Source organism: Nesoenas mayeri (assembly GCF_963082525.1).
Source record: "Nesoenas mayeri genome assembly, chromosome: 5".
Taxonomy (NCBI): Eukaryota; Metazoa; Chordata; class Aves; order Columbiformes; family Columbidae; genus Nesoenas; species Nesoenas mayeri.
The window spans coordinates 5,169,705-5,239,262 of NC_137548.1; the positions used below are offsets into that span (position 1 = coordinate 5,169,705).

At 51.2% G+C, this 69,558-nt stretch overlaps 4 protein-coding genes across 5 annotated transcripts in view; 1 reads left to right on the forward strand and 3 right to left on the reverse strand.

The window, feature by feature from the left end:
• Positions 1-3,100: 3,100 nt before the first annotated feature.
• On the forward strand, positions 3,101-18,119 carry NID2 (nidogen 2; the record flags this gene model as incomplete). The annotated part of the gene is made up of 22 exons (XM_080345408.1): positions 3,101-3,289; positions 3,908-4,216; positions 7,502-7,734; positions 8,252-8,685; positions 9,523-9,672; positions 9,749-9,994; positions 10,606-10,806; positions 10,939-11,157; positions 11,524-11,667; positions 11,990-12,118; positions 12,203-12,346; positions 12,425-12,544; positions 12,632-12,874; positions 13,411-13,647; positions 13,777-13,998; positions 14,152-14,321; positions 15,308-15,437; positions 15,799-15,970; positions 16,496-16,653; positions 17,019-17,142; positions 17,800-17,912; positions 18,000-18,119. 22 exons carry the CDS (start codon positions 3,101-3,103, stop codon positions 18,008-18,010), a joined length of 4,098 nt encoding a protein of 1,365 aa, XP_080201534.1. The 3' UTR covers positions 18,011-18,119.
• An 843-nt stretch (positions 18,120-18,962) lies between these two features.
• On the reverse strand, positions 18,963-32,349 carry RTRAF (RNA transcription, translation and transport factor). Its single transcript, XM_080345823.1, has 8 exons — positions 32,150-32,349; positions 29,799-29,923; positions 28,160-28,259; positions 26,928-27,014; positions 26,098-26,186; positions 23,495-23,563; positions 19,952-20,000; positions 18,963-19,322 (listed from the first exon to the last, which is right to left on the reverse strand). The coding sequence occupies exons 1-8, from the start codon at positions 32,208-32,210 to the stop codon at positions 19,168-19,170; spliced, it is 735 nt and encodes a 244-aa protein (XP_080201949.1). The 5' UTR covers positions 32,211-32,349; the 3' UTR covers positions 18,963-19,167.
• A 4,672-nt stretch (positions 32,350-37,021) lies between these two features.
• GNG2 (G protein subunit gamma 2) lies at positions 37,022-40,595 on the reverse strand. The gene is made up of 3 exons (XM_080346020.1): positions 40,457-40,595; positions 38,805-38,920; positions 37,022-37,822 (listed from the first exon to the last, which is right to left on the reverse strand). The coding sequence occupies exons 2-3, from the start codon at positions 38,889-38,891 to the stop codon at positions 37,694-37,696; spliced, it is 216 nt and encodes a 71-aa protein (XP_080202146.1). The 5' UTR covers positions 38,892-38,920; positions 40,457-40,595; the 3' UTR covers positions 37,022-37,693.
• A 27,220-nt stretch (positions 40,596-67,815) lies between these two features.
• The window catches only part of FRMD6 (FERM domain containing 6), a gene marked incomplete at both ends in the record, with an annotated part of 10,088 nt that continues 8,345 nt past the window's right edge, over positions 67,816-69,558 (reverse strand). For both annotated transcript variants that reach the window (XM_080346245.1, XM_080346244.1), the window contains 3 exons: positions 67,816-68,100; positions 68,221-68,312; positions 69,199-69,324. In XM_080346245.1, the coding sequence (XP_080202371.1) occupies positions 67,816-68,100; positions 68,221-68,312; positions 69,199-69,324 (503 nt within the window). The remainder of the gene's footprint in view (positions 68,101-68,220; positions 68,313-69,198; positions 69,325-69,558) is intronic.

Below are 69,558 nucleotides of genomic sequence, written 5' to 3' on the forward strand. Positions count from 1 at the left end.
ACAACCTCTTGCCTGCGAGTGTTCTTTCCTACTAGAAGCAGAAGGATGTTTGAGGCACTAATTTGTTGCTCTTCCTGCCAAATAGCTCGACCTCAAGAAGGACTGGTTTCCGATAACCAGGGGGAGAAATGCTCTGAGGACATTATTGCGGTGACCCACTAACCCGGCTGGCAGCTGGACATTGCCGGCTCCTACCCCAGCCCCACACCACCCCTGTTCCTGCCCCACGTCCCAAAGTGCTGAACGGCTCCCGTGCACCCTGCAGCATTTACTTTCTACAGCAGCCTCCAGCCACGCTCCAGTCACCGGGAATCAGTTTCCTTCCCTGGCCATCCCAGGAGAGATGCACATTTCCTGCTGCTTCCCTTATCTCCAGCAGTCGTAGCGGCTCAGCCATCCCAAGGCTGCCAGGGCTTGGGGAAGAGGCTGCTGGGATTTCCTGCCCAAAACAGCAGGATTTGCCTGCCCTTCCTCCTCCTCCTCGCTGGGAGCCTTCAGCAGGGCAGGGGGCTGCTGCCCCCTCCTCGGCAGCCACATCTGGCAGAAGCACGGCGGGGGGTTTGCTGGGCAGGGAGTGGTTTGTCCTGGTTTGCCCGATTTAGCAAATGTCCATGGTGATGGGGGCTTTGGGTCAGGCTGGATCCATCCCCAGCCCTGTCCTGCAGTGCATCCTCCACCTCCTCCAACTTCAGCACATCTGTTTCTGCACAAAACACCACCAAGTCAATGCCTATTGACTTTTTTTTCTTATGCCCGAGCTCTGAGAAAGACTAACCCCCCAGCCAAAGGCGCTGCTGACACACATGGAAGAAATTACAGGGATCAGTTCCCACAAGCACCCCCTTTCCCAGCACATGGTGTGAACAGGCACAGTTTGTCCCCATTCCCATTCCCAGCCTCATTCATATTCTTATCCCCATCCCCATCCTTGCTCCCATCCTCATTCTCATCCCCATTCCTGTCCTTGTCTCCCTATCTATCCTCAACCACATCTCATCCTCATCCCCATCCCTGTCCTTGTCCCTATACCCATCCCCATCCCTGTCACCCTCCCAACTGCTCCTTTTTTAACTGATTGGTGCCAGTTTTGCAAAGGGAGTGGTAAAATGCATTTTTTAGCATCTTAAAGCTTATGCAAAAAGCCCAGTAGCTGCCCCTTCCACATGGCAGAGGGTCCTCAGGGCCTGCAGGGTCACTTTTGCCTGGGCATGAGGCAGCACTGGCTGGACCTGGTGCAGGAAATTTGCAGGCTTATCAGCTCCTCTCTTGCAAACCCAAGTTACTTTACCCTTCAAAAAACACATTAGAAGATAAGTGTCTTAATGAAATGTCTCAGGACAGCAGCCAGAGCAGCCTGCAGGTCATCCACCCAAATTTTCCCTTGCAACAGCAAGACATTTTAAAACTATGACACTTCCACCCCGCTGAGGATGGATGGGTTTGTATTTTCAACAGCCCCCAAACCTTCCATGGGGCAGCAAGGCTGTCCTCATCCCTTTGCCCATCACCACCTCATTGGTGCCACCAAATGTCACCATTGTCCATGGAAGGGACATCATGACTGGGGTCTCACCAGGCAGAGGGGCTTCCAGCCCCTCGTGGCGCCTGATTTCCCCAGAAACAGCCCTGGGGTTATCTGAGCTTCAAAAAAAAGTCTGGTTTTTTGGCACAGGGAACTCCTCGAAGGCTGCAGACTGTGTCCAGCTGGCTTGAACCCTTCTCACAGCCCTAATGGTTTTCCATGGCCAGGCGAGGAGTCTCCCTCCAAGGGCTGGAGCCGGCCAGCTGCCTGCAGCCAAAGCGGGGGCAGCCTGTCCGAACTCGGCCCCCGCCGGGTCACGCTCGCTGGGACAGCTCGTCCCCAGCCCCGGCACGGGTGGGAGCTGCTTTCCAGGATACCAGGGCTGTGGCAGCCCACATGCTGCCCGGGATGGAGGGAACAGGGGTCACAGTGACAAATCCCCACCAGCGCAACAGGGATGGTGCGGATGGCATCCAGCTGCTTCCCCTGGGAGGATTCCTACCAGGAATGCCATGAATGTGTCCCTGATTTATTTCTCTCGCCAGTCTAGGGGGTTTGACACTTCTCTCCTTGTTATCTGGCATTCCTCGGGCATGTATACGTTTTGGGACAGATGTGATATTAACAATGGCCTGAGGCCAGGGAAGCAGGAACCTCTCCAAGAAGATGGAGCCAAACTTTTGACTGTAATGGATTTCCAGGAGCGCTCAGTGAATCCAGCTGCCTGGATTTGGGGTTGTCCTTTCCTCCACCATTGGAAGTCCCCCTACCCCAAATTCAAAGCCAGGGAACCCCCAGCTGCCTGTCCTCGAAGTGTTGACCCCTCCAGACCTCTCTGAGTGGAGACAATGACGGAAGATGGGTCTGAGAAAGGATAAACAGCGGTGACCCCGTGCCCAGGCCGTCGCGTGTGGGGACCCCACGGGAGGTGCGTGGGGACCCCATGACCTCTGCTCGCTGACAACTTCCCAGTTGAGCTGCACGACAGATTTTGGCCCTGTGGCTGCTCAGTTTTCAGTCCTCCCCCCCGCAGCTCCCCGGTCCCCTGTGGATAAGGAGTCACGTTTCTGCGCGGCTCTAAGGGAGCGGGATCCGAGGGGAGGGAGCGGGGAGCGGCCACGGCCTCTCGCCCACGCCCGGGCCCCGGCCCCGGTTGGCTGCGGGCCCAGCTCCGGGGGCGTTACAGCGGGGGGAGGTTAATGGGGGTCCCGGGGAGCAGCGGAGCACGAAGCGGGGAATCCCCGCCCTCCCCTCCGCAGCATCCCACCCCCCAGGATGCAACCGGGGTACCCAGCCCGGAGAAAGGGGTCGGCGGCGAGGCTGGAGGGGGTCTTACAGCCCGGGGCGGATTTTGGGATACGACCCGATTGGTTGGGACTGGGGCTGAGGGATCCAATAGCGGAGCGGCCGCGGGTTGATCCCGCCCCACTAGCGGCGCGCCCCAGCTCGTCCCGCCGGCTCCGGGTCCCTCCGCCGGGTCCCGGCCGTCCCGTCGGTCCGCTCAGCTTCTCCGCTCCGGTTGGCCCCACCGGGTCCCCTCGGTGCCGGCGCAGGGAGGAGCCCTCGTGTGCCGGCAGGATGCGGGGGGTGGCGGCGGTGCTGGCGGCGGTCCTGACGGTGGGGACAGCCCTGCCCCGCCCGGGGCTGCTGCCGTACGGGCCGGCCCGCGGGGATGCCCGGCTGCGGCCCGGGGACGACGAGAGCTCGCCCGGGGTGTCGCTGAGCCGAGCCCTGCGCCTCTACGGCCACGCCGCCCGCCGCCTCTACGTGAGTCCCGGCTGGTCCCGGCCCTCCTGCCCTCCTCCCCCCGGCCCCCCACTCCTTTCAGCCCCCCTTCCTCCTCTCCAGCATTCCCTTCTGTCCCTCCACCTTCCCATCCCTCCTTGTTTCTCCATCTTCCCACCTTCTTCTCTCCACCCCTCTGTCCCACCATCCCTCCCCCCTCCATCTTTCTCTCCCTCATCCTCTTTCTCCCCAGCCATTCCCCTTGGCACCCCACTCCACTTATTCCTTCTCCCTGTCCCTACGTCTGTGTCCTTGCTGCCTTCACCCCTGCACCACAACACGTGTCTTTTCTCCATGCCTCCCTTTTCTCTATCCATTCCCCCCTCCACACCACTGCCCGGTCTCTCTGACTGTGGAGGAACAAGAGGGCCTTCTCCTTCGCAGCTGTTCCCCACCAGCAGCAGCTGCAGCTGGGATGGCTTCAGAGCTGCAGCTCTCTGGGGGATGGAGAAACTCGAGGTCTTTGTTTTCTCCATGGCCGGACAGGGCCATGTGGTCTCAACGCTTTCAACCCTGTGCCCCAGAGGGGGGACATGCTGGGGGACCCATGGCGGAGGCACCTCTGCAGCTCCTGAGCACCTTGTGCTACTCTCCCTGCAGGTGGGGACCAACGGGGTCATCTCCACCCAGGATTTCCCCAGGGAGACCCAGTACGTGGATGACGATTTCCCCACGGACTTCCCTGTCATCGCTCCCTTCCTGGCCGACCTTGACACCTCCGGTGACAGAGGGAACATCTACTATCGGCAAGATGACTCTCCAGACGTGTTGCACCAGGCTGCGGGCTACATCCAGGCTGGGTTCCCCCACATCGCTGGCTCCTTCATGCCCACTAATGTGTTCATTGCAACCTGGGAGGACGTGGGTGCCTACCAGGAGCTCTCGCAAGACACCAAGCCCTCCCAGAAGGTGAGGCTGATGGGCTGAAGTTGGACGCACATCTTACATGTTATGGGAGGATGATTCTTCCTTGCGTAGCACCCAAAATGTTCAGTCTCTTCTTTCTGGGCAGCTGGATGGTGGGTCCAGCACTGGATGAGCACCAAGAGAGGTGTGGAGCTTCTCCTCTCTGCTCAGAGCTGCAGCGGTGGTGGGTCTGTTGGCTTTGCTGGTGGGCAGAAGAGGTTTAAAGGTTGCCTTCAACTCCATGGTTGGAGGTGTTCAAGGTGTTCTCTGCTTTTCAGGCAAAGCTTTATGGTGCTGGTGCCTCTGGATTTGCATGACAAGGTTGGGAGGAGCTGGGGAAAGCTGTGGCCCAGGTCACCCATTGTGTTCCAAACCTTTTGCCGGTGGCTTGGAGCTGGTCCTTCCTTCTGATTAATGCTGCTGGCGAGGAACCAGCTTCAGAGTTTCCACCGTGGGCTGATTTTTTTAATCTGGAAAACAAGCTTGTAGGTGGTCCATCGGGTTGGGAAGGTGACCTGAGACTGATAAGGCTCCTGCGTGGGTGCGTGCTGCTGGACCTTTCCCCGAAAACGCTGGATCTGCTGCAGTAGCCAATCACATTGAGCTGATGACGTGCCAAGGAGGTGACGGTGACGCTCTGTGAGCAGGACAGGCCTTCTTGAAATGAGCTGAGTGTGAAGAGCTGCAAGAGGAAAACTCTGGTGATGAGCACCCAGAGCCGTGCGATGGGTGATGAGCTCTTGCCGCGATGGGGTGGGCTGAACCCAAAGTCCATCAGCAGCCACCAGTCCTCATGGGTCACCAGGAGCCATCTCCACTGGCTGTCCCCTGGCTCTGGGGCCCTTCGGTGGTGGGTTGCTGAGAGGGAAGCCAAGCAGGGGAAGAAATGGAGGTTTGGAAGGAAACAACGCACATTTTTTCCTCTAATTTAAAACTTGAGAAAGCAGCTGAAGAGATGCCATCGGGGGCCTCACAGTGACCTCGCACTCACCAAAAAAACACAGCCTCCTCGTCTCTTCCCAGTTGTGTGGGGTTTTTTTTTCCTCTTTGAGAAGTTGGATGGGGTTTTAAAATGAAACCAGTCTCGCTTGGAGATGAGCAGCTCCAGGGAAAGCTTCGTTCAAGACGCACCGAAATGCAGTTTGTGCCTGTGCTTTGCCGAGCTCCCTCTTAGCCAAAACTGCTACAAATCTCCCCAAACGCAACTGTTTTTTTTTCCTTACCAAATATGCCATTTATTGAAATGCTGCCTTCCAGCTGCTCAGAACCAGGACTGACCTCAAAGCCTTTACCCCTCGGTTTGGAAAGTCGTGATTTATCCTTTTTGAGCCACAAAAGCAGAAACCTGGGTTAAGATTTGGGGGGTTAAGACACTCTCTGATCCCCAGCCTTGGGGGTCCTGCTGCCAGCAGCACCCTGTCCCCTCCAGCTCCTTGGGGACACGCGCCTCATCCCTGCAGTGACACTTTCCAGGGCTGCAGAGGGGGGCGAGAGCTGACGCCACTTCTGCGGGAGGAAAAAATGCCCTTTTGGGGTGGAATTTGCCCTTTGCAGCTCTTTGCCGGGAGCCGCCGGCTGCAAGCCAGGGGCTGCCCGCCCCCCGCAGTGTCCCGCGATGCCAGCACATTGGTGTCACCCACCGGGTCCCCCCCTTGCCACCCACCACAGGGAAAAATGAATCCTGCAGCTGCCGCCACAATTTGGCTGCGTGGGGGTGGAATCCAACCCCGGGGCGGGGGAGTTACCCCCCCTGGCTTTTTGGCTGCTTTTGCACAGGGTCTCTGAATGCCCGAGTGTGTGACACACACAACAAGGCTCTTTATATCCTGCTGGGTCACTGGGAAACCCTGTGATGCCCCAGGGGCCCTTCACCCCAAAATTTGGGCTGGTGCTGCAGGGACAGGCAGGGCTGGGCTGGGGGGAGCCCCCACCCCTCCTACTCACTGCTCTGGGGATGAAACTGGGAATATAATAATTTTTCCTTTGCTTGTTGCTGGCAGTTCCTGGGGAAGAGCTGCTGCTTTGTGCTTATTTTTGGTTTTCTTTTAATTTATTGGTCCAGCAGGACATATGCAGGGTGGGGGGAGGCTAACCCGAATGCTGCAAATGTTGGTTTCTCCGCATTTGGGTTGACTGTGAGGTGTGTGTGGATCTCGTAAGGGTTGTGCTCACCCATCCATGGGTTCTTGCTGTGGTCCTGTTCCCCAGTGCAGGGCTGGCACATCCCCAGGGCTGACAGGGCTGTCACGGTAGGCAGCCAGCGTGCCTATAGCGGGATGTATGGGTGTGGGGAAGGCGGGAGCACGTGCATGTTTTTTCCTGAGGAAACCAAGCTAAAATTGTTATCGGGGGAAGCAGGGGGGTGTGGGTTTTCCTCCTGTGCTGCTGGGATGGAGGGAGGCTGGTGGTGGCAGGAGGGGATTGGGAGTGACCCGATGGATGTGATATATGGTCAGGGATGCTCCTGGGCATGGTGCAGGGCTGTCACCTCCCTGTGTGACAGCTCCAAGGGACACCCCTACACCAATGCAGCTGAGAGGGGGTGGTGGGGCTGTGTCGTGGGCTCCTGTGGAGGATGCTGAGCATCTTCCCAGCGTGTTGCATTGGGGTTTGACCATGCACAAGCAGCTCCTGCTCCTCCCCAGGAAGTATCTGCAGGCTGATCATAGAATCACAGAATAGTTTGGGTTGGAAAGGATCTTCCAAGCTCATCCAGTGCCCCCCCTGCCATGAGCAGGGACATCTTCACCAGCTCAGGTTGCTCAGAGCCCCGTCCAGCCTGGCCTGGGATGTCTCCAGGGATGGTTCATCCACCACCTCTCTGGCCAACCTGGGCCAGGCTCTCACCACCCTCAATGTCAAACATTTTTTCCTCATGTCCAGCCTGAACATCCCTTCCTTTAGTTTAAAACCATCACCCCTTGTCCTATAAAAGCCTGTCCCCATCTTTCTTACAGGCCCCTTTTAAGCACAGAAAGGCCACAATAAGGTCTCCCTGGAGCTTCTCTTCTCCAGCTGAACACCCCAACTCTCTCAGCCTGTCCTCCCAGCAGAGCTGTTCCAGCCTCAGATCATTTCTGTGGCTCCTCTGGCCCCTCTTCAGCAGGTCCATGTCTGTCCTGTACTAGGGACCCCAGAGCTGGACAGATGGAGGGTTGTTTTGGGGTGCTTGCATGCACTGTGGTGTATGGGGAGCTGGCTGTCACATCTCTAGTCCCCTTCCCTGTCTCCTCTGCTGATGTCCTGCCTCTCCATGATGTCTGTCTGTTCCTGTTCTCCCTTTGGCAGCTCAACACCTTCCAGGCGGTTATAGCTTACGATGATGAGGACACCTACGCCATCTTCCTCTACCCCAAAGGTGGCCTTCAGTTCCTGGGGACACGGCCCAAGGAGTCCTACAACGTCCAGCTGGAGCTGCCGGCCAGGGTGGGCTTCAGCTGGGGGGACGGTGATGACCCGAAGAGGGACGGGCTCTTCCACAGCCTGGCCAGCAGCGAGCGGGCGCTGAGGCTCCTGGAGCGGTGCGTGGGGCTGGGGGGTTGGCAGGAGAGCAGGGTCACCTTCCCGCAGCCCTGGAGCCTTTGAAGGTTTGGGAGAAGGAGGGGAGTGAGCTAGGGGTGATGGGCTGTGTTGGGGGCCTTGGCGAACTTTTTGGGGTGTTGGAAGGGGTGGTGTGGAATTGGGGTAGGTACCTTTGGGGTGAGTTTCCCACCATGGCTGTGATGATGAGGGGTTTGGTTTCATCTTCCAAGTAACAAGTGGTAGGATGGGAGGAAACAGCCTTAAGTTGTGCTGGGGAGGTTGAGGTTGGATCTTGGGAACCATTTCTTCCCGGCAAGGGCTGTTGGGCATTGCAACAGGCTGCCCAGGGCAGTGCTGGAGTCACCATCCCTGGAGGGGTTGAACAGACGCGGAGATGAGGTGCTTAGGATCATGGGTTATTGCTAGGGTTGGGTTAACGGTTGGACTCGATGATCTTGAGGGTCTTTTCCAACCAAAATGATTCTATGCATGTGCATGTGTGTTGCTGTCTTGCAGGGAGAGTAACACGGGGGTACCCGGTGTGTGGGTCTTCCACGTGGGCAGTGTGTCCCCCCTGGAGCACGTGGAGCCAGGGGGCGGCGGGGGAGCCAGCCCTGGGGTGCCACAGAGCCCCGAACCTCATGTCCCTGACACCGCTGGCTACACCCACGCACTCTACAGCCATGCAGACCATGTGGCCACAAATCTGCCAGTGCGACACGGCTCGGCGGCCATGTCACCGCATCCCGATCACGGACCCCGTGCCCCCGCGCTGCTGGGCATCGTCCCCAAGGGTCTGCCTGTGTCCCCATCGGGGCAGGAGCGGAGCCGCCGGCTGCACCTTGATGGGGACATTGGCACCCAGCAGAGCTACTCTCCGAACCCCTCTTCCTACAGCTCCGGGCATCACGGTGTTGGCGTGGAGGAAGATGTTCATTTTAACCCTGATGGTGAGTGGCTGTAGCCCCTCTGATGATTGAATGGGGATGTCTCATGGTGGGTGGCTTCTTAAGAAAGGTCTTTTTGCTGCAATCTCATCCCTTCCCTAGACATGAGGAAGAAATTGTTGCCCTGGAGGGTGGTGAGAGCCTGGCCCAGGTTGGCCAGAGAGGTGGTGGATGAACCATCCCTGGAGACATCCCAGGCCAGGCTGGATGGGGCTCCGAGCAACCTGAGCTGGTGAAGACGTCCCTGCTCATGGCAGGGGTGGCACTGGATGAGCTTTGAAGGTCCCTTCCAACCCAAACTATTCTATGAGTCCTGAGCAGCCAGGGCTGGAGCAAGTGTGGGCTGACAAGGCTCCAGCCAAACTGCTGCCCCTCCAGATCCTCCCAGCCAAATTCTGCTGCCAAGGGGCTGCTGGGGCCATATGTCCCTGCTGCCAGGTTTGCCGCTGCTCTGCCCCATGTCACAAGGAGGGAAGCTCAGGAGATGGGAAGCTCAGGAGCAGGTCCTGGCATGGGGCCCTGCTGACCCTCCATCACCAAGCTGGCTGTGAAGTCACCATGGCATGTACCCTGGGGAGCAAAACCCCATCCCCAGATGGCTGTCTCCCAAAAATATGCAGGAACTCAACCTCTCTCCCTCTGTCAAGGCTGAAATCAGGCAACAGGTTCAAAACTCTCAGCCTCCCCTGTGCGTCCTGGGTGGGTTATTTGGGAACCACTGCTGCCGACTGTCATGTCTTCCCGATGGTGTTTTGGGGATTGAGGGGACAGGGTGTCAATCCAACCATGAGAGGCTGGTTTGTCTCTGTGTCCTCAACCTTCTCCCCTCCTTATCCCCAGTGTTCACCTACAGCGCGGCCAGCAAGGAGACATGTGCCCGGCACCACGGGCGCTGCTCCCCGCACGCCTTCTGCACTGACTATGCCACCGGTGTCTGCTGTCACTGCCGGGCCACCTACTATGGCAATGGGCGGCAGTGCCTGCCCGAAGGTATGTGGGGTGGATGTCGGGAGGGGGACCCAGTGATGGGGTGACCACTGTCATGGGTGTCCATCTCCCTGCCCAGGAGCTGTGCATCGCCTCAATGGGAAGGTGAGCGGGAGCCTGATGGTGGGACGGATGCCCGTCAGCTTCCAGGATGTCGATCTTCATGCCTATATCGTGGGGAGCGATGGCCGAGCCTACACGGCCATCAGTGGGGTGCCCCAACCTGCTGGCCGGGCGCTCCTGCCCCTCCTGCCCCTCGGCGGCCTCTTCGCTTGGCTCTTTGCACTGGAGGACCCTGGCTCTGAGAACGGCTTCAGCATCACTGGTGAGCACAGGGGACCTGGGATGTGACACCAAGCCCCGTGGCTCTGAGGGACACAGCTCCTGGTGGAGCGGCCTGGCTCCGGGGAGGGCTTGTTGTGGCACTTCCATACTCAAAAGGGGCTGATAAGAAAGATGGGGACAGACTTTGTAGCAGGGCCTCTTGTGATAAGACAAAAGGTGATGGTTTTAAACTAAAGGAGGGGAGATTCAGGCTGGACATGAGGAAGAAATTGTTGCCCCTGAGGGTGGTGAGAGCCTGGCCTAGGTTGGCCAGAGAGGTGGTGGATGAACCATCCCTGGAGACATCCCAGGCCAGGCTGGACGGGGCTCTGAGCAACCTGAGCTGGTGAAGATGTCCCTGCTCATGGCAGGGGGGGCACTGGATGAGTTTTGAGGGTCCCTTCCCACCCAAACTGTTCTGTGATTCTATGATGTGTGGCTTGGGGTGGGTGACGAGGGGTGCGGCTCCTCCAATCCCCTCCCCAGGCTCAGCTGATTATCACCTCCCTGCCACCCTCGTGGGTGTGCCAGAGGAGCAGGGAAGGATGCTTTGGGGATGTATTCCTTAAAAATCCTACAACAAAATGCTACCTGTTCCATTTTCCTGCCCAGGTGCTGAATTCACTCAGAGCCTGGAGGTGACCTTCTATCCTGGGGGGGAGACGGTCCATGTCACTCAGACAGCCGAGGGCCTGGGGCCGGACAATTATTTAAGCCTGAAGACACACATCCAGGGCCAGGTGCCGTTTCTCCCAGAGAATGTCACTGTCCACATCACTCCCTACAAGGAGCTCTACCACTACTCCAGCTCAGGTAGGAGCCCGTGCTCAGCCCATCCCTGCGTGTCCAAACCCACCCCATCCCCACCGTGCTTCCCAACGTAACAGACATCGATGCTGAAGCTCCTTCTCCCCCATCTGGGGTTTTTTTCTTGCTGTCTGGCAGTCGTGACATCCTCTGCACAGCGGGAGTACGTCCTGGCCGCGGGGACGGCCAACCAGACCTTGTCCTACCGCCTGCGCCAGAACATCACCTTCTCCGGCTGCCCGCACACCCGCCTGCCCGCCCGGCAGCGGCTCAGCGTGGCCCGAGCCTTCGCCCTCTACGACGGCCACGAGCACGTCCTGCGCTACGCCGTGGCCGCCCGCATCGGCTCCGCACCAGGTGAGCTGCAGCACCCGCCCCGGGGTGCTCACCCCCACCCAGCACCCACCCCAGGGTACCAGCCCTCACCAGGTGATGCTGCTGTCTCCTGCCTGCTCCCAAAGTGGCAGCCTGCTCGCTTTACCCAAAAACAGCCAAAATAAGTTATGTTTTGTTGTTTTTTGTCCCAACTGAATCACTCCCGGCATGGAGGTGGGGACTGCAGTGGTGGTGGCACTGGGTGACACAGCCACAGGTCCCTGCGTGTGATGCGGGTGCTGTGGTGCAGTGGTGATGCCTATGGCAGATAGAAATGAGGATGGTCGTTCCCTGCTCCCTGTGTCTCCCAGGCCTTTCCCCCCTGGTAACACCCACCTTTGCCCACAGATGATGCCGAGAACCCCCTGGTGAACCCATGCCACGATGGCACGCACAGATGCGAGGCACCGGCGCGCTGCCAGCCCGGCACAGGGATGGAGTACACATGCGAGTGTGCGGCTGGGTACCACAGAGACGGATGGGGCTGCCGAGGTGAGCCGGGGCTGCAGGTGGGTGCTGGAGGGTGGCTGGTGCACCCCATCCCCTGTGGGACACCAGGGTGACCACTGGGATGTGCCACAGCATCACAGCACCTGCCGTCTCAAGAGCTCCCAGAGCTGCACTAAGGAGATATGGATGAATCGTGGGGGGAAACTGAGGTGGGGGATTGAGGAGGTGCTGCAGGAGCATCGTGGGCATGGAGGAGGTGGCAGATGTGGGATGGGCAGCTTGGGATAGGACATCCCCCCGCAAGACTGGGAGCAGTCAGAGCCCAAAAATGGGATTGTCCCCTGGTGTTCCCCTCTTCTTCTAGATGTGGATGAGTGTGCGGAGGGCCTGAGCCAGTGCGGCCCCTTCACCATCTGCCTGAATGCACCGGGCAGCTACCGGTGCGAGTGCCGCAGCGGGTACCAGCCGGCAGGGGATGGGCAGACGTGTGTGTGTAAGTGCCAGCCCCAAAGTTCGGGGTCCCACCACCACTGTGCCCCATGGCCCAGCCATCCCCTCACCTGCCCTGTCCCTGCAGCCCTGGTGCCAGCAACCGACCCCTGCGAGGATGGGAGCCACCCTTGCGCGCCACCGGACCGGGCACGCTGCTTGTCCCATGCCGGGGGACACCCCACCTGCGAGTGCCTCCCCGGGTACGCCGGCGACGGCATCGACTGCTCCGGTATGGGGACACGGGAGGGATTGCTGGGTGACACCAGGCTGTCCTGCCCTGGTTGATCCTTCTCCTCTTCACGCATAGATGTGGATGAGTGTGCCGAAAACCCATGTCACCCAGCCGCCACCTGCTACAACACACCAGGCTCCTTCTCCTGCCGGTGCCCACCTGGCTATGAGGGCGATGGCTTCCAGTGTGCGCATGGTAAGGCTGCCCGGCTCCCTCCTGAGCCCCCTCTGTCCCTGTGGCTGTCGTGTTCTCACCATGCTGTTGCTTTGGGCATCCCGCCAGCAGCAGGGAGCACGCAGCGGCTGTCACCATGCCAGCACGAGCAGCTGTACCCGCGAGAGGTGCCATCAGGACCCTCACCCGTGGGTGACAGGCACATGCCCCAGTGTGACGAGGAGGGTGGGTACCGGCCCCTGCAGTGTCACAGCAGCACTGGGCACTGCTGGTGCGTGGACACCACGGGGCAGGAGATCGCGGGGACACGGACAGCGCCGGGCAGCACACCGCCGCGCTGCGGGAACCCAGGTCAGTGCCACCTGCTGCGCTCGAGGGGACAGGGGAGGCTGGTCAGGTCCTTGGGCATCTCCTTGGCATCTTGATGGGGTCAGTGGGCACCCAGGAGATGCCTTGACTGGCTGGGCGGGTTGTGCTGGGTGGCAGAGGGTGCTGAGGGGCTGCTGGAGTGGGCAGAGCTCTGCCCATCCCGCGTGGCTGTGGCAAGCATGGGGGACCCAACTACCCGACCCAGGACTTGTCTGCCATGGCCTGAGTGCAGGGTGCTGCCAAATGGGTGTCTGGGCATCTCAGGGGGCTCCTGGATCTTTAGGGCACCATGGTCTATGGGGTTATAGTGGCAGTGGGCACAGAGGGGACAGCCACAGGATGCCAAGGGGGGCTGGAGAGGGGCAGCCCCAGCCCAAATGGGGCAAAACTGTGCTGGCAGAGCATCACCAAGCACCTGCAGCCTTGAATGAAGCGAGCACAAATCTGGGTGCCAAGCAGGTCTGGGGGAGCTGTGTGGCACCCCCTGAGCCCAGGGTGGGGGTGTTTGCTGCCGGCAGAGTCCACCCAGCGGCTGACCCCCTGCCAACACGAGCGGCTGTACCCACGGGGGGTGCCACCGGGACCCTCGCCTGTGGGCGATAGGCATGTACCCCAGTGCGATGAGGATGGTGGGTACCGGCCCCTGCAGTGTCACAGCAGCACCGGGCACTGCTGGTGCGTGGACGCCGCGGGGCAGGAGATCGCGGGGACACGGACAGCGCCGGGCAGCACGCCACCACGCTGCGGGAACCCAGGTCAGTGCCCATCCCCTCCCTGCAGCACCCCAGCATCCTTGGCAAGGAGAGGGGGACCCGGGGCTCTGGCAAAGCCCTGAGTCCCCCCCAAGCTTGCACATGGAGTGACTGTCACCTTCCCCGTGCCAGAGCCCACGGAGCGGCCCCGCAGCATGTGCGAGCGCTGGCGGCAGAGCTTGCTGGAGCACTATGGGGGCAGCCCCCGTCGTGACCAGTATGTGCCACAGTGCGAGGTGGGGGGGGAATTCACCCCGCTGCAGTGCCACGGGGACAGCGGGTACTGCTGGTGCGTGGATGAGAGCGGCAGGGAGATCCCGGGGACGCGCTCGGAGCCTGGCAGCACCCCCCCATGTAAGAGCTTGGGTTCCCAAATGTGACTCCTCTCCTCATCCCCAGCATCTAGCACAGCATGGGTGCCTGGCACCGCACCCTGCTCCTGATCATGGTACCTGATGCTCCCTGAGCGTTGTGTCTCTCCCTGTTCCCCCTCAATTTATGTGCCAGGTCTCCCCAGCGTCGCGCCACCCAGCGTCCGCCCGTCACCCCGGCCCGACGTGTCACCACCAGCCACGGGGACATTTCTGCTCTACGCTCAGGGACAGCAAATCGGTTACCTCCCGCTGAATGGCACGCGGCTGCAGAAGGAGGCGGCGAAGACCCTGCTCTCCCTGCATGTACGGTATCTCCTGTGCCGGGACAGGCTGGTGCTGCAGCTCTGCATTTTGCATCTCCCTGTACCGCTCTTGTCTGAGCTGGGGTGGTTTGGTGATCACAGAATCATAGATTCATGTAATCGTAGAATAGTTTGGGTTGGAAGGGACCTTCCAAGCTCATCCAGTGCCACCCCTGCCATGAGCAGGGACATCTTCACCAGCTCAGGTTGCTCAGAGCCCCGTCCAGCCTGGCCTGGGATGTCTCCAGGGATGGTTCATCCACCACCTCTCTGGCCAACCTGGGACAGGCTCTCAGCACCCTCAGGGTCAACAATTTCTTCCTCATGTCTTGCTTAATGTCCCTTCTTTTAGTTTAAAACTATCACCCCTTGTCCTATGGCAACAGGCCCCACTGAAAAGTCCATCACTTCCTGAAAGTTGATGTTGGGGACATTGGAGGATGGAGGAGGAGGAGCAGGTCACATCCTGCCAAGGGCAGGAGCTCAGGTGCTGGTGGAGCTCCCTGGCCCTCAGTTGTGGTCCCTGAACTGCAAGTCTCTACAGCAAAACTTGTCTTTTCCCTTCCTTGGACTCCTCTTGGAGCCTCATGTGCACCCCCAGCCAGGCCAGAGCGAGGGAGAGGAACGCTGAAAGCTGGACCATGACCCTCCCTGCACCTCGGGGAACTGGAACACCTTGCCAAGTCTTTCCTTTCCCCATCCTGAAGGTCGTTCCTCAGGCTGGGTTCACTGTTGGAGCAAGTATCTCCATGAGCCGAAGGGGTTTTAAACCCATCTGGATGTGGGTGTGTGCCTGCGACAGCTGGGCTGAAAACCTTGGCAGCAAGGAAGGAAGAGCCCCTCCGTGTTGGGTTTTGTTGGGGAAAAGGGGTTTGAGCATTATTGCTGGATCTTGCAGAGTGTGCCGGTGGGATAAAGGTGCTTTTTGAGGTTCTAGGCTGTGACTCAGGTGGAATTTCACCCCGTGTCCCTCTCCAAACCCCGCAGGGCTCCATCGTGGTGGGGATCGGCTACGACTGCCGGGAGAAGACCATTTACTGGACTGATGTGGCTGGGCGGACCATAAGCCGGGCGAGCCTGGAGCCAGGGGCTGAGCCAGAGACCATCATCAGCTCAGGTGTGTGCCCTTCACCGGTGACGTCTCCTCAGAGCCATATAGAATCATAGAATAGAATCATAAAATCACCTTGGTTGGAAGAGACCCTCAAAATCATCGAGTCCAACCATAACCTAACTCTGTCAGTAACCCATGTCCCTAAGAATCTCATCTCTGCATCTTTTAAACCCCTCCAGGGATGGTGACTCCACCACTGCTCTGGGCAGCCTGGATATCAACAGCTCTACACCAGTTTGTGCCCATCACAGCTCTGGGCCTCTCCTGCTTTAGAGTTCTCCATCCCTTGGCTTTGGGTCAGGGCCCTGAGACAGAGCCAGGAGCCACCTGTTCCTAAACCGCTGACTGTCCATCCCTTTGGCAGGGCTCATCAGCCCCGAGGGGCTGGCTGTGGACCATCTGCGCCGAGCCATCTTCTGGACCGACAGCGGCCTGGATAAGATCGAGAGAGCCCGGCTGGACGGTTCCGAGCGACAGGTTCTCTTCGACACGGAGCTTGTCAACCCCCGGGCCATCGCCGTGGACCCGGTCCGAGGGTGAGCAGCAGCGTTTCGGGAGGGATTTGCACGCTGGGCTTTGCAAAGTGCAAGAGTTGGACATGTGCAGTGGTGCCAAAGCCTCATCCTGACCCTGGGAGCAGCTCTGCTATGCTGCACACCCCGTAGGAGGGCTTGGCTTTGTTCCCCATGTCCTCTTTTATTTAATAATTCAGGATTTGGCTAAACCTGCTGTTTCAGTGTCGGGATGCACATTATTTTTTAAAAGCCTTGAAGCACGCCTGGCGTTGGAAAACACAAGCTGTGCCCCTGGGGTGCTGTTGCGATACAAAATGTGCTACTCCTAAGACTCGCCCTCATCTAGGAGCTACAGTTTGGGTCGTAAACATGTTTGACATCATTCTGGTTTTCTTTTAGGAGACTTTTCATAGCAAATAAAGATTAATTTCAGGCACTGTTGAAGGGAAAAACAGACTTCTTGCCTAACAAAGAAAAAGCTGATAATCTCCTACCGCTCCTTACTGTTGTGCGTCCTGTTTGTTCATGATACATTTATTTCCCAAGCAACCTTTACTGGACGGACTGGAATCGCGAAGCACCCAAAATTGAAACTTCTACAGTCAACGGAGCCAACAGGAGGGTCCTGGTGAACAAGGACATTGGGTTGCCCAACGGCCTGACGTTCGACCCCTTCTCCAAGCTGCTCTGTTGGGCAGATGCAGGTAAATTCACCAAGGAGAGATCAAACTACAATACACTGAGCCTCAAGGGGAAATAATATCTATGTTTTGTCTTTAGCTGTAGCTACCTGTGGGCTTCTCTGCCCTCCTCCACTGTCCTGCCCCATGGGACTTGGGGTGATGGGGTTGGGGGACTCACAGCATGAGCTACTTCTACATCCTGAGGCTGAGAATCTATTTCTAAATTTAGCCAATATAAGAAATACATTTGTAGTGTGTTGTTTTGTTTTTGTTTCTTTTTTTCCTCCTTTCTTTTTCTTTTTTCCTTCTTTTTGTATTTTATGTGTTTCATTTATTTGTTTGTTTGATTTTTTTTGTGGCCTGGTGACTGTCCTGTGTTTGCAAAGGAACGAAGCACCTGGAGTGCACGTTCCCCGATGGTACGGGCCGGCGCGTCATCCAGAACAACCTCAACTACCCCTTCAGCATCATCAGTTACGCCAATCACTTCTACCACACGGACTGGAGACGGTAAGGGAAGAAAAACCCCAAAACAGCCGTGAACCAGCCCCCGGCATCCCTGGGGAGTCGCTTGGAGCCAGAGGAGGGACACAAACGCTGCCCCCAGCCTGGTCCCTCATCCTGAGCACTCTCTTGGGGCTCCAGTGCTGCATTCAGCAACACCCGCTCATCAAGCTCAGTGCAGAGCAGTTTAGAAAGAATCCCAGTTTCCTGGCAGGGATAGAAATAGTTGTTGTGGGTTTTTTTTTTTAAATTGAACTTGGCACAAGTTTCTGAATCTGAAGTCAAAGAAAAAACTCTTGTCCTCAGCCGTTCCCTCTCCCCCCGCTACCCCCAGCACCAGGGACTCGCCTCGGTTCCCGCTCCAGCTGGAGCCTCTCAGAACTTCCATCCCGACTTTGCAGATTAAAACAAACACTTAAGAGTTCAGTGCGCTCAGAGGAGGCTCTCGGGGAGATCATCTCTCCCTGGAACGCTGTCTCTGGCTCCACAGCACCAAACAGAAATGCACTGAATGAGCTGGATGGATGTTTTACAGGGCAAATTCCTTTTTGCTTGTTCTGCAGGTGGTTCAGACCAATCTTTTTAGCTGCCTCTTTTTTAAATAAAAATGATTTAAGAACAATTCATAGATCAGTAACGCACTTCTCCCGCTTTGATCCCCAGGGATGGTGTGATAGCTATTGATAAAGAAACCGGCTCCTTTACTGATGAGTATCTTCCTGAGCAGCGATCGCATCTCTACGGAATAACTGTGGTTTATCCCTACTGCCCCGGAGGTAAAACACACCAAACCCCACCTCCTCTCGCTTGCCGGACAGCTGCTATGTGCTTGACACACTAAAGGTATCCATTTCTCTCTGCAGCAAGGAAATAGTTAACTGCTATTTCCAGAAACAACAATCTTTGCACCCAAAAAAGAACTTCAGCCCCAGAAACCTGTCACTGCATACAACTAAAGGGGGAGAACCCTCCACCAAGGCCAATGAATCGACTGACTTCCCTGCAAAATTATCAAGTTGTTTTTTTATTTTTGAAGTTATACCTCAAGTCTTTACTACTGTATTTTTTTTTAAAAAGTGAAAAACATTGATATAGTACAAAAAAAATAATGGTTCTGTGAATCTTAGGCCATTACTCTTGCTTCTACAAGCAAATGTAAAATGTAGCATTCTTATTCAAATGTTTTATTTTATTGGAAGAATGGCTTAATTTTGAAGAGTTTTGGCAATCTGACCACCAGGTCTTTTTATATCCAAAAATAAGTGCCTATGGGGAGCTTTGGCTGTGGTATCTTGCTGGGTCTGATTCAGCTACAGCCCTGAGGGCAGAGACTGTGTGTGCTCCAAACTCATGCAGAACAGTTGGGTGATACAGCAAAGGCATTGAAGTTTGTTATTTTCCAGAGAACAACTCTGTATTTTCACCACTGCCTCAATGCATGTCTTTTAGTATTTATATTAGAAGAATATGCTAGAATTGATCTGTTCATGCTTGTTGGTTCTTCCATGTGCCTTCATAGACCTACCCAGCATAGACCAATACATGTTCAGAAATACCATTTATATTTTTAATGCTTCACTTTTTTCTAGGTTACTTCAATAATTGAATAAAATGGTTGTTTTAAGTTTCCCTTTGGATTTAGGGTTTTAAATATTTAAGTTGTAGGGTAGGCTGGGGAGAAGCAGCAAGCGAGCCAGGAGCGAGCTGTTCATATGGCAGGACTTCAGCAAAAGAGGAATCCACAGGGCCTTTATGTAACACTCCCTTCCCAACACAAAGCCAAAGACAATGAAAAAGAAGAAGAAAAAGGCACATTTGCCAATTCCGAGCTAATCAAAACAATTTGTCTGTTTTCTCCAACTTCATTTATTTAAAGAAAAATGATAATTCAGTGGAAGTCAGAATTCAATTTCCTGTTTTCTTTCCAAACAGTAAAATAATACCATTTCAAACTGCATGCCAGAGTTGTACAGAGTTGTACATAGTTCCTAACTGTACTAAGTACACAAGAGACTAAAAGCTTTTATCCCTTCATCTCCCAACTTTCCCCAGTCTGTGGTCCGTCTTGGGATCAGCAATAATCGCCTGAACTGCTACGATGGCTTCGTTAATTTTTGTTTGCAGCTCTCGGAGCTCTTCTATATGCAGCAGTCGGAGAATTTGGGCAGCTTCATTGAGAACAGCATCTGGGTGAGGTGCAGAAAGAGAAGCTGTATCAAGCATTTTCATCTGACATAAGGGCCTAAGAAAAGTTTAGCCTAAGTTAAGAACAGCTTTCCCTGCTGCTAGACAGGGTGCTCTGCAAAACCTCGCTCAGCCAAGTTGGGTCAGTATGGAGCACTCTGAGTAGTAATTTAAGTGTACGTGGGGCAAAAGTGAAGCCAGACCAGTGGAGTCCCAGGTCATCTGGCCATTGCTTACAAAATAATCTATCAGGTCATGATAATCTATGAGATTTTGGGGTACATTAAGCAGCTCAAACAGAGGGAAGCAGCACAGAGGACCTCTGCTGGCAGAAGCAAGATTTACAAGACAACAGTAAGATAAATTCCTTCTGCTTGCAAACGTGGCTGCCATTAAAAGCTGTTATTTAAACACTACTCTGAAACAACATATTCCACCAGCTAAGATTTATGCTTTTTTTATTCCAAAACAAAATGCTCAGGAGTGCTCGTAAATAACAAACGAGGAGGGAGCAATTCTTTCCACGACAGGCTTTTTTTTTACTGTACGCATTATCTACGTATTTGACAGTAATATACTTCGTCAAAGGCAAACACCACTATTTAAAAGTAACATTAAGAGGGCTGCTTACCTCCCGTGTCGAAACCAAGAATGTGCTTTTCTAAAGCAACAGGCAAACCCTTTAAAAAGAAAAAAAAGCATCAGAAATGTCATTTGGCATGTTTGGAAAATAAGTAACGCAGCAGAGGACACTTGAGTTTTGTTTCTACGGACGTGTGTGACAACTTCACAAAGTCACCAACGCCGATTAAACAAGTGCCCTTGTGTCCCGAAATGTCAAACACAGAGCCTTAATAAAGAAAAATCTTCATGCTTAATAATCCCTCTACTTGTCGAGCAAACCCCATTGGATACACGCTGCCCACATTCAATCCTTAAAAGGCCAATACAGCAGGACTATGATGCACTCGATCCAGCAACATCGCTCTATGCACTAAAAACCCCACCAACTTGTACAAACCCGGCTGGCTGAGAAACTATGGTCCTAAAAGAGCTGCCAGCTCTCACAGCACCGGCTGATTCGAGAGTTGTAATAATTCTCTGTCATCAAGTTGAGTTTCTCAAGCACAGAACTTACACCCCAGAAGGATTTTTCTCATATGTTAAGCTTAAGAATAAAGCAAAACATTCAACTTTTCTAAACGCTTGGGCTATTGAGACAGTACAAGGAAAAATTTATTAGTGGTCATTTATAAGCATCGCTCTCTTTACCCTCTTCAGCTGCTAAACAATCCCTCACCACATTTCAACATGCACATAAAATTAGATTTAAACAATGCAAATCTTAGAATTTGCTTTTATTATACTACCTCTACCTTTTTTTTTTTCAGCATTTGCCTTGCATGGCAAAAACACTGAAGTTCAATACCATTTGTTTCTACAATGATGAGGCTGTAAACCTCCTAAACTACCAGGACTACTTCTGAGGGCTTTTAAAATTGTGTGTTGATCAAAACAACACAAACTAACTACAAAATGCTGCCTGCAACTACCTCTGCTTTCAAAAAGTGGTTCTTTTCCACGGCCTTTACAGTAAATATTAAAAATACACCTGCTTTCTTTGAATTTAAACAGTTTGTTGTTAAGAACTCACCTTCAAATAGATTCTAGCAATATCAGACCTCATACGTGTATTTTTGAGAAATCAGGTTTATGCTTAAGGCTACAAAGACCCCTTTGCCGCCCCTGTGTGTTCTCAGAGCCACAAATCATTGATTCAGTCTCTTCTTTTGTGTATGAACTTTCCGGGGCCACTGCAGGCAGCTCCAACACACAGGGACCACAATGGTACCCTCAGAGGTGGGATTCTGAGACACTCTGGTAGTGCAGCATCCCTCCCCCTGCTACCCCTATATTTTAGCTCCTTTTTGGCTGGTGGAAACTCTCTCTGACAGAGCAGATCAGCTTTTCCTGAGCCCCAGAGCAGGGGTCTCAGAGCAGGCACTGGGCTGTTGAGGCTCATTTGCACCTCAGCTTCCAACAGCGAGAGAAATCAAAAGCACCTTTAAATCCATAACTACATAGACTACTTCATTTCATAGCCTTATTCCCCCAAAATTTAATTCAAAACTGCTGCACAAAACACTTGCAATGGGCCTGACCACTGTAGTCATCTCCCCTGTAACTGGAGTGTCAACAGTAAAACAGATTCCATGAGAATGGGAAGAAAAAACAGTTTCCAGATTTCAGAGTAGGGGGAAAACGTGCCCACTTTGTTGTGCTTTCAAACCAACTTTGTTGTGCTTTCAAACATGTCCCAGAACAGCCTTTGGGAGCATCCTTAAAGTGATCCTGAAGGGGGTTTGTTGTACTTGATCCTGCCCAAGACAGGCTCAGCAGGCCAGGAAAGCCCAGGACAGGCTGCATGGCTGTCAGCGTAAATCTGAATCCTGTCTAGATACTGAGTACATGGAACTGCCGGCCGTTCGAAACACGATCTAAAATAAAATAAGTGACATGTCTTATCTTGAAAACTGTACCTTGACAACTCAACAAGAAAAATCTCATTTTATCTGGTACATTTAATCCACAAGCGCAGCAGTACAAGTTTCCTCAGCATAGTCCTCATACATATCCTTCACTTGGAGAACATTTCTGCATCTATTTTATCTTTTCCCCACTCTATCTTGGTATTTTCAAGAGTGTAACTCCTGACATTTTGTATATTAAGTCATCTGCCACGTAGCAGTCAGGAATTTATAACCGGTTTTCACATACAAAGTGTCACTGACTAGTATTTTGGCCATTAACAAGCCAGACAAAATCAGAAGCAGTTTGTTTTTCTTTTCCCATCCTGTGAGCCATCTATCCCCTCTGCTTTTAAGATTTCTTTTTCATTCACCTGGTATGATGCTGATGATCGCTGCTGGCACAGATAACACTGTTCCCCTCCCTGCCTTTTCTCCACCCCACTAAAAATTTGACATTCCTAATGAGAATAAACTCCCAATAATAATATCGATCACACGTTAGGCGATATTCCAGCCTATAACTTAACGATGCTCTGAGGATCTATTGAATACGAATTCTTTATTGTGGAAAAAAAATATCACCATCCCTTAAAGAAGCTCATTCTGCCAAACTCACAGAAAATCCCATTTTGATCCCTGCATGTCAGCTGTGCAGCTATGTAAACAACAACAAAAAGCAGCTTTTTGTTAACACTAGTTATAGAACCTAAAATGACTACAGTGGTCCCAGCTGCTTTCATATTTTCCTGCTCTTTTAAACATTTTTTTTTCGGATATACAAGACCAAAGCTTTGATTTAGTGTTCCAATGCTTCTGGCAATTACCGCACCACAATTAAGAGCACCTGCGATTGCCAATTAGTAAACACCATCGGCAGTGTTAGAATAAAGCAAGTGTGGACTGTTCTGAGCAGCTGCTGGAAGAGAGGAAGGGACTTGTAGTGTTTGACCAGGGACACATCTTTAGCAGGGACACATCCAAACGTGCACCTGCAAGAGATGTTGCCTTCCCATCCGTGCCCAAGACCCAGCGCCAGCAGACAGAAGAAAAGCTGGAGAACTAGGACGGTTAAGAAATTACAACCTGAAAAGGCCCAGTAATTCCCTGGAATATCTTACAAATATACAGCTTGTAGGTAGAAAATAATTCTGCAAATTCTGATATTTAAGTGCAGAAGTTTCCTTCACCATTCCTTTTAGAGGAAGGAGGAGTTGGAAGTCCAACATCCCATTCCTCAAACATGTATGAGGTGTATGTATGAAGCAAAACACTCCATACAAGGAACATTTCGACCTGTTAACGCAGCCAACGCTGCCAATTCCAAGAAAAAGCCACCTCGCACATTTCTTCTCGCTGAACAGCAAGAATAATCCTCTAGCAAATAAGAGAACAACTATCTACGTGATATATCGTACAGGTACATATATATGTATTCAACCAAAATAGAAAGAGCTTCATATACCCTCCATAATCCTCTGGTACTTTTAGAATCAGGACAGTGAAGATAAAGCAAGTTTCCACCCACCTCCTAATTGAGGTATTTAAACAGAACCGGTTTTGACCGAGATGACGGATATTTACGCCTACATTTCTTTACTCGATATGGAATAATTAACACCAGATATTGCAGCGTGTATACAAACCTCCTTGGACTGACTGGCCTTCGCTATGGCATCCTGCGTCAAGCGCTCTTGAACCAAAATGCGAATTGCCTGCGAAAGAAACATTTAAAGGCGAGAGTAATTAATTTATGTCTTGATACATTTCTCAGCAGTTCCAAGGGAAAAGGAGCCAACATTATAACCTGGCATAACCTCAAATCCACAGTTTCGCGAAAGACTCTTTGGAAAACTCTCTCAGACCTTAAACCTTTTCAAATAGCACTATTCTTTGCAAGGAGTGTCTCACACAGGTGGAGTCTCTTGGGCTGTGGGAAGGCAGCTGAACTAGAAGAGACAAGGACATCACTATTAATTTCAGCCACGACTGGGCTGCAGCAAAACAGCTTCTACAAGGAAGAAAATCCTGCTATCGGCATCCTTTAGTAGGTGCTGAACCATCTTCCACAAGCAGAGAAACCAGGAGCAAGGTTTTAAAATGACCGAGAGCAAAAAGGAATTATTTTTAGACAGGAACAAGAACAGCCTTGATTTTAACAATCCTGCTGCTCATCTGTTTCTACTGGCTCCAGTACATAGCATGAAATCGTATCGGAGCTACCAGTTACTGATACCTACAGCTGTAAATGCCTCTAAAAATAACGGAAGCAATACTTCCACCAGCAAGAACTGGGTCTGTCAAACATACTCCTCAGACTTTCCCTGATGAGCAGCCAAATGTGACAGAAGCAGCCTTACTGCTTCATGTTTCTCCCCCAGGATTTCTCTCTCTGTTTTGGGCATGATTAAAGTCAAGATGATACTAGAAAGCTGCCACTGAATATTCCAGAAATCTTTCTAACTGAAGGGAGTAGCCTGGACAAAAGAGTGAGCTGATGAGGAGTTTAAATACCAGCAATGAAACCAGACCCTGTATAAGAGAGTTTTGAGTGCCTTTTGCGTTAGAAAAAGGATATCCAGCTGGGTTGCAGAGATGCTTTCTGATCAACTTGCCAGATTTAAATTAATAAAATGGGACTTCAAATATCTCTCTGCTCACTCTGGCCACATGCCTGTGGCACATTTGCATCCTTTGGCCTTCCCTAAGCATCCACTCCTGATTGTTCGAGCTTGAACAGGGATCATAAATTCTATGCATGCGCACTGCAAACCTGCTTGTTGTGGTGCAGAATTAATAGTTTCACTGACACATTCTAATAGCATCAAACTCTGAAAACTAGCAGTGCCGTTGTTCATGTGAGTTGCCATTGCAGGAATCTATTCTCACTGTAATTAAAAACAAGAAAATTCAGGCTGGTGGTTTTATCCAACCACTTCTATCTGAAAGAAGTGAGACCAGAAATGTCGAAACAGTGACAAATATAAATAAATTTATGCAGACAACATATTCTGTTTTCTCTTTGAGTTGCTAGTGCCAATCTAATAAAGTTTGCTCAGCCTCAAGACAATCCTGTAAGGAATTCTGTCTAATAAGGGCTGAGCTCATCCTGCAGATCCTCAGCATCACCATCCACGGGTCACTTCTCTACCTGATATCCCTTTTTCACTGTTTTTTGTAGGGTTTGAGGTTTTCTTTTTTGGTAAGGGCTTGATATAAGAGATCTTCACTGCTCTTTAAAAATTGGTGAAGGATTTGAAGGCTATTTTGGGGAGGCAAAGGGGGTTATCATATGGGAGAGAATGAGAAAATGGCTGATGGGATAACTGCAGGCTGATAATTCCTTAGGAGACCAAGCTAACGTGATAATATTGTTCAAATATACCTGCTATAGACTGACAGACACTATATAAATTTCAATACCCACAGCATTTAGTTTCTCTAAAATAAGTTTAGCAAATATCACAGCTACTGCAATGAATGGGCCTCATTGCTTTTTTCAGTGAAATGAGTTTATTTTGGTGCCAAACAAAACTAAGCTTATTTCCACATTATGACATGGTCAAGCAGGAACTCAGGATTGCTGCAGTCTCAGTAAATACAGTACAGGTTCAACCCAGGATTTACAGATAACTACGGAATCCATCTCCAAGTCAGAAATTTTCTCCAAGTCGTATAATAGATGCTTTAGAAAAATAACTTGCCTGATTACTGCCTTTAAAAGCCACGATGAGTTGACTAAATTAAACTGACTTCAGTAACGACAAGGAGTAAACAGTTCATAGGACCAAAAGTCAGGAAGAGGTAGCTGTTAACTGTGGCACCTCCCTCGGTTGGTTGTTTTAATACATCCTTTGCCTCAGCCTCTACTTTCGCAAGTTTTTCTTCACTTCTAGCACTGGAATACAATATTTTCCTTTGATTATGTTCCTCAATATTTCTGAGGTTGATTAAAAACACAGAAAGCAGGACTTCAGCTAAGCTAGAGCATTTCAAAGTCTGAGCAACAGTTTTCAGTGTTGAAATTTCAGGAACTCAGCTACAATTGAACTATTTACCAACTATCCCTGCATTAATTTCCGTGATTTATATTCTAGGTTCTTATCTGCTTGAAGAGGCACATACAGGATGAGTTTTACTTTCTATTTGTGCCTGAAAAGTCATAGTAATCAGTAACTCTGCACCACAAGCTATTACATATGTCCCAGCCACTGGGGAAAAGAAGGAGGAAAGGAAGTCTGAAACTCACCTTAAGCATTACCAAGTAATCATCATGTCGCTGAATTTGAAGCAGATTAGCTAAAGCCATCACTCCAGCCTTGAAATCAGGATTATTCACTGTAAAAACAATCATTAAAAATATATAGTAGTTTAACTGTCTCCAAAAGATAGACTTGGCTTCCTGACTCCACAGTATCGGATCACTGTCTTTTTGTAAAAGGAGCAATGGGAAAAGACTTGGGGGATTTATGACTCATTTTAGCAGCTATTTTCCACCATTTCCACTTATTGTCAATGTGCCTGGCAGTCAAAAAAAAAAATCAGAATTATTATGAGAGAGGTACAGCTGGGGAAGACAATGCCAGCATATAATATATTATAGTATTGAGGTAAACAGCCTGCCATCATATTTCCTTTGCTGTTTTTTTAATACATGGTAAAAAGGCCTCTTGCTATTTCCCCCTGACAGTAAATACTCATGTTTTACAGAGCTCCCTAATAAATACTCTTCAGCTGTTTCCTCATTGCCTGATGTTAAGAGCCCTCCCAGCTTACTCACATCTGCTCAAGTCTCTGGGCACCTCATTCTTTTTCCCCAACAAGAAAAAATTCCACATCACTGCACATCCAGATACCTGGGATTCACACGGTAGTTCCTCCCTCCTTTAGTAGGAATGCAGACAAGTGCAAACAACTCCAAGTAACTTTTTAAACACTCTTCACAGAGAGGCAGTTTGACCCAGCTGTACAATCATATACAAACCCTGCATTCCTAAAGCTTTAGATGAGGCGTTAAAAAGTTTAACAGCTTAAAATTAACGTATGATGCATCCATACCATCGGTTGCTGCACACTTACCATCCAAGTTAATCAGTGGTTCTGCATTTTTGGCCGTATTGTCAGTATTTTTAGCACCATCAGGGGTAGAATCCTTATACTTGTCAGCTGTTAAATGAAAAAGCAAATAAGAACATCATTAGAGCCAATGACAAAAAGCTTAGCACCAAGCTGTAGTTTGCCATAGCTGTATTTTTGGGGTGTGGTAATTGCCCAAGAACCTTCTGGGCTTATATTTTGAAGCTCCTTGCTAATGCTGCTCCAGTGAGCTCCCATCTGTGGAGAGCTCTGCTGTCCCAGAGCAGCTCCACACTTATGTAGGGTATTACGCTCTTGATTAAGGCTCTTCCTACATCTCAGAGGGCTGAACAAGCTGCACCTCATAATTCCATCACTTTTAAAATCCATCAGTTCAACGAGCATTGGCCTTCTGCCTCCACCAGCAGCCTACATAGAACTACAGATTGAAGTTGGTTCTGACCAGTGAGCAAAACGTTTCCAGTGAAGGCTTCATTTTATAGACTGCAAAATTAATGTACAAGCAACACAGGGGTCTTTCAAGCCTTTTGAGGACGGGACCTCCTGGCCTCTCTGTCTTCACATAGCCCTCAGTCCCAGGCAGTTCATTTTCTCCATCATGAAGGACTGAGGACCAGCACTAGAGATTTCAAGTATTTACTAATATATCCTGTCCTTGTCTCAGGCAGAGCTCAGCCCTGCAGGAATTAAAGGTAATGGAAAACTGTATTTTGGCTGTTATGTTTGCCACCAGTAATTACATTTGTATCTGCACCCTCACTATATGGAAATGAAACTGCTGCTGACTGTTGAGATTTAGCTCAACTTTTTTCATGACCTTGCCCTAGTTCCCAAGGGTTCAGGATCTACTCCCTGTAAAACAAGGGTCTAAAAATAACTTATTTGAATAAATGTAGTACTAAAGAAAATGCATTTAATACCCTTTAGAGTAAGCTCTCATAAAAGCAATCCCACAGGGAGAAGGGTATAAATATACAAAGGGTTTGGCTATATCCAGAAATAAAGTAATAAAAGCAAGTGTGCTACTGCACCATCCCACAGGAGCTGAGGAGAATCACTTCACATCTGAATATAGTGCAAAACCAAGCAGATGAAACTGTATTTAAGAAAACGTATATACTTTTGGCATTGTCTTAAGTTTGACAAAAACTTCATGAAATTAAATAGAAAACCATGCTTCTATATTTTGAAATATTAAGTAAGTTCAATCATACCATTATCTCCATACTCGAGCCTAACCGCTAAGCCAAGAAGCCAGTCCACTGTTTCTTGTCGTTCTTGTATTTTGAAAGGACAGTTTACATCTTTCATATACTGAGGAGCAGAAAGAGGAGAAAACAAACAGATGTTATTGGCCTGTATGATTAGCTAGGAGCAGAGAACTGTTCTGTAAATAGTTACAAAGATAGTCATTAACAAGAAGCATCACTTTGAAATGTTCTGCTGTGGCATCTGATCCATCTGAGGCATTTTAGAGTGTTCCAATCCACTGCTAACTTGAGTCTGAGTTTTTTTTTAATAAATGCTTTTTATTAAATGTTATTCACATTATTGTCAGACTGCAACCAGAGAAAGCAAACATACTGTGTAAAGTGAACAGAGAGCAAAGAAAGGGGTAAGTGGAGGCAAGGGAAAGGGCAGAGAACAAATTACAGCCTAAACTTCCCATCTAAAGCAGGAAGGAGGAACACTGCTACCTAAGGCTTCCATAATACCAATACTGGGGTATGACACTGCCTTTAAACCACCTGGGCAAAAATCAGAGGGTTCTGAGGAGCAGCAAAAATAATTTTCCCTTTCTTAGGGATTCTGTACAATGGGAGATGGGACATCATCTCTGCTCTTCTGCAGCAGAATACAGGACCCAGCCCAACCTGCTGCCAAGAGTCCCAAAGCCCAGGACACAGTGACATTCTGCTGTGTCCCTTCTCTGGAGGGAGAGAAGTGCCACACAGTCTCCGTTCCAGCAGCACAGGAGGGAAAGGGCACCAGAGACTGGAGAGCAGGAGCAGAGAGGAATTCCCTGGCAGACATGCAGAGACGCACAGTCTGGCCAAGCCAAGACGGACACCACTGACACCCCAACAGCACCAGCAGCCAGTAATTCTAACGCCACGTACATTTCTGTGTATCAGAAAATGTTTCTGTAGGTGGTATCAGAATACTTAGGGCTCCCCCCTGCAAAGCATGAGCACTGCAACCCCAGTCAGTCCTCCTGGGCAGTGGGCAAGGCAATATGTTCCATGGGGAAGAAAAAGGTGAGATGAATGGGCATCGAGCACTATGGAGCAGCATGTTCAGCTCCTCACAGGGCTGTTTGGAGAGAAAGGAGATGGGAACCAAGCAGGAAAGCTCAACAGCAACTCAAAATGCTCCCAAGTGATGGCTGCTTGCCATGCTCTCTGTTAGCAGCGGAAAATCATCTCTCTGAAAAAACAGGAAGTGCAGAGATGAGCTGCAGTAGCTTTCTTCCACACACTTGCAAAGCCTACAAGTGCATTAGCCTGATCCATTTTCCCTTTGGTACAATAGCAGCATTAATGTAGAAGTTGTTCATTTGTAGTCAATTTTCCTTCTACTTCAAGAGCTGAATCAAATCAGGCAAGAACCAGATTAGGATGGATACCAGCTATTGCAAAACCACAGCTGAGTGAAAATTATGTGTAAAGTATGCTATCATCTTAACTCCTACAGCTTGGCTTCAATAATATATTTAAATTCCTGGAAATGTAAAAGTTCAGAGACAGGACAAATATTCAGAGTCATTTACATTCAATAACTACAGCAGCTATTAATCATTATTTACATAAGACACCTTCATAATTTAAAATTGTGTTTGAAACAACAAGATACCTTTTCGAACGATTTGGGCCAGTCATCGCTGTGTATGTTTCTTAAATTCCCTCGGTCTTCAATCTTGTAATGTCTGATTTTCTGGTCTTCGAGCCACACAATAAAATTTCTGAATTCTGTTTCATCTGTTAGGAAAAGTAAACACAGCAAGAATTAACCGATATCTTAAGGGCAAAACTCCAATTCATACAAATACTGGTACCCTCAAGCACTTTCATATTTTACCATAAAGAAAGATTTATCTAACACTAAAATCATGTATTCCAGGATAACCTCTGACCGAAACTCAACACTGACTGTTTTCTATTTTTCGAGTCACTTTGAATTGGCTATGGTTGACTGACTACACTAAAAGGCATCAACCAACCGACTGTTTTTATTGGGAATACAGTTATATTAAGCGAAGAAGGAAAGGTGAAACAACGACAGAGAAATTCAGTTCCTGACTCTGTTATCTGGACAAACACGTTACATGCAGCAGTAACCCCCCGTCTCTTCTAAAAAGCAATACATACATCTCAGGACTGTGCAAAGGCATTTTCTTCCTCCACTGTTGACTCAACTTTTTTTTGGCTGTTGACCCAACACCTCATTATTTGGGAGCTGGAATTCCACAATACAAAGACTGAGGTCCAAACAAAGCTATTCGTACTGCACAAAGCAATTAGTCTGCACCTGCGCTTCAGTGACAGAATTAATTTCTGGACACAGCCCCAGGATTTCACTGGCATCTCAAAAACCAGCTGTGATATTTGGGATTTGGATGAGTTTAAAAATCCTGAGTTAATGAGTTTAATATCCTCCTACATCCCAGAGTGGGGGAAGCACAGCATTTTTGCCCATCAGGGATAAGAACGATACATCTGCTTCTAAAAAAGTGTCTTCTAAGTGATATAAGCGCCCTACTTTCGTCAAATGTGTTGTAATAAACAGAGACGCAGTCACAACACAGGTCAATAAGATATTTTAAAACCTCTACACTGCCAAAATGAACCTTTAAGCAAGAAAAAAATGTTAAATATAAGGAACTTAAGACTCGCAATACAAGAAGATTCTGGTAAACAACATCTCTTTAAAGAGAAGCAGTGAAGAAAGAACAACCTATCAAAAGGATGACCTGAAGCCTACAATTGATCACACTGGAAAAATACAATTGTTACAGGGTGCTTTCTAGCAAGTCTAAAAAAAGTGTTGCAAAAAAAAAATAAATAAAAAATAAAAATCAAATATCAAAGTATTCATATGTATCAGCATGTTAGAAAGTTGATCTAATCATGTTCCTAGACTACTCTTTGTGCGCAGGCACCAGGCTCCAGGCAGGTTAACACTCCAGCTGAGGAAGTTTTCTGCGTCACAAGTGTCTCCTGTCCCTTGCATTACATAAACCACAACTCTTCATGGGAGGAGGCCAAGAACAACAGCAACATTGTCCACGCCTGGATCACATCTCTGCTTTTGCTCTATTCCCAAACAACACTCAAAGAACCACCTAATCTGGGCAACTGCTGCTATCATATTGTGGTTTGGGTTGGAAAGAACCCTAAATATCACCTAGTTCCAATCCCCTGCCATGAGCAGGGACATCTTCACCAGCTCAGGTTGCTCAGAGCCCCGTCCAGCCTGGCCTGGGATGTCTCCAGGGATGGTTCATCCACCACCTCTCTGCCCAACCTGGGCCAGGCTCTCACCACCCTCAAGGCCAACAATTTATTCCTTGTGTCCAGCCTGAATCTCCCTTCTTTAGCTGAAAACCATCACGCCTTGTCCTATTGCAACAGGCCCTGCTGAAAAGTCTGTCCCCATCTTTCTTATTAGCCCCTTTTAAGTACAGAAAGGCCACAACAGGATCTCCACAGAGCTTGCTTTTTCGAGGCTGAACACCCCAACTCTCCCAGCCTGTCCTCCCACCAGAGCTGTTCCAGCCTCGGACCATTTCTGTGGCTCCTCGGGCCCCCTCTCAACAGCCATCACCCCTTGTCCTATCACAACAGGCCCTGCTAAAAAGTCCCTCTCCAGCTTTCCTGCAGGTTCCCTTCAAGGTCCCGGTTTTCCTGGCCTCAGCCGGGATTCTCCCCGAACCCCGCGCTCCGAGCCCAGAGCTGCCCTCCCGCCCAGGGCCCAGCGGACCCGTCCGGCCTCGACCCGCCTTCCCCGGGAACTCCCTCCGGGAGACACGAGAGGGTGAAAGGCGGGAGATTTCCGAAGCGCTCGAGGGGAGGGGTCGGCGGGGAAAGGCCCGAAAGGGGCCCTGAGGGGAGGGCAGAGGGGGGCCCGGGGCCGTCGGTCCGTGAGGAGACGGGCGGGAAAGTGACAGCGCAGCGGCCCCGCGGAGGTTCGCCGCAGCCGCTCACCCCTGCAGTTGAAGCCGGCCGGGTTGTGGTAGTCGAGCGCCGAGAGCTTGCGGCGGAACATGGTGCCGGTGCCGCCGGCGGAGCCTCCGCTGACGGGCCAGGCTCAGCCACTCGTCTCGCTCAGGCCGAGCCGACGGGAAGGACCACCCCACCGCCGAGATCTCTGCTCACCCATTGGCCAGCACTCTTCGAGCGGCAGCGTGTATGACCAATCAGAGCGCGGACAGGACTGCCGGGAAGGGAAGAGGCCCTCCGTCTAGTTTTATTGACACGCCGGCGGGCAGAGAGCGGCAGGGGGCGGGGCCTAGGGCAGGGGGCGGGGCCTAGGGCAGGGGGCGGGGCCTAGGGCAGGGGGCGGGGCCTGGGCCCGGCCGGGGTTGGCAGCAGCGCGCAGGTGTTCGGTGCGAACTGGGTTGTACTGGGAGCGCTCGGGAGCATTGTGTAGTACAGGGGAGCACAGGGCTGCACTGGGGAGCCCTGGACAGCACTGGGGAGCATTAATTCTACTGGGCAGCAGTGGGCTGTACTGGGGAGCACTGGGCAGCACTGACCTGTACTGAGAAGCACCGCACAGCACTGGAGAACACTAAGCTGTATTGGGGAGCACTGGGCAGCACTGGGGAACACTGGGCTGTACTGGGCAGCACTAGGCATCACTGGACTGTACTGGGAGCACTGGGGCAGCCCCACAACACTGCCCACAGCTACATGTGGGGCCAGGGGGCTCAGACTCCCCATGGCACTCTGCCCCGCACATCTGCCCCATGGCCCCCCAGCACCAGCTGAGGGTAGAAAGGCTTTGGGGGACTCAGCCCGGTTGCCCATACCCTGGGAGATGACAGGACAGGCACCCCCAGCTCCTGGGCACACTGGGGGGATTTTGCACTAGGTATGGCCCTGGAGCCACCGCGCCCCCAGGTGCCTGGTGCCCCTGAGGGCATTTCTTGGGGTGGGTTGTCGCCGCAATGGGAATTTTGCTGTCGGCTTTGGGGGAGTGAGGAGTGTTGTGCTTTCACCCCAATTCACTACACTTGTAACACCACACTCAGGGCTGGGCACCAAGAAGTCATCACAAAATTAGGTAATAGCGGAACTGAGCTTTCTGAAAGGGAAAAAAACAACAATCACAGAACAGTTTGGGTTGGAAGGGACCTTCAAAGTTCATCTGGAAGGGGCATTTGTTTTCCGTTCTTGGTGCACATGTGTCATTTGCTCTCCAGACTTGAGAAAATTGGCCTTTTTAATAGTTTTTCAAACTACGGGTGAATCATCCCAATTTCGCACTGATCCCCAGCCCGGAGCTGGCTCAGCATTGCTCCATCATCCTCCTGGGAAGGAGCAAAGAGGGTTTCTGGACAGGAACGGGGCTGCCCACCAAACCTCAGCCCCCTCTCCTCTCCGTGCCACCTCCAGCTCATAAATAAACCACTGCCCACGTAAACGGTGCTGCCATTGTCATCAGGTTCTTGCTCCTAGATATATTTTGGTTATCTCCAAGGGTTTCTGTGGTTTATAGGCAGGAAAAGTTTCTGCTCTGCTAGCAGCTTGCAAACAGGCTGTGCACAATGCCAGCAGCAGGTGAAGGATGCCTGGGGAAAGGCTTTTTGGGTGATTTTGCATGGAGAAGGTGATGAGCTTGGGTTGAGAATGAGACCATTCCTGTTCCCCCACCCTTGGGTGGAACTTTGCAGATGTGGTGCTGACAGTATGACGAGCCGATGCAATATTCATCCTGACATTTCTCTCTGTGCCAGCCCTTGCCAGTGCTCCAGCTGGCAGCTGGCACAGCGATGGCGGGGTGGCACCGGGCTGAGCCCACGGGCACATCACCGTGCCGGTGACACGTGCACGAGTGGTGACGTGCAGTAAAGGCACAAAGACTCTGACATGGTTAAAAGGAGTTTGGGACCATCCCATGGGTGTAAACGTGTTCTCAGCAGTGTGTTACACGTTGTCATAGAATCATAGAAACATTTCATTTGGAAAAGACCCTCAAGATCATCGAATCCAACCATTAACCCAACCCTGGCATTAAACCATGTCCCTCAGAACCTCATCTCGACATCTGTTCAACCCTCCAGGGATGGTGACTCCAGCACTGCCCTGGGCAGCCTGTTCCAATGCCCCACAGCCCTTTCCAGGAAGAAATTGTTCCCAATGTCCAACCTCAACCTCCCCTGATGCAACTTGAAGCCATTTCCTTTTGTCCTGTTGCTTGTTAATTGGGAGAATAGACGGATTCCCCCTCACTCCAACCTCCTTTCTCCACCCTTCCTCCTCCTCTCCTGCCTTCATCACCCTCAGGACAGCCCTTGTCCTTGACACACAGCCTGGCCAGACAGGTGGTGGATGTTCCATCCCTGGAGACATCCCAGGCCAGGCTGGACGGGGCTCTGAGCAACCTAATCTGGGTGAAGATGTCCCTGCTCATGGCAGGGGTGGGACTGAATGAGCTTTGAAGGTCCCTTCCAACCCAAACTGTTCTATGATTCTATCCAATCTACTCCCATCCCCCCAGGAATTTTCCCCTTCCCTGAGGGGTCCAACCCCTCCTGCAGTAACATGCTGCAAGTCCCCCAGGACAAAGCCAACCAACACAGGGTTGTGCTTTAAATCTAACAGGCTTGCATTTAATGAATGCAATCAGTGCAAATGGGTTTACTCTCATTAGCGAGCCACTGTTGGGGTGTGCAGGGCAGGCAGCAGCATGGTGGGCAGGGAGCAACATCTCACCTACACCTTCCCTGGGTGTTCCACACCTCCTTCGGCTCAGCAGATGCTTTGGAGCTGAAACCTGGGGAAGCGAAGATCAGGAGCAAATCTGGGAAATGGAGGAGAGCCAGCAAAGTACGGTGACAGCTGAGCATCGACTGGCTCGGCACGCACAGCCTCAAACTGAGCCGGGAATCATCCGTCTGCACCAGGCCCCTACAAAAACAGAGGAAAAATTCCCCGGGCGGTGGCTCAAGAGGGGCTAAAACCCCGAGAGGCTTCGCTTTCCCTCACCAAAACTCCTGCCAAACCCCACGGGAGACCCCCTGACCCCACGGGAACACCCAGCCATAACCAGGGTGGGAACCCCCCTCCCCACAGACTGGCAAAGCACAAAGCATCATCTCCAAAGGCTTGAAACAAATGCAAAATTTTATTTCTCAACGAGTACACAGAGCACGTGGGATGGGGATGCGCTACATCACAACGCCGACCTCCCCAAAAACCCTGGCAGCAAAACCCATCGGCGCCGGAGGGACTGACTCGGTCCCCCCACCACCAGCAACCTTGGTAGGAAAAAAAAAAGTCCTTTTTTTCCAGTACTCCAGATATTTTTCTTTAAAAGCCTAGGGGTAGAGCTGGATGTCATTTGATACCACGCTGGAAATACAGCATCGAGATGGAGAGATGACTGGTATTTTTGTTGCGAAGGGGGGAAACGGTCTTGGCAGGCGTTCTCTACTTGGCTAACAAAGGCGTATCTGTGTAAATATAAATACTGGGGTGAAATACCTGGCAGCACACCAATGTCAACACCACTACCAACAGAAAATAAAGACCGGCAACATAAAACACCTTAAATGAGTAGTTTAGGCTAATTCAAAATTCACCCCCCCCCCCCATACTCTTCATGCAGCTTTATTTCATCATTTATTTATTAAGAATTCGAGTTGTAAAATACGCAAGTTGTTAAAAAAATTCTTACAAACCACTTCATGACAGCGTTTGAGAAGGGTTGGGGTGTGAGCCCCGGGTCAGACCAGCTGCGCTTCACTCTCCGTGACGGTAAATCAGTGTTAAAAAGAAAAGACAAACCCGAGACGAGGTATTTACACATTTGCCTTGAAACACCGCGAGTGGAACCAGCTGCAGAGCAAACTACTTCATCCATCCTTCATCCTAAAGCTACGTGAGCTGTAGTAAAAAGATTGAAATACAGGGTCTGGGGGGCCAAAAGCTGGGACCATCTAGGCTACTTGTGTCGTATAAATGTTCCCAGATGCCAAAAGTTTTGAGTCCAGTGTAAGAACAACTGGTCTTCTCTGTAGAAGACTAGAAAAAGAGTATGAAAAGGTAGAAAAACCAAAATGCACTTGTAACGGGCTAGAAAGATTCGCCAAAAGGTACCTAAAGACTATTGCCCTCTTGAATCCACAGGGATTTTTAAGCTGATACCTGATTCGGAACTATGGTTTAGCGGGGTCACTGCAGACCCCCCAAACCCCTATGTGACACCCACCTCATTTTATCCACAGATCCCCAAGTTATGATTCCTAAAGTTTTCCAGGAGTGAGGGGAAGCTGGGAGGTGTATAACAGCAGAAAGGAGAGACAAGCCATGTCCGCAAAAGCATTAATCCGAGGCCAAGCCAAAAAAAAGGTGGCGTGTGTCCCCCAAAGCGCTGACAGCGGATGAACCGGACCTGGGAATAATTCCCCAGCCTGACATGGAGCTCAGGCTGCATGTAAACAAGATATCAGGCACCTCCATGAAGGGGGACAGCATCCCACCATGGGACAGCATCCTGGTCCAGCCCTAAGGGAAGGAGATGCTGCCAGGAAGCCGAAAGAGCAGGACACAGACCAAGCGAGGAGGGCAGAGGCACAGAGGTGTAGGAGAAGAGGAAAGACCCAGAAAGAAGTGGTCAACTTTGATTTTTCAGATTTCTTAGCTACCCTGCAACACCCAGGGCAGGGGCAGCCCTGTGCCTGGGGGCTGACACCCACCCTAACGCAGGAGGTATTTCAGGCACGTCTAAGGCATCGCAGGAATTGTCTTTGCTTTCAGGATCACCTTGGTTTCCTCCCTACAGCTTCTCCCACCAGCACGTGGTGTCAAACGATAGAAAAGAAAATTCTGGAGCGGATGAAAAGAGAGGAACTCTCATGCACTACCACCGAACGTCGTCACAGGAGTATGAAGCACCAACCACGACACACGATTCACTTTTACTTGCAGAGCCGAAGCTAACCATATACAAAATGTTAGAAAAGTGGGGGTCGCTAGAAACACAGAGGTGCCGACGTCCTCGCTAACCCGCCACGGGGGCCGCTCAACCCCTGTGCTACGCTACCGCCAGAAATTAAAAAGCACAAGACCAAACATTGAGTAACATTATAGTCATCTAGCCTGTTGCTATATATCTGACAACTTAAATAAAAAATAATACTTTGGAAAGGAACCAACAATATCATTCCGAGAAGGTTATACACATCCTTAGCAGTTACTTTGCTCAGCACAGCTCTGGTGCTTTAAATATGGAACAATCAAACTATTTTGTGAGCAGAAAAGTGACACAAATTTATTCTTTACATATTTTTTTTTCTTTCTAGGCAACTCTACAGACTTCAGATCTTTTGCCTTGCAATGCAGATCATCTTATTCCCCCAAAGGTGGCCAGGTTCTTTAAACATGCACATCTCTGTAGCTTCCAGGCCATATATTTTACTTATTTTTTGTTTAAATTCTGCAGACTAGCAGGTTGTCCCCGTTCCTAAAAACTCTACATCAGTGTTCAGGGTGGCCTGAGTGCCAGTCAGGCTCCTTGAGGGTTTACAGGATCACGCAGAAGAACTTCTTCTCTCTAAAGGGGTTTTCTGAGGCTGGGACAGGGGTCAATAGAGGGTCCTCCTTGGCGTGGGCTTCACAGTACGCCATCAGGTCTGCTGCTGCTTTGGACACCTGGAATGGAAAGACCCCCATGTTAGGGACGTGCTGTGCTGGAGACATCCCACCCTGAGAGGTCCCAATGGTGGGGCTGGGCTTGCAGCATCACCAACCCAACATCGTAACCTAGCCAAAAACCCAACCAACAAACAGACAGCAAGTACACAGTGGGGTTGGTTTGTCACCTCTGTGGCTGGTTTGTCACCTCTGTGGCTGGTTTGTCACCTCCAAGCTCTAAGCTCACCTGCCAGGGCGTGCTCCCGTGAGCATCCTTCACATCCCTCACCCATTCACATCCTTCCCCTGACTTGATCACAGCGAGGACCGACTTCAGTGGGCACAGCATCCTCCTCATCCCTGAGCAGGGACATCTGCAGCCGCTACAGCAGTGTTTTCTGCCCACAGCCACCAATTTGGCTATTTATTCAGGACACAGCAGCAGCTCCCAGGCTGCTGGAGCTGACCCTGGCCCCAGGAGGCAAGATTTTGCTTGCAAGTGCCCAGACGTGCCAGCAGCCAGCAATGGAGCATTTTTTTCCCCTAGATCGGCTGTCATACAAAACCACCCTAGTGGAAAAGACAAATCCAAGCTTGAAGCTGATGAGCTTTCACGTGCCCAGAAGCAGCAGTTCCACTGGGTTGTAGTAGAAGTGGTTGGAGTGGAGGAAGCACCTCCCAAAAATGATTGGGCTTTCCACAGGAAGAGGCTTCAGGATATTGCTCATAAAGTTTCCCCACTAACCTCAAGGCTGAGCACCAAGCACTGCCCAAAGGACAGTTTTAACAGCAATGGTGACAAACAGCGTGGGTTTAACCTGTTCCTAGGGTGAGACGCATCTCCCACTGCCCTGAGCCTCGGCCATTGGGATCACTTAGAGAAGCATCCTCCACAACCACCGCATCCCGGCTCCTACAATGTGCTTTTGGCAGCTGCTCAGCAGCAGGTACCACCTCGCAGCATCCCTGTGAGCCAACATTGAGCCCCAAGCCACGGTACCTTTATCCTGTCAATGTTGGCCTCCATCTTCAGCTGCTCCACCAGCTTGCGGGCTTGCGCGATGCCAGCAGTGTTGTTGCTAGCCATGGGCAGGCCAGGCGGGTTCTTCCGATGTGCTGCAGGCACAAAAACACCCGGGTGAACTCTTGCGGTTGGGCAGAGAGGTGCTCCCAGTCCCCATATCCCCCAAATGATGGGCTGGGGTTGCATGTGTGAAGCTGTCAGAGCTGAACCATGTGAACTTGTCCAGCTCTGGGTCCTCAGCACAGGACACACATGGACCTGCTGGAGAGGGGCAGAGGAGCCCCAGAAATGATCCGAGGCTGGAACAGCTCTGCTGAGAGGACAGGCTGAGAGAATTGGGGTGTTCAGCTGGAGAAAAGAAGCTCCAGGGAGACGTTATCACAGCCTTTCCGTACTTAAAATGGTTTATATGAAAGATGGGGACAGACTTTTTAGCAGGGCCTGTTGCAGTAGGACAAGGGGTGATGGTTTTAAAGTAAAGGAGGGAGATTCAGGTTAGACATGAGGAAAAAATTGTTGGCCTTGAGGGTGGTGAGAGCCTGGCCCAGGTTGGCCAGAGATGTGGTGGATGAACCATCCCTGGAGACATCCCAGGCCAGGCTGGACGGGGCTCTGAGCAACCTGAGCTGGGTGGAGATGTCCCTGCTCATGGCCATGAGCTTTGAAGGTCCGTTCCAAGCCAAACTATTCTGTGACTCTATGAGGGTGTGAGGATGGGAGATGCAGATCTGGGCATGTCAGCCAGCATTTATTCCCATGTTTATACCAGAGCACTGAGCCACCAGCCTTTGTGGGTGCGCGGGTAGTCACAGGCTGCCAGCAACACCCTCCTGTGCCCTCCCCATTGTCCCCAGAGCAGGGGATGCCCTAAGAGCCATGTATGGAGACACCAGGACCTTCCTGCAGCAGCAGGACCGCAGCTGAGCTGTACTTTGGCTTTTGCTGTTCTATCAAGGGCTGTGGTAACACCAAGGCAAACGAAACCAGAGAACAGGCTCCCCCTGAGCAGCCCTGTGCTGCCGCTGCCATGCCAGGCTCATCCCCCTGTCCCGAGCCAGACGCATCACCCAGCCCCATGCCAGTGCCCGGCATCCCTCCAATGTCCCTTGGCCTCCCTTGCTTTGTCCCTGATGCCAACTTGAACATTGAGATGCTAAACAGGATGTTGGAGTTTCCTGTTTCTCAAAATTTCTACCTCAGGCAGGCGGCGGGGGATGCTCATTAAGTCCACGCCGTCTCGATCACGGATGTTTTCCTGTTACCTTATAACAGCCGTGAGCTCCCGCAGCGGGGATTTTGGGGGATGTTCTGCAAGAGCAGGGCACGGCCAGCCCCCTGCCAGCCACTCGGGTGATGGGACAAGGATGACACAGCCCTAAAATGAGGGCCTTGTGGCATTTTAGGGAGGACATCCTCACCTGAAGCTCGTCTCAGGGGATATAAGGGTGTTTCAAAAGAAACTCATTCTGGGATCTACAGAAAAAAGCAACCTGGCACTGAGCAAGATGCCCATGCTCTGAGGTGACCAGAGAATGATCCGCAACGAGGACAGACAGGGTGGCAGGATGAGAACCCTCCCCAGCCACCCCCCTGCCCATCAGGGAGCATGAATAGGAGTGATTTTTTACCAGAAGCAGGTCTCTCCGGTGATTTGTGCCTCTAGGGGAAGATCTGCTCCTCTTGGCCGTTTGCTGCCTTTAAATAAAGAGAATATAAAAAAGAAATGGAGCTGGGTTAGGTTGCTGTCATGCCATTCAACGCTATGAGAACATTATTTACGGCATCAGGAAACCCGGAGCCCTTGCAGACGCCGAGTGCCGAGTGCTATACCCCGCCGGGGAGGCAGAAAGGCTGCGGGTTTCCTTCCGTACCAACCCCCCCTCCCCGTCCAAAGCCCGTCCCCCAGCGACATTATTTGTTTGCATTTGGTGAGGTTTTTCAGCACAGGAAGAGGTTTCAAGTCAAACGGGCAACTATCTGAGGCTTGTTGGCAACCAGGCTTTTAGCTGTTCCCGGGATGCGACACATCCAAAACATGCCGTGGGATGCAGGGTGAGAGGGGATGATGCGATTTAACTGTTGGAACATGTGGTGGGGTGGAGGTTGTTCCTCCCCCTCTACCCTGCCCTGGTGAGGCCATATCTGGAGTTCTGTGTCCAGTTCTGGGCTCCCCAGTTTAAGAAGGACAAGGAATTACTGGAGAGAGTCCAGTGGAGGAACACAAAGATGCTGAGGGGTCTGGAGCATCTTTCTGATGAGAAGAGACTGAGAGAGCTGGGGCTGTTCAGCTGGAAAAGAGAAGCTGAGAGGGATCTTATTTATGCTGATAAATATCTCAGGGGTGAGTGTCAGAGGATGGACCAGACTCTGTTCAGTGGTGCCCAACAACAGGGTGAGGGGCAATGGGCACAGAATGAAACACAAGAGGGTCCATCTGAATCTGAGGAGAAACTTCTTTACTGTGAGGTGCCAGAGCCTGGACTGGGCTGCCCAGAGCGGGTGCAGAGTCTCCTTCTCTGAGACATTCAAACCCCCCTGGAACCACCTGTGTGATCTGCTCTGTGATCCTGAGTGAGCAGATGGGTTGGACTGGATGATCTGCAGAGGTCCCTTCAACACCAACCAGTCTGTGATTCTGTGAAAGACCATCCCTTTGGGAAGGCTGCCAAAATCCTCCCCCCCTCACCATAGCCCCCACCACAGCTCCCACCAAGCATCCCCACAAAGCTCTGCACCATGGCTTGAGGTTTAACTCAGGCATGTGCACTGTTTCCAGTTTTTTCTCAGCTTTTCTCTATTTTTTTGCTGGAGTGGCTTTTGAGCAGCAGGTTACCAGGGTGCCTCTCTCCTGCTTTTGCTTTCACTTCTCCCTGCAAAGCCACAAAGTGGGTGGCAGTGGCGGTGGCACCACGTTTCTGGTGATGTGGCAGCCAGCGCTGAGGCTGGTGGGAAAGCTGGTGCCTGCGTAGGTTCACTGAGGTGTACATCACCCAAGACACTATTGCATGGTTTGCATCCCACAGAGACTTTTCTCATGCAGCAAATGTTATTCTCAGTGATTTTGTGCCATTTCATAGAGAGGACCATGGTCTGTTCTTGCTCCAGTTGCAAGGAGTCACTTAGAGGCTGAAGTTTAATGTAATGGAAGGAGGTGCAGGAGCAGGGAGAAGTGTTGAAGGCTTCTATATGCTACAGCCCTGGTCTTAAAAAAAATGTATCCAATAAAAAAATATGTAGATATATATAACCAAGAAAAAAGCCCTCCCCTGCTCTTACTACGTCTGGCCCAAGAGGCACTCAGGTGGAAAAGAGCCCCAAAAACAAAGCTGGAGAAGACTGAGAGCCCTCTGGGGCAGAGCAGAGGATGTGTATGAGCACCATGCCACACACCAGGCTGCTGGAACGATGCTGGGGATGCAGGGACAACTCAGCCAGCTCACACGGCCATGGTGTCACCAGGAGACAGCAATGTCCCCTGGCCACGCTTGGCCCCTCTGCAGAAACCTGATGTGGGAACTGGAACCATTTTGGGGCCATCGCTGGTTATACAGCCTTTCCCTGCCACGAGCAGCTGGGCGTGCTTCCTTCAGCAGAATAACAACCAGATAGCAAATGATGCTTTGAACTGAGCCCATGAATGTCCTGAACCAAAAAACAACCCCAGCACTGCTTGGGCAGCAGCAAAGCACTTCAAGCAGCTTCTTTTATCCCAACGTGAGAACACCTGGGAGGTCGTGGAGCCACCAGGAGTAAACCCAAAGCCTCCGAAGACTTTTTGTTTGGATTTAAGCGAAGCCAAGCTGCTAGAGCATCCTCCTCTCCTTTAACCCCCTGCGCCTCTTTACCACTAACTGCAATCAACCCAACTACACCCTGCCCCAAACCACAGCTATACGTGTATTTCAGAAATTGTTGCTCCTGATGGTGGTGAGAGCCTGGCCCAGGTTGGCCAGAGAGGTGGTGGCTGAACCATCCCTGGAGACATCCCAGGCCAGGCTGGACGGGGCTCTGAGCAACCTGAGCTGGTGAAGATGTCCCTGCTCATGGCAGGGGTGGCACTGGATGGGCTTGGAAGGTCCCTTCCAACCCAAACCATTCTGTGATTCTGTGATATATTTCTCTTCCCCAAGATCCCACAAGGTGTGGAGTTCCCTGCCACTGGACCCCATGCTGAACTAGTAAATACTTGTTAGTGGGGAGATGCCAGGAGCATCAGACTTCACACAAATTAAAACCACCCTGGATAGTATATAAATCCTCAGATCAGAGGCAAAATGAATGCAAAAGGAGCCATCACATAGGAGCCATCACTTGTGCCAGCTTTCACCACATCACTCTGATTTAGCTACAGAATCATCCTCACGTCCAGCCTGAATCTCCCCTCCTTTAGTTTAAAACCATCACCTCTTGTCCTGTTGCAACAAGCCCTGCTGAAAAGTCTGTCCCCATCTTTCTTACAGGTCCCCTCCATCTGGCAGAGCTCGGCCCCTGCCCTTAGCCATCAAAATCCCCACCTCAGAGATAAAAATCACCGCGCTTCCCAATTTTTCCTGATGCTCCCATTGCTACAGGGCTGTTCTTGCACCCGATGCTGTTGAGCTAAATGTTGCTTGCAAAGAAAAGGGTTTAATGGCACTCACAAGGGAATATGGATGGCATCTTATTTCACCTGCTTAATGGCACATGTACCTGGATAATAGGATTCCTTCCTCAGAGCCCACAGGTTAATGAGTAAGGACGCTATTTTATTGTCATGCTAATGATGTTTAGCGTGTACAGTCCATGGTTATTGTCTCTTTTGGGCTCTGCATTGTAATTACAACTCAGGATCTTGCCAGGTTGTTTTGATACTTGTCTGTTGTGCAGAAGGGTCACGGTTTATTTACTGCATGTGGCAAGAGGCTGAATTCATTTAAAAGGATGCAAAAGTGCTTGCAATAAATTATGGACTCGGAAATTTTGCTGCTGGTTTTTTGCTATCTGGTACCTGTGCTCCAAGAAAACACCTAATTTCTTGTTCTCTTTGTTTAATGAAGATCACTTGATAGTGAAATAGCATTTTCTTCTTTCACCAGCAACACCCATCCAAAACAGGCACCACAAAAATGGAGATTTAGGGAAGGATTTGCATTAACTCAGATGGGCAAAAGGTGAGGGATATGGGGGCAACGATCCAGCATTTATGGCTGTGTCACTTCTTGGTCTGCTTGCTACAGCTTTACCTAAATCTTCAGCTTTTACCTGAAATGTAGAACAATAAAACCCAGCCCGTGAGCAGCCCAGCTGCTGGAAACTCATTTAATTCATCAGTAAATTAATTTGTCAAGTTGCCTCCTTCTCCCCAACCAGTTCCAACCTCATGAGCTGCTGGTGCTGCCTCCAGGCAGGTGCTTTGCCACCACCTTGACTGCAAAATCAATGCAAAATGCCACATACAACCCCAAAAAAGACACTGCAAAAGGAGCATCTCTTGCCACTGGAGAAATCGAGACCTCCTGCTAAGACATGATGCTCCTCCTCCCTCCCAAACTGGGCTCCTATGGGGCTCTGGCATCCCGCAGCTGCCAGCCCTGCTTGCAAGGGTAATTAGCCTTTGTTTGCCAGCTCCTTGTCAGCGCAAGCTGCCCCCGCTTTGCACAGAGCTGTGCCCAAAGGGGACACAGGGTCCCCTTGCCCCAGGCCCAAACCCACTAAATATGAGCCAAACCTCTTCCTTAGCTCTATTTCCCGCTTTTCTTTGGGTTTTATCTCAAGTTGCGTTTGGGTGGAGACGGGATTTCTCCTAAATGTTCTTTAAAAATGCATTTTAAGGGTGATTATTTAGTCCAATTAGCTTAAATAGGCAGCTGTCATTACAGAAGGGGTATCTCAAAACACATGTTTTGCACCGTTCAAAAGCAGCACTAACCCTGTCTGGGACACCAGCATCCTTGCAAAGCATTTCTTCATGTTCTTGAAGATGCTAATGGGCATTGAGTGAGACTTCACCGGTGTCACCAGACACCTCCTGCATCTCCAGGGCTTCACAGCCATTGCCCACCCAACTGCGGTTCCTCTGTGGTTTTAAACCCATGGATCACATCCTCTCCTGTGACCCAGTTTTCCAGACTTCTTTCACTTCCCCGTGGGTTTTTGGCAGAAAACCATTCTCCCCAAATCTCTCGGCTGAACCAAAAGGAAAAGCAGGTGGGTCTGCAAGAAAGAAACCGAAAGCACTGACATCTGCCAGCACAAAACTTTGCTGATTTTCCACCTAAAAGAGCACTGCACAGCATCACCCACCGCTGAAAACAGCTCCTTTTCGAGGTGAAAGCAGGAGCTTCCCTTCTTGTTTGCCATTAAAAAGTCTCACTTGCCATCACTGATGCACCAGAATTTTCCACCCGGTTAGGAGCAAAATGAGTGGACCCCATTGAGGGCAGCCAAGATTTTGGGCAGCGCAGGGCTCAGGCTTGTTCCTACCAGGCACACATCACACAGGATTTTGGTTTTTTAGCCAGAAAAGGTGCCAGGATGAGTATTGTAACAGTAGGATTTATTCCAGCTCTCTTTTGTGCTGGGATCGCTCCTGGCCCCTGTACATCCCAGGGGCTGAGGCCGCATCCCAGGGGCACAAACAGGCGCAAGACCAACGTCGTCCCCAGGGAGGCAAGCGGACTGTCCTCCAAAATGCCATTTTTCGCCCCAAAACTAAGTGTGATGCAGCATCCAGAACCAATAACTGTGCCGGTCAGCGGCTGGCCGGAGCGTGGGAATCCCTCATAGGGGGCTGGATGGCTTTTGAAGCCATGCTGTGGCTTTTACTAAAAACCATCGCTAAAAATAGGTGGCTTGACTGAAAAATAATGACTAAATATATACAAGAAAATGTAAAAATATTGCAGACAAAAAGAAAACAGCAAAAAAGCCACATTACCAGGGGGCGGAGGCTGGTGTAGTCACATCGATCTCGACAGCAGTTGGAGACCTGGCTGGGAAAGGAGACTTAATACCACCCAAATTACATGTGTTTCAGTATTTCCTTAAGCAAATAAAACATTACGAGCTAGATTTGTGCCTGTGGGCTCCCATCACACCGCTTTGCTGAGGCACAGGACTTTAATCCTCGGCAGCAGTTATAGCCACAGCTCCCAGTTCCCATCCACAGGGATTTTATTCCTTTTCCCAACATCCTTCATTGTTTTTTCTTTCCTTTTTATACCCGATATCCAATACGGTATTTAAATCACTGACGAGCAGCTCGCATGTCGGAGCCATGCCAGCAAATAAATAAATAAATTAAAAGGCGCCTCGGTGGGAAAAAAATGAGCCTGTTTCCATGGAAACAGCTCCGTTATCACACCAGTATCTGATCCCTCCTGCCAAACCGGGGTGAGGTGGGATGGGTGCCCATTTTGGCCCCGATGCTGGTGTTTTGCCGGTGTCGGTGGGTTTTGGTGCTTCCCACTGCTCCTGCAGCAGTCGGGGAGGGCGCCTGATCTGTTCCCCATCTTAGCCTTGTGCAGCCTTATTCAGCCATATTTCACCCCAAAAAAGCAGCGCTAGGGTCAGACCCAGCCTGCCCAGCCCTGGCTTTGCCGGTAAATCTCATTATCAAGGCAAGACACGGCACAGGGAGCTGCAGCAAAGCTGTTTTTTTTTCTCTTCCCTAAATTTTGCTGGGGCATTAAATAAAGAGCTTAGCACTGGAACTGGCTTTGCAAAGCCGAGCTCAGGATGTTCCCTCCATCCACTGTGCGCTGCCAGAGCCAAGCTCATTAGTATCTGCAGCCCATAGCATGTTTTTCCATCAAGTTTGCAAGCAGTAAAGGTTTTAGCAACATCGTTCCCTTCAGAGAGCTGAGCATGTCCCAGTGCAGCCCATCAAGACTGAGGCTTCAGGACAAAACTCCTTCCCAAGAGGCAGGGACAGACCCGGAGAGGAGCAGGGGAGCTCAGCTGGGATGGAGCCAGGCGGCTCCGGTCCCATGGGGACATTTTGGCTCTCTGTCCCTTTGGCTTGGAGAAGTCACCGTCCCGTGGGCGTCACACGAAAGTGAGACTCACAGCTTTTTGTTTTCTCACAGGCATCCTAACGGTTCAAAACGAAGGCAAACAGAAACTAACCTCAACTTCCTTTTTTAAAATTTTCTTTTTAGTTTTTTGTTTGTTTGTTAAGAGATTATTGGGGTGAAGGATCAGCCACCAGACTGCCCCTCCTGCCACCATCCATAGGAAATGGTGTCTCTCTTGGCCGGGTACCATGGGGAGGGAGCACCAACCTGCTCTGGGTTTGGCACAAGGCTCCAGCACCACAAAAATGCCACTGAGGTTGTCGATCCCTGTGCTGAAGGTCAGGGCTTTAACAGCAGCATTGTAAACTGGACATTTCCAAAAAGCTGTGCAATTCCGCACCCTGCTCCAGGGCCTTCGGGGATGTACCTCTGAAAATGAATCACAGAATCCCAGAATGTCAGGGATTGGAAGGGACCTTGAAAGCTCATCCAGTGCAATCCCCCCATGGAGCAGGAACACCCAGATGAGGTTACACACGAAGGTGTCCAGGCGGGTTGGAATGTCTGCACAGAAGGAGACTCCACAACCTCCCTGGGCAGCCTGTTCCAGGCTCTGCCACCCTCACCATGAACAAGTTTCTTCTCATATTTAAGTGGAACCTCCTGTGTTCCAGTTTGTGCCCATTACCCCTTGTCCTACCATTGGTTGTCACTGATAGGAGCCTGGCTCCATCCTCCTGACACTCACCCTTTACATATTTATAACCATGAATGAGGTCACCCCTCAGTCTCCTCTTCTCCAAACTAAAGAGACTTAGCTCCCTCAGCCTTTCCATTGTTTAGGGAGGATAGCCCTGGGAAAAAGTGGGTTTTTTTCTAATGCACAAGGGACAAACCCAGCAGCATGTGCAGATCAGGCATTAGGACAACGGGTGCCCAGGGAGCTCAGTCAAATACTGGGGAACAAGGATGCCCAAAAACGTGGTCCAGCGGTCCAAGCAAGCCAAGCTGCAGCCGAGCATCGCCTGCTTCCCGTGGCCTGAGTTTTCATCCTGATTAAAAACACTCATCGCTTTGCCGACTCATTGCTGACCTCTGGTCAGCCCCTTGTCCTGCTCTCCACACCCACGCACACTCGTGGTGATGTTTTCCGGGGACGAGAGGGGACAATGCCTGCAGGTGACTTATTTTTTTTATTTTTATGAAATTTGCCTGAGAGGAGAACAGGAAGCTTTGGAAACTCCCTAAAAGCGCTGGTGTTCCCCAGAAAAACAGGGGTTTTCTGAAATGCCTCACTGGCCGCCTCCTGCAAAGTGGCACCTGTGCTGCCTCGGCTATCCCAGACTTCCCTGTTATGCTGGAAGATGGAGACATCTCCACCAGCTTTGAAGTCCCCCCAACAGACCAAAGTAAATCCAGCACACAGATAGCCCAGTAAATACAGAAAAAGAGAAGAAGGAGAGAGCTGGGCAGAGAGGAGAAGTGCTGAGGAGGGATGTACGGATGGGTCATGCTTCACCCCAGGGTCCTGCAGGTGTTTTTGTGCAGGAGCTTGCAGGAGCCCCTGACCATTGCTCACCAGCACAGACCTCCCCTCCCAACATCCACAGCAGAGCTCTCACCTTCCTTCCCCTGCCAAACCAATGTTTGGGGCTCCCCTATGGTACCACATCCTCTCGCGACTCCGTTTCCTGGATTTCTCCACACCAGGTCCCTGAAAACCTTGGAAAAGTGGCCGTTAAGCCTCAGGGCATCACAAGCCCCCAGGTTCCTCCCAGGCTGGAGGGTTTCTGCCCTGCACAGGGGTCAGCCCAGGCTGGAGCTCATAGAATCATCACATGAATTGGGTTGGAGGAACCTTCCAAGCTCCCCCAGTGCCCCCCCTGCCATGAGCAGGGACATTGTCAATCAGCTCAGGTTGCTCAGAGCCCCGTCCAGCCTGGCTTGGGATGTCTCCAGGGATGGTTCAGCCACCACCTCTCTGGTCAACCTGGGCCAGGCTCTCACCACCCTCAGGGCCAACCATTTCTTCCTCATGTCTGGTCTGACTCTCCCCTCCTTTAGTTAAAAACATCACCCCTTGTCCTATCGCAACAGGCCCTGCTAAAAAGTCTGTCTCCACCTTTCTTATAAGCCATTTTAAGTACAGAAAGGCCACAATAAGGTCTCCCCGGAGCTTCTCTTCTCCAGCTGAACACCCCAACTCTCTCAGCCTGTCCTCCCAGCAGAGCTGTTCCAGGTCCATGGCACTATCTGCAGCCCTGGCCAATGCACCTTTTAACATCAGTTAAAAAACTACCCAGGTATCCTTGAAAATACTTGAGTACATTATTTTGCATTTCTACTGCAGCAATGGCCAAGGAAAGTCTAATTCCTCTTCTAAGCCACACTGTACTCACATTATGTAACGTGGCAAACCCTTTCTTTACTATTATTCTGTCAAAATACTTATCGAGCACATGACTCTTCCCAGGCTGGACTGACCCTGATACAGCCATGTCAGGGGCAGCTGGTGATAACCGAGCACTACCAACACCCACACAACGATGCAGAAGCAGCAACTATATGATAAAAGCACGAATGAATCGACCACATAAAAAATTCTCTTTGAAAATCTGATCACTTCTTGACTACCAAAATGCACCCCATGACTCCTGTGTCCTACCACTGAAGTGGCAGCACGCTGGGTCGCTCCTTACTTCATGGGGTAGAAATTCTTGCTATAAAGGAGACGTTAGGTCTAGAAAACACACACCACCTTCCAGCTGGTCAGAAAAATGCAGAAACCCTCAAAAGAAGTTTGGGTTATTTTTCCCCCATGGAGAGACCTCTAGAAAACCAAAATCACTCTCTAATTAGAAGCAACATCACGCCTATGACTTCTCAGTTCTTTCGTTTCTTGATTCCTTCCCAAAAGAAACTCAGACTGACTCTGAAATAAATTCTTTGTACACACCTTGCTCAGAAACCCCAGGAAAAATCCTTTTGTACCATGAAAGAAAGAGATGGTTAAAGCTGCAGAGGAAGCAATGAGCTCCTGTACCAGGAAAAGGAGTTCAACATCTGTTCATACTGCTCTGAACTCCTGACCCTTAATTAAGGGAAGCAGCCAAGAGCTATTATTTCATGTTAATTAACTGACCCATTCTTGGGTTTCAGTTTTTAACATCCTGGTCTTAAGTATTTGCCAGGGTCCAGATAAAGACCTTTAAGGGAAGGTGCGAAATGAGGTTTGAAAAGGAAGAAGAAAGCGCTGCGAGGAAGAGGCACCACATTTCCAAAAGGATTTGGGTTTTTAGCTGTGTCAACATCACTCCCAAAGGGATAACCCCCCCTGAGCCTCACCCAAAGTCACCCTGAATTCAATGCCACCATGATTTACTATTGATGCACCTGTCAGTGTGGGGGTACAGCCACCCCGAAGGAATCAGGGCAAGCCACCGAGTTGCCCTGATTTGGCTAGAACATCACATTTTTGGGGGACAACCGCCCCATAATACCAGGAAATCAGAAAGAGCATGAGGATTTTGCAGTAGCTCCTACCATAGTGCCATGCTGCTGGGTTCATCCTGCTGCAAAACACTTTTCAGCTAAAATAAAACCAAAACCACTCCTTTATTTTATGGCACAAGAGCCTTGTCGTGCCTTTTCACCCAGATAACTTCTGCAGCACGTGAAACCCTCAGCAGCAGAAACCATTGCAACCAGAAATCATTCTCCCATGATTTCACCCCAATCAAACCTTTATTAGAATTTTATTTTAAGTAACACTCACATAAAGCCTCATAACCCTTCTCCAGCCGCTGGGAATCACCCAACAAGTTACATCAGCAAAGAAACAACCCCGTTAACCATCCCATTAGTTTAAGCCCCTCCAGGAATTACCTTAGACTGCTTTAATTAGGTATCCACCGTACAAAAGAATTAATTAATTAGTGATAAGCACCTGAACCACATTACTCATAAGGTTCTATTTCAAGCTTCAAATACAGCAAACAGGTCACAGCTATAGCAAAGCCCTGGTGCTGCTGTTGGGTATTTCTCTTCCCATCCCTGCCAAAGCAGCAAGGCTGGGAACTTCTTTTTTATCCTTCTTTATATAATTTTATCTAATTATCAGGTTTTTCCAGCATCCAGAGCTGGTGTCTTTAGATCCACTACTCAAATAGTGGCTGTACCACACAGAGATGGGAGAGCTTTGTAATTACTTTTGGAGGTTTGCTGTGCTTTAGGCATGGGTTGTGGGGGAAGAAAATCCTGTATTTGCAGCTACAGTTACCCTGCGAAAGTTTCACTACAAAGCTGTTGCGCTACGGCATCACTAAGACACCCCTTAAATGAGTAAAGCACTTGCTGGTGGCCAGATCCCAAGCTGCGGGTGGAGGATCACCACTAAATGTGGGCGATTTTAGCAGGTTTCTGAGGGGAAAAAGAGAGAGGAAAAAAAATCCCTGCGCAATTCTGTATGTTCACAATTGATAATTTCGAAGAGTAATTTATTGTGCTGTCCAGATTTCATGGCCTGTGATCTCCGCACTGGCAAACTTGGGTCTACCAGGGGGTTTTCTCTGAGCTGATGGTCCAGGGCAGGGTTGCAGAGCCCTGGCAGTGCTGCAAACCAGGTTAGCTGGGGTTGGCTGGGGAGAAGTAGGTTGCTCCTCTGTCCTCGGTTGGTGAGCTGACCCATATTATCTCAATTAAATTTAACTTCTGTGCCCTGCTGCTGCCTCTGCTTTTTTTTTTTCTCCTGTAACCTAATGCATTTTGGTCTAAAGTAGGACCCGGTTATGGAGACAGTGAGTACCCCCGGGTCCGTCCCGCTGCGATGAGGAGGGCACGGCCACTGTGGCAGAATTGGGACAGGGCAGGGAATCAAGAAGCTGCAGCTTCCCCCAGCTCAGCCCTGACCCACCTGCGTTTCTCCTCACCGCGATGCTTCTGCAAAACTGAAAAATCTGCTCTTATCCTTCTGATCTGCACCCTTGGAGCCTTTCCCATGCTATTCCCCCAGCTTGTGAACCTATCTCCATCCTCACCCCCCCTCTCCGGCATGCTCATCGCTTCCTAACCTCTGCAAACAACATTCTTGGTTTTCCCATGGAGCCCAAAACCCCCAAATCAGCCCGTTTTCTCTTTAAAATGCACGCAAAGCATCCCTGCCACGCTTCCTGCTGAGTCAACGGCCCTGCTTTCGCCACCACCCCTTATTCCGGCGATATCGTGAAATGACACATGCTCAGCAAACACCGATATAACGCAGACGGGAGGAGAAAGCCACCCTAGAGCTGCGAGCCTGGGCGGTGTTTTTACACTTGCAATCTCAAGCATTGAAGAAAAAATAATATATATATTTATACATATATATATATATAAACCCAAAGAAACTGCAAAGCCCGGATTAAGCAGCACAAGACGGCGTTACTCACGCTGGCTCGCCCTTCTCTCCTGTGCATCGATACCTCCTGTGCTGGAGATCAATCCGTCCCGGCCGTGCCACCAGCACCACGTGCTTCATTTATCCCCCCCCCGTGCTCACTCCTGGAGCTTTAATCCTTCTGCCAAACAAGCCGGAGCCACCGAATTTGGGCTCCACGAGCTGCTTTCCCAAGGGCAAGTGCCTTTCCCTGCCTCCCTGGCTGCTGGGAAACCTCAGCTCTGGGCTGTGCTTTCTATATTGCTTTCTATATTTTTCGGTTGCTTTCTGTATTTTTTCCCAGAGTGATTTATGAAAACCAATGAAGGCTCTCTGGGGGGGCTGGCTTTTGATTCCAGGTAGGGTGGAGGAGAAGCATCGATTCACAGCCAGCCTAACTTTTATGGCAATTAATGGAAACACACAGGGTTTAGAATTAGGCTTAAAAAAAAATCAGTGCCTACCTTATTTGCTGCTTATACCTCTCCATAAGCCTGGGTTGTTGCATGAAAATCATCTTTTTATAACCCCCCGACATGGTGCAAGGGAGGACACAGGGTCCCCCCCACTGGGGAGCACCGGACATGAAAACAAACCCCCCAAGCGAGGATGTGAGGCTGAGCAGCAATTATATTAAATCAGCTGATAAATAATGCAACGTCTTTTGATGGTACCAACCCTGCGAGTGCCGCACAAACACCATCGTGTCTCCACAATATTAAAAATACAAGGGATGAAGTGCAATCAGGTTGGTGTGACTTGAATAATTGAACTTAAAGCCCTAGGAAAAGGTTGTCCTTGGGGCATGCCAGAACCACTGGACCACACTGCCTCTTCATGAGGTCCTACACAAAGGGATGGACTTTACCAGACCTGGTCAACGTTCAACACTTTCCCATCCAAGGTGAGAGACCTCTGTTTGGGCTCTTTCCAGCCTGAGCAGAACTGCTCCAGCTGCAGACATGGTCATGGGGACTATTTGTCATAGAATCATAGAGTAATAGAATCATTTGGGTTGGAAAAGACCCTCAGGATTATTGAGTCCAACCGCTAACCCAACCCTTGCATCAGTCCATGTCCCTAAGAACCTCATCTACATGTCTATTCAACCCCTCCAGGGATGGTGACACCACTACTGCCCTGGGCAGCCCGTTCCAATGCCCAACAACCCATTCTACGAGGAAACTTTTTCTCAATATCCACCCTAAATTAGAAGAGCTCTGAACAGGTTTGCAGGTTGTGGATAGCTGATGATCCCCTAAAGACCTCAAACCTCTACAGACCTAATCAGGGAGTAGGAAGTCCACAAGAAGGCATGTAGAGATGTGGAGAAGACTTGGCCATGTTTCTGCATGACACCCTGGAGCCACCTGAACCCACACGGACTTATACAATGTGTAGATGAGGTTCTTAGGGACATGGTTTAGAGGTGGCCTTGGCAGTGTTGGGTTAACAGTTGAACTTGATGATCTTAAAGGACTTTTTCAACCAAAATGATTCTAGGATTCTGTGATGCACATGGGGACAGCATCGATCTGCCCATGGCATTGGCCCTACTCTGAGCAGGAGATGGGACCAAAGACCTCTAGAGGCCCCCTCCAACCTAAATGAGTCACTGACCAGACTGGTTCGTTACCAAAATCCCTGTTTACTCACTGGAAAGTCCCTGAAAGATACAGAAAACAACACAAAAATGAAGGGGTGGTGGCACAAATCTTTGAGCGTCTCTCTCCATAGCCACCAGCTCCAAGGACTGACATGTACCAGCCTGGTGAAAGGAAAAACCACAGCCAGAGTCTTCTTCTACAACATATCTTCACAGCACAGGCTATCAACGGCCTGAACTTCACCGCCGCAACCAGACAGCCCTCTCCTTTATCCCCATTCAAGATGTCTTGGAGTGGTAATCGTCTTGCCATGCTCTTCATCCAGCTCCTGCCAAACATGAGTCAAATTCAAGAGCTGATACAAGCAGAAGTTACCCTTGGAGCCAACACAACAACCATGCAAGTGAGATAAAACTGCACGACATACCAATGGAGCATCCTCCAGAGCAGGTAAAGAGGCCAAAATCCAACCATGAATGGAAAACCCAACCCCCTCGTACAAAAAGAGCCACAGGCAAGGAAGCCTCCACTGTGCAAATACGATGGTTGGAGGTTTTCATAGAATCACAGAATAGTTTGGGCTGGAAGGGACCTTCCCAGCTCATCCAGTGCCACCCTTGCCATGAGCAGGGACATCTTCACCAGCTCAGGTTGCTCAGAGCCCCATCCAGCCTGGCCTGGGATGTCTCCAGGGATGGTTCATCCACCACCTCTCAGGCCAACCTGGGCCAGGCTCTCACCACCCTCAGGGGTAAAAATTTCTTCCTCATGTCCAGCCTGAATCTCCCTCCTTTAGTTTAAAAACACCACCCTTGTCCTATGGCAACAGGCCCTGCTGAAGATACCTGCTGGGACCCGAGGAAGAAGGACATGTCCCACAGAAGATCTGCTGTCCTGGAGCAGCTCAGGGCTCATGGGAGCTTCACTGGGAGGTGGAGGGGAAGCACCAGCCCCAGACACCTCCCATGAGCAGCTGTGGTCTGAGCAGCAAACAGCACCGCTCCGCTAAAGAGAAGCTTTATGGAGATCATGAGAGGTCTGGTTTTGTCAGATAAGAAGAAGGAACAGGAAATGTCACGAGGTTGACTACCAAGCAGCTACAGATTTGAGTCCGTCTACCTCCAGGATGACTAATGAGCTTTATGCCAATCCTGGAATGTTCACTTCAGAGCTTCCCAAGGCTGCAGAGAGGAAAGACCCATAATAAACTCCCTTCTAACACATACCAGCACTAGGGCTGCCTGTGGCTTAGAAAAATGGGTACTGAGGATTTCTCCTGGTGCTTTGGTGCCCATGAGACTCGGACCAAGGTCCTGTTGTATCTTCATCTGAGATGACTCTTTCCAGAGGCAAAAGGCAGACAGGATCTGGTAGAAAGGTCTGGGAGCAGCAATACAGTGAGAAGACGGTACCCCTGGGCTCCATGAGTGCACAGAGATCTCCAGGGACATTCAACCTTTCCCCAAAACCATAAATTTCAACGGGCTGGATGCAGCCCATACCTAAGGAGCCACTAGCACCATATTGAACTGACAAGATGGCTGCAGGCACTGGGGACACACTAATCCCCAACAGAATGCTGGCTGCAGATGTGAAAGCAAAAGAAGCAGCAAGGAAGGGTGTCTCCTCAACTCGACCCCCACATTTCTCCTGCCCCACAGTGTCCCCTGTGTGATTATCATAGAATCATTGAATGGTTTGGGTTGGAAGGGGCATTCAAAGCTCATCCAGTCCAACCCCTGCCATGAGCAGGGACATCTTCACCAGCTCAGGTTGCTCAGAGCCCCGTCCAGCCTGGCCTGGGATGTCTCCAGGGATGGTTCATCCACCACCTCTCTGGCCAACCTGGGCCAGGCTCTCACCATTCTTGGTTGGCCCAGGGCTCTTGGCAGGGCACTCAGCCCTAACTCCATGAGCAGATGATGGATGGTTATTTACTCTCCTGCACCCCTGACACTGCTGCTCCCAAGGTCTGGTTGAGAAGAAACACATCAAAATGGAGAACAAACTCTTGCGAGGTGATTTCTGTCTTGAAATGGCTCATGTGTCATCTTCCTCCTGCTGACAGGACTGGGAAGAGCAAGCTGAAGCCCTGGCTCTCCACCCCAATTCGTCTGCCTATCACCATCCCCCTCTGGTTGGCCAGAGAGGTGGTGGCTGAACCATCCCTGGAGCTGGATGAGCTTGGAAGGTCCCTTTCAACCCAAACTATTCTGTGATTCTATGATGGTTATGACATGCAGGGACATGCTGGCACTGTCCTGCCATCCCTCATTGACAATAGGATCGGGAAGATACATTTCTTGCACCCCTCTCACACTCAAGATCCATTCCCCGACTCCCAACACCTTCTTTATCCCCCTCTCTCCTGTCACTGCACCTGCTCCACAGCAACACCAAAGACACCAGGACTGAAAAGGAATTAAATCAATAATAAGAATCTCACACCTGCTGGCAACTGGTGCTTTCTTACCCAAAATGGCCCAAAAAGCACAACTCCTCCACACTCAAAGTTAGTGCAACATGCTCAGTCTGCAGGAATTCACAGCTACAGGGGGTTTTAAGACAAGTGAACCTGAAGCATCATGGAATAGTTCGTGTTCAAGGGACCCTAAAAGCTCATCTAGTGCAACCCCTGCCTTGAGCAGGGAGATCTTCAGCATCCCCCTTCAGGGGATCACCCCTTGGGCTCCTGACTCTGGGATGCCTGCCTGTGCTCCCTGTGCTGTCCCAGGGAGATGCTGCAAGAGGCTAAATGCACTTGAACTTCATCCAGCTTCAGCTCCCAGTCTCTCCTGTGGGACACAGCTCAGATGGGAACAAGAGAGTAAACACGGCTGTTCTGTGTCCCTGCAGATGCTGGCAGGTGCATGGGGACACCCTGACACAGAGAGGCGTGACAGCACTGAAATGACCCCGCTCTAATTAACACACAAACACACCCAAACCCTGTCACTATTTTCCCTGAGGTGCCAGCCAGGGAGTACTGGGGCACAAAGGTTTCTTAACACCAACTTACTCCGGGGATCTTCTACAATTAGGTCTGTGTCTCTGCGCAGAGGTGGTGGCATATGGCACAGATGTCCCCATGGTCCCCAGCTGCAGCTGGTGGCTCAGCCCACAGGGATGGGGACAGGCAGCTCAGACCAGAGCAGGCAGCAGCCAGGCTTTGTTTGGGGCTGAGTTTTAGTCTCCCCGGTTGGCAGGATGCTGAAGGCGGCAAGAAGAGGGATGCCGAGCAGCACAGCAATGCAGTGGCGTTTGCAGCAGGGACATCCCATGCTGTGCGAGGGATTTTTACCCTTTGGTGGGATGGTGTCTGATGTAGTTAGGAGCACTGATGAAGGTTCCCTGATGAGCTCCAAGGCCCGGGCAAGGCTGCTCATTTCCACCCAAACCTGTCCCTCTTACAAACCCAGCTGCCCAGCCAGGACCTTCCCGGCCAGGAGAGCCACTCGTAGGGAGCATCACAGGAGGGAGAGAGCCAACTTTCCTTCCCAAAGCCCCCAGGAGAGAAAGTGAGGGCAGGAAAATAAACCTGTTAAACCAAGACACTGACTCCGTTAAAGGAGATTACCCACCACAGCAGCACCTCCACCCTGCACCGGCTACCAGGGTGTCCTACCATGCCGACTACAGCACTTTGGGCTTCACATCAGCACCCCTAAGAATAACCAACCCCTCATTGCATCTCAGCAGGCTTTGGGATGCTGAATGAAAGCATCACTGACTACCAGAGACCTCCCCCTGATGCTGGTACCCACCAACCACCACCCAGTTACACCTGGACCTTCTCTTGGATAAACTAATTAGCCCAAGTTAACAATGATGATGACAGTCAACAGGGGAAGAAAATTGCTGTGTGACAAGCAAGGGAAGGACAAGATAAGGTGAAAACTAATTGGTTTTGGTAGGATAAGCAGGTTCTGGTGCAGCTGCCGCCCAGGAATTGTCAAGGGTTTCTCAACTGCATGTGAATAGCAAGGTGGTGATTTGTTTAAGGTTTGGTACGGTGCCATTTCAGGCATTTTTTTTTTCCCCTGAGCCTACGAAAAATTGTGTTTGGTGTCTGAAGTCCATCATGCCTACGTGAAATGCAGGAGATCATTATTTTAGATTTCAGCCTCAGCACGGCTGCATCCTCGCCCAGACCAAGGGCGCCTGCATCCAGCTCCCGCTGCCTCCCAGCCCGCACAGCGCTGGCGATTCGCTTACCCAGCTCTGATCGAAGACATCATTAATTAATCACTGGCCTGACCCAACGCCCAGGCTCAACAGACACCATCCCAGCGACTCCAAATAGGTTTTGGAGCAAGCCCTACTTCTCCACAGAGACAAATCTGTGTCCTCCCAGCAGCTGGAGCCCGTCCCTCTCCCCAGCTCAGATGTGCCTCAAAATGGGGTGAGTGCCAAGCGGCTCATGCCAAGCATGTGTGGAAAACCAGGAGAGAAGTCTGTGCTTCTCCACAGCCATCATGCGCTCACCTCCAGCAGCAGAAGCAGGAACCCCCCCTTTTCATTTCTCCCCATGAATTTGGCGGGGGCAAAGCTGCTCCTGTGCTTTAAATGACCATTTTGGGGGGTGTTTACACCATGCATGTTGCACACACAGAAAAAATATGCATGAAGAAGGGCAGAAGCCCCACTGGAAGTGAACAGGTGATAAAACTGTGCAAGGACAAGCACAAAAATCCCTTTGCCAATGAACCATGGGGCAGCATCTCCTCCTGCCCTTCATCCCATCCCTTCTCCCAGCACCCGCTGCGACCCCATGAAGTGCCTGAGCAAGAAACCAGAGGGGGAGAAACAGCGAGAAAAGAGACTGAAAAGCAATAAAAATTGAAAACCCACCCTCATCCCTTAGCTAATTCCTCCCTCTTCTGCACCGGCTGTGAACGCACATGGCTGCATCCTGCTCCTGCATCCCGCTTTGGGCCCAATAGTGAAACGCTCGGAGAAGTCATGCTGAGAACTGACACAACTCATGCCTAAAATAGCGCTTTTCCCAGGGCAAACCCCCTTTTCCCAACCCAAAACAGGGTGATGAGGCGGCAGGAGAGAACAGGTGGTGCAGCCCCCTGGTCCCTGGTGACCGCACATGTGTCATGAGCGTGCCAGCCTCGAGCATCCTGGCACTGACACATGGGATGGAGAGGAGCAGCAGCCCCAGTAGGCACTTTTGGGGGGTGCAAGGGTTCACAGGCCTCCAGCGCCAGCTCACCAGCCCAAATTACTATGGTAACAACCTGCCACAGTGGCTGACTGTCCTCCTTCGGTGACTCACTGGGTTTCAAAATGAAAAGCGGTGCCTCAGATGCTGCCGTTTGGAGACCAAAGCACTGGAAGCCCAGTGGGCATATCTATGAGGCCACTGAGTAGCCACTGAGTAACTGCAAAGTTTGGCTTTTTCTGGCATTTTCTGCTCACAGCTGCCCCAGTGCAGGGTGGCAAAGCAGCAGGCTGGCTTGGGGATTAAAAATAATAATAATAATAATAGAGCTTCATCTCCAGCTTGCAGGCGTCTACCCACCGGGAATCCTGTGAGAAAATGCAATGAGCATCCTTAATGCCGGTCCATGTGTCGCTGGGAGCAAAGCTGGCACCTCCCAGGGAATCTGGGAGAGAGGATGGGCACATGCAGGCACCATGTTAGTGGTGGGGGGTCCTGTGGGTCCCCCAAGTTGGGGATACCCCATTTCAGAGGTGATGCTGACTCCTGTCATCATCCAGGCAATGCTGAGCCCACCAAGCTCACGTCACAGGTGAGCAGCCCGCTGCACCAGTGGCAACAAGCAGCAGCCTCTGCTTCCTCTTGCATGCAAATACAAGGCTGAAAAAGCCAAAATAAAAGCAGCAAAACTGGTGCCAAGGCAGCAGGATGGCTGATGCCCAGCCTTGCAGGGCTGGGACAGGATGGAGCAGAGCCACATGCCCTCATACCCCACAACACGGGTTGAGAAAAGCCCCATTATAACCCAAGGAGCACCTCGAAGCATCCTCCTGGAGAAAGGCTTCACCCCGGGGCTTTCTTGGCCATAATTAATTGAGTCCTATTTCAATCCAGCCAGCGGCCATATGGTAGAAAAGAGGATTAAAATCGCATGCTCCAGCTGCATTGAGGGAAATCCAGTTATAAGGGAAAAAAATCCTCCGTGCCTGGCCCCAGCCTGCTGCCAGGGTACATGCCACCCCTTTTCCTCCCACAGCCGGGGAGTGCGGAATCACTGGCAGAGCAACGGCTATGTGGAAATTTAAGGGCCTAGAGGGAAACAGGGAAATAAATAACACACGGGACCTGCAGTGATGCCCGGCCCTGCACGCAGCAGGTACGGCAGTGGCAGATAACACACGCCCTGGGTCACTACCCTTCAGGGTAGCATGCTTTAAGTTCATTAGTAACTCATTAGCAATGGGTGGGGTTTCACTGTGCTTCAAGCTTTATCTTAAATATAAATCTATTTTCCACCAAGCAGGCAAGAAGGCAAAAGTTTTTTTGCTGGATTCCCTTCTCTCTCAGGCAAGAGAGCACCCTGGACCGAGTTTCCCCGAGCACATCTGACCGGCGGTATTCCCAGCGTTACCGTACCCAAAGCGCTCATCCCACAAACCACCGCTGGGAAAAATAAGGATTTTCGATGGAAATGATGTGGAGCACCTCGGGGATGGCGCGGTGGGGTGTGGGGTGCCCCTCCGCCTGCGTGGCCGTCACCCCCAAACCCACCCCCCAAGCCAGGCTCGGGGCAAATCCATTCCGGCTGAGGTTCCCTGCAGGGATTTGAGGTTGGGAAAGTCTCACCCTTCTTTCCCAGGGAGAAAAAAACATAGAGAGCGAGAACACTACGGCTCATTCATCGGCAGAAAAAGCCTTTCCTGTGATGGCAAATCAGTTGATTAACTGAGGATCAAATCCTCTAAATCAAACCTTTGTTGGGGAGACTGAACTCTCGGTGCCAGGTACCTTTCCCCCGGTCACCCCCCGTGGGACGGGGACCCCCTGCAGGTGCCATCGCCACCCGGGTCCCCGTGGGGCGGGGGTGACGCGGGGATTGCCACCCGGGGGGAATTTGGGGGAGATTTGCTGCTGATTTTACAGCGGTTCGGGGGCCTACGGGGGTTGCTGGGGACCGCCCTGCCCAGCTCCAGCGTATCCAGTGCTCCCAGTTCCCCCCAGCCCCGGTTTTCCCACCCGTGCCCGGCGGTACCTGGTGGCGGGCGGTGCTGCCCCGAGTCCCCCGCGGGGCGGGCGGCGGCGGCGGGACGGATGGAGGGAGGGATGGATGGATGGACGGAGGGAGGGAAGGATGGATGGAGGCAGGAGGAGGGGGGTCAGCAGCAGCCCCGAGCGGCGAGTCCCCACCCAGCTTTGTCTGCGCTCATCCCTCTGCCTACAGGAAGCGGCTCGGCCCCGACTTCCTCCTCCTCCTCCTCCTCTTGCTGCTGCTGCTGCTCCTCTCCGGTCCCCCGGTTCTGCAGATCGCGTTTCTCCAGCCCCCCCTGCCCCTCAGCGTGCCTCAGGCCCTCGCCCTGTCTCTGCCCCACAACCCTCCCACCCACACTCCGTACCCCCATCCTGCACCCCGCACGCCCATCCCTGCACCCCACAACACCCCTCATAGAATCACAGGGTTAAAAGGGATACACAAGGATCATTGAGTCCAACTCCTGTCCCTGCATAGGAGGACAACCCCAAAATTCACACCATGAACATCACTCAACCTCCTGCACCCCACAACCTCCCTGCACCCATCCCACACCCTGCACCCCACACATATCCATATATCCCCTCTTTGCACCCCATCACACACCCTGCACTCCATAAACCCATCCCTTCATCCACAGCCCCCCTGCACCCCACACCCCCATTTCTGCACCCATCACAAACCCTGTGTCCCACATGCCCATCCCTGCACCCACACCCCCCTGCACCCAGCCCTGCCCTCCCTTCCGCACCCCATGCCACCTTGCAGCTCCAACACCCCATGACCGGATCCCCTCTTCTGCCCCCTGAACTCCCTAATGCTCACACCTCTGCCTTGATATGGGGCACCCTGACAGATACACACATCCCAACTCCCCCGACACCCCCAGATCCCTCTCTGCCCCCTCCAGCCCTTCCCAGCTCACAAGTTTCCCCCTGAGCCCCTGGCTACCCCCCCAACCCAGGCACAGCTTTGGGGGAGACCCAACACTCAGCATTTTCTATTTTATTTCTAATCAATGTGATCCCACGTGCCCAGTTTTTAGGATTTCATCTGGAAGATTTTAGAGAGACAGGAGAGCTGGTAAGCACTGGGTGGGTTTTTATCAGAAAGCCTTTTCCTTCCTCCTAGTTGCACCCCAAAAAACACCCTCAGCCGGCCCAGCTGTACCCTCAAATCTGCTCTCTGGAGATCTCAATAGCCTCATGGTACATATATACATTGAAAATACATTAATGTGTTCCCTGGGCAGAGCTGGGGGGCAGCACGTCCCCCCAAAACAGGGTGCTGCAAGCTGTGCCCATAGCAGCATCACTGGGTCCCATGGGACAGGTATGCCCCAATGGGTGGAGGTAGGAGACCTCGGGGACATGGGGGGCCTGTGTGTCACCCCCCCACTGGCCAAGCTCCACACTGGCTGCCAGAAACCAGGTTGCACCCCCTGTTTCCACAGCAACACTTGATGACTGATTTCCTTCACTGCCCTGCAAATGGGGCGCAGGAGCTCCCAGCACCCACAGAGCCCACCCACAGCTGCCCCTAGGGCCTTGGCAGCACCCAGCACACGGCTGGGACCACCAGCATTCTCCCACCCCATAGATGTTGAGCCACCAACCCAAACACAGGGAGAGACACCAGAACATGGGGTGTTTCTGTAATTATCACCAATTAGTTGTTGGTGTTTGAGTTGATGTTGAAAGGTATGTCCAGTAATGCTTGTTGTGGAGGGGCTGATGAGAGGGAGATGCTCTGCAAGGCACCCGCCTGGGGACAGTTGTTGCTGCATCAACAGCAGGTGAAAGCACCGTCTGGTTGGATCTGACGGCAAAATTTAAAATAAATAATAAAAATATATATATATATTACTGCAACATGGCACTTTTTTAAAGTGCATTTTGCAGTTGGCTCTGTAGATGTGGCATTTGCACGTGTCAGCCTGCAAATCCCAAACCTTCGACCTCTCGAGCTGCCGCAAAATGATGGTAGAGGATGCGAAATCTGGAAGTGCGGTGACTGGAGATGAAAAGGCCCAAATCCAGCCTTTTTGTGGAAACTTAAATTTGTGAAATGGTAATCCAGAGCAGCAGAAGCACTGCCAGCACAGGGGAGCATCCCGGGGAAAAGGCCAGCGTGGGTGCAAGGCTGCCTGGGGACAGGCTGGGGTGGGAACGGGAGGACCTTTCGCCCTGGGGACCTCTCCCATGGTGAGATGAAAGAGCAGTGGAGGCCAAAACTTCAAACGCCTTCAAATGGAGGGAAATTCATTTAAAAGTGTAGCTGGGGGGGTACAAGACCTTGCTAAATGCAGCCTGCAAGGAGGAGAGAGCCCCTTTGCCTCCCTTTCCACCCGTCACATCCCCCAGAAGCAGGGCTAGCTCTGGAGGCTCATGCAAAAAACCATTCAACATATGGTTTTAGAGAAAAATTGTTCATTTTTTATAGGCCCAAGATAAAATCTGGAGGCTATACTTAGCAGCAGACAGTGCAGCCCCCCTCCCAGAAGCTGCTCGCTCCTTCGTGAGGCAATTAGCTGCCCTGAAAACACCTGGTGTTGGCAGCAATCAGCACCGAGGCATCGAGGCATCGAGACCCGCGGCTGCCCAATGGTCAACACCCACCTTGCTGAGGACAAGGGCTATTTTTGGAGGACGAAAAGAAATCACTAGTAATGTGCAATTATTTTTGGAGCCCATAGAAAAGGCGTAGAATGCTCCCTGGTACTGCTCTGCTGCAGATGCCTGGGGAGGGGGGCAGCTGGGGTACCCCACATCTCTATCCCTTGTCCAACAGCTTTGGGCAGCTCCAGTGTAGGTCCCCAGGGATGCCCCAGGCTCCTGGAAAGGTGGCAATAGCCTCTGATCCCAGTGTTACTGTGGCACATGGTCACATCCAAGTCCGCAGGATGGTGGCACGCGCTGGGAAAAAACACTCCGAAGGCTTTACTGATACTGTGTCCCCATGGGAGAAGAGGCTTTTCATCTTCTGCATCTTCATCTATCTTTATCTTCTGCAGGAAATCATGATTTTGCTGCTAATAATGGTGAAAATGAAAAAAAAAAAGAGATCCTGAGCAGACAGCCCTCATCTTCCTTCTCTGCCACTTGTGTCTCAGCAATTAGGAGCAGGTTAGGGGTGAGGGGATCGATGCGCTGAAGATCAAGAGATGCTCAGGGAACAGGGACAGGGAAAAGCTGTGCTTATTATTACAGTACCTTGCAGAGCAGCTTTCCCTGGCTGGAGGAAGTAAGTGCCAGGATCAGCAAACCCGGCAAAATTAAGAATAGAAGAACGGGCTAATTATGTTCTGAGGAGTTTAATTAGTGCTATGAGAGATGGGAGGGTGGTCCTAGGTGTTGGAGAGGGGGAAGGCTGTAGCACAAACCTTCTATCAGACACTGAAAAATACACATACTTCACCCAAAAACATCAATTCAGGAAAGAGAAAATGAAGAGTCACCCTTGCTCATGACTTATAGAGTGGAGACGTGGAAAATCCTGATCGGGTGCCTCCAGAGTAGGCGACAGTTCTGCAGCATCCCCAGGCTTGGCCCGAGGATGGATCCTGTCCTGGGCTCTCAGGCAGGATCCTACAGGGACACCTTACTGCGGCCTTTCTGTACTTAAAAGGGGCCGATAAGAAAGATGGGGACAGACTTTTTAGCAGGGCCTGTTGTGATAGGACAAGGAGTGATGGTTTTAAACTAAAGGAGGGGAGATTTAGACAAAATCTAAGGAAGAAATATTTTATGCTGAGAGTGGTGAGAGTCTGGCCCAGGTTGGCCAGAGAGGTGGTGGATGCCCCATCCCTGGAGACATCCCAGGCCAGGCTGGACGGGGCTCTGAGCAACCTGAGCTGGTGAAGATGTCCCTGCTCATGGCAGGGGTGGCACTGGATGGGCTTGGAATGTCCCTTCAACCCAAACCATTCTGTGGTTCTACTTGAGGTCACATCTTTAACTAATACAGTGTAGCACTGACCCCCACCCTTCCCACTGCCCACAGTGTCTCCTCCAGGATGGGGATCCCCTCTGGCTCCCACCACATCAAATCACCAAAAACCAGGATTGAAAGGCTCAAGCCATCCTTCCCCAAGGCAGGAGTTGTCTTAACCTGTTCTCTGGAACCAGGTGATGCTGGAGCAGAGAGCACAATAATTATGTACAAAATTCATTAAATTCATCTGTATTTCATCACTCACTTAAGCCTGGGAGCATTTTTAAATGGCCAAGAATCACAGTAATGCAAACAACTGTCACTTTATTCTCATTTCCAGCTGTACTGCAAAAGGCACACAATAAACTTCATTGGTACAAAATCATTTTGCTGAGGGGTTTTTGTATAATTTTCCTTGTGGTTTTTTGTTTGTTTTTTTTTTTCTTTTGCAACACAGTCACTGGCTCTCCCATCACCCCCGATGGGAAGATCCTTTCACAGAAAGGACTATTTCGTTCGTGCAGACAGATAATAGCTCATTATTACGGGGGGGAAGCAGCACGAAGGGCAGGCGGGTACGGCCACCCTGTGTCCCCCGGGACCCCGCACAGCCACCTGTGGAATAAATGGCACCTCTGTGTCCCCCCTGCTCCCCGGCACAGCTCGGTCAGCTCGACCAGCTCCGCTCCACTCCCCCTTGTTCCATCGCAGCCCCCAGCATCGCTCCAGCCCCACTGGCTGGGATGCTTCGGTCTGGGTTTGGCTGCAGGATAATGGGGGGGTGGGGAGGGGGAAGAAATGGTCTAGCTGCACCCCCCCCATGCTTTCCAAACTGCACTGAGCACTTAATTATTCAATTAACCCTCAATTTACTCCAACTATGTGTTCCTGCAGAGCAGCAGGATGAGTGTCCCATGGAGAGACCACAGTGGAGCGGTTGCCAGCGGGAACCCCCAGCTGGGTGCTGCAGACCTCCCACCTCACAAGCACTGGCAAAGGGGGAAAAAACAGAGGCCGGGGATGGATTTAGGGGATTTTCCTGCCCGTTCCAGCATAGATGCTGGTGCACACACTCAACCCCCACACACTTCAAACCTGGCCATGGAAGCAGATCTGTAGCAGCAGTGCTACTAGTGGACCCCAACATCCCATCCTGGGATGTGCTGCCCACTCGAGAGGTTTTTGGGGTGCTTGCTGTGGTCTCCCCAAACCAGAGCGGGGCACATAGCCCTGAGCCCCCTGGGCAGCATCACCCCAGCTGCCCGGGGCAGGTTTCCTCGGCAGCTAGTGGTCTTGGGTGGCTACTTGGCCACCATTGTCCTGCTCCCCTTGCCAGCATTTGGCTGTCTACCTCATTTCTCATAATATCGCTCGTGCCAGCCTCCCTACGGCAACAACACCCAATTTTTTGGCTTTTTTGCACTGTGCCAATAGCTACGCTCCTTTTCTTTTGATACCAGTTACCCCTTCTTGGCTCGTTCGCCCAACATTTCTTATAAAAATAAGATTGTGCTTATTTATAAAATATTTTTTTTTAAGAAAAGTTTCCAGTTAAAAAAAAGGTGGTATATCAAAATATGGCAAAACTTTGGCTGTCAATCGCTAAATTCTAATTAAAAATATTGACTAAAAAGGCATTGTGCTATGAATATTAGCTGCTGCAATGCTTTACCCTCCGGTACTGATGGTCAATGTTACACCTGGGCAGGTTAAGCTTCCCTAGGACACGCTCAGAAGCCACCCCCAGGTTTTTCTAGCACATCACCATCATCCTTTAGCAGAATTATTTAAAGTGTAAGAGAGTTAAAGACACATGAAAAGCCTTGGTAAAATACAACTGAGACTGTACTGGGAAGAGCCACACTTACAAGGCAGTTGCATACCGATTCTTCTCGAGAGCAAAGTCTATTTTCTCTCCTTTGTGCTTAGAAAAAAATATGATTGTTTATATGGTTCATTAAAGAAGAGAGGCAGATCCTTTGTATAAAAGGTATTTTAGAGCAGAAGTAAAAATGCGAATGGGTCTATAAGATCCAGACATATATAAACATACATACCTCGATCTATTTATATATGTAATCTCTAGCTGTTCAAAGTTTGGGATGCATTATTGCAATATCCTTACAGGTGACCTGTTCTTTTCCATTTTCATTTGCTTTTAGTTTGCTTGGGTGGGGTTTTTTTTGCTAAAAATAAAGAAAATGAAAAAAAAAAAGAGCACTCCAGCCTGACCTCCAGCACATGTTTCTGGAAGAACTGGGTTGATGCTCAGCCCCAGCACATGTTTCTGGAAGAACTGGGTTGATGCTCAGCCCCAGCAGCCTCCATGGTTCATGATCTGCGCCTGGAGCTCCCCAGCTGGTTATTGCTTAATTCTCCCTTCCCATACTGGCCTTTAGGGTATTTACATTTCTTTGGCTTGACTTTGAAACACAACAGTCTGGCACTTTTCTCTCCAACGTCCATTGTCACTAAAGCCACCGGCGGAGCCATCAGCATCATGCCGAGGATGGGGACAAGGAGGAGAAGAGGCCACCTCGCTACGAGGCAACGAGAAAACACGGGTTGGCTTCTGCCAGCTCCGAGTCGTGCTTCTCCCAGGTGATATAAGACAACTTGTGTTTTGCCCAAAATCATCCGGAGGGGAAAGGACACTGGGGGACCAATGGTGAGACCATGCCCGGGGGTCTCCATCCCACCCGCCGTTGGGCTGATCCTCCGGGCGCAGTGGTTTGCAGAGAGCGATGCGGGAAATGACGGAGTTGATGTCCCCCTGTGCCAGGCAGGGAGCCCCAGTGTCCCATGCCAAGTACGGGCAGCCAGTCCTGCCCCCCATGGCACTCAGACGACGAATTCGGGGACTTCATCATGGGTGAGATCCAACGAGAAGTACTTGCTGGTTCTTTTGCTGGGAAAGGTCTCCTGGATGTTGATGCACTGCTGGGCCAAGCAGCCATTGCAGTAGAGCCCGTCCTCCTCCAGCCCGTGGGCGCAGCCGAAGGTGAAGCTCTGGGCTGTGTCCTGGCAGAGGTTGGCCAACTGCAAGAAGTCCTTCTGGTAGAGCCGAATGTCATCCAGGCTCAGGCTATGTCGGTCCGTTGATGTCTTGGGTTTCCGGCATGTTGTCTGGGCAAAGCAAGGAGGGGGCTCAGGACCCACCAGAGAGCCAAGGAGATCAGGGAGACCCCAAAACCCCAGTGCCAGAAGGACTTTGGAGTTCCTCAAAGCCCCACTAGCACCACATACCTGGGGTAAGGAGTCAGTGCTTTGTCCCCGCAGCTTCACCACTGTCTCTGAGGAGCTGGAGGTGGAGGAGCTGATCTCCTTCACGATAAGCCCTGCATGGGGGAGAGAGCAAGAAGAGGGTAAGAAGTTTATTTTGAGGCTCCTCAGCTCATCGGATCCATACCTGCTGCCTTTGGGGCTTGCCCTTGCTTTGAGGCGAAGGCATCCACAGCTCAACAGGACCCCAATGGCTCTGCTTGCAACCAGTGTTACCTAAAAAGCATCCCAAATTTGCACTAAAACAGCTTCTCCCCAGGGAGACTGGCACCCCGGAGACCTCCCAATAGCAGAGGTCTGTGATTTCCAGAGCTGGAAAACATAAAATAACTTTGGTTGGAAGAGACCCTCAAGATCATTGAATCCAACCATTAACCCAACCTTGGCACCAACCCATGTCCCTCAGAACCTCATCTCCATGTCTGTTCAACCCCTCCAGGGATGGTGACTCCACCACTGCCCTGGGGGCAGCCTCTTCCAAAGCTCGACAGCCCTTTTGGTGACGTGGGTGACTCTCTGGGTGCAGGCACAGCTCCAGAGAAGCCAGGCTCACACATGGGATAACAGCACTCATGCTCATAGGAACAAGTGAGTGGTTGTCATGAGAACAAAAGTGGGGACCAGCAATTGAGAACGTCACCAAAATCACTTCCATCGCCCATGGGCAGCTCCTGCCATTGTCCCCTAGTATCTCCAAACAATCCGACGTGCCTGGGCACACACTCCCATGCCATGGGGTGGCTGCTTGGAGCATCAGCCCTGCTCTGACTAAAACCTGCACCTTTCCCCTGCACCAAATTAACCACATCTCTCCTTCAACCCACTGTGCAAATGGCTTTTTCTGGTGTGCCAAGTGGACACCACGGGCTAATTTTGTTCTGCTGAACACCAAATGTGTGACTTGCATTGGGCAATTGGAAATAAAAGCAGCCACCACCTTACCCGAGTGCCCGTTGAACTTGCGGGACAGCAGCATGTCTTCGGTGATGTAGACGCACATGTCAGGGCTCACCTCCATCTCGCCAGCCTGCTCCAGCTCCCGGGGGTCATCCACTAGCATCTCAATTTCTACAGGTGAGGAGAAGGTGGGACAAGTCATTGATGTGCATCGCCACAGCATCTGACAACCACAGTTCCCTAGTGAGACCGAAGCTGGAGCCCTCAGCACAGGACACACAAGGACCTGCTGGAGAGGGACCAGAGAAGCCACAGAAATGATCTGAGGCTGGAACAGCTCTGCTGGGAGGACAGGCTGAGAGAGTTGGGGTGTTCAGCTGCAGAAGAGAAGGCTCCAGGGAGACC

What these genes read in the sequence shown, in the direction of transcription:
- RTRAF (XM_080345823.1), bottom strand. Translation starts at nt 32,210, where the DNA reads ATGTTCCGCCGCAAGCTCTCGGCGCTCGACTACCACAACCCGGCCGGC. An exon ending in GGCCCAAATCGTTCGAAAAG is followed by an intron (nt 28,260 to 29,798) that starts GTATCTTGTTGT and finishes TCTGCTCCTCAG; the next exon opens with TATATGAAAGATGTAAACTG. An exon ending in GCTCGAGTATGGAGATAATG is followed by an intron (nt 27,015 to 28,159) that starts GTATGATTGAAC and finishes TTCATTTAACAG; the next exon opens with CTGACAAGTATAAGGATTCT.
- GNG2 (XM_080346020.1), bottom strand. Translation starts at nt 38,891, where the DNA reads ATGGCTAGCAACAACACTGCTGGCATCGCGCAAGCCCGCAAGCTGGTG. An exon ending in CCAACATTGACAGGATAAAG is followed by an intron (nt 37,823 to 38,804) that starts GTACCGTGGCTT and finishes TTTCCATTCCAG; the next exon opens with GTGTCCAAAGCAGCAGCAGA.